Source organism: Caenorhabditis briggsae, assembly GCF_000004555.2.
Source record: "Caenorhabditis briggsae complete genome, chrX, whole genome shotgun sequence".
Lineage (NCBI taxonomy): Eukaryota > Metazoa > Nematoda > Chromadorea > Rhabditida > Rhabditidae > Caenorhabditis > Caenorhabditis briggsae.
Window position 1 is genome coordinate 9064502 of NC_013491.2, and position 71020 is coordinate 9135521.

The 71020-nt window shown below is 37.3% G+C and overlaps 9 protein-coding genes and 3 non-coding genes across 12 annotated transcripts in view; 8 read left to right on the top strand and 4 right to left on the bottom strand.

Annotated features, from left to right (window-relative positions):
• The window catches only part of CBG14312, a gene marked incomplete at both ends in the record, with an annotated part of 7620 nt that extends 2688 nt beyond the window's left edge, over window positions 1-4932 (top strand). The window contains 10 exons of the mRNA XM_045239538.1: window positions 1-29; window positions 75-344; window positions 398-682; window positions 1223-1453; window positions 1500-2020; window positions 2065-2144; window positions 2187-2374; window positions 2421-2568; window positions 4594-4750; window positions 4803-4932. The exon at window positions 1-29 is cut by the window's left edge and continues 98 nt beyond it. Coding sequence (XP_045095390.1) covers window positions 1-29; window positions 75-344; window positions 398-682; window positions 1223-1453; window positions 1500-2020; window positions 2065-2144; window positions 2187-2374; window positions 2421-2568; window positions 4594-4750; window positions 4803-4932 — 2039 coding nt within the window. The remainder of the gene's footprint in view (window positions 30-74; window positions 345-397; window positions 683-1222; window positions 1454-1499; window positions 2021-2064; window positions 2145-2186; window positions 2375-2420; window positions 2569-4593; window positions 4751-4802) is intronic.
• An 825-nt stretch (window positions 4933-5757) lies between these two features.
• Cbr-prl-1 lies at window positions 5758-6219 on the bottom strand (the record flags this gene model as incomplete). The annotated part of the gene is made up of 1 exon (XM_002644403.2): window positions 5758-6219. The coding sequence occupies one exon, from the start codon at window positions 6217-6219 to the stop codon at window positions 5758-5760; it is 462 nt and encodes a 153-aa protein (XP_002644449.2).
• A 17054-nt stretch (window positions 6220-23273) lies between these two features.
• On the top strand, window positions 23274-26627 carry Cbr-lin-18 (the record flags this gene model as incomplete). Its single annotated transcript, XM_045239539.1, has 11 exons — window positions 23274-23373; window positions 23418-23539; window positions 23659-23752; window positions 23799-23951; window positions 24927-25086; window positions 25144-25351; window positions 25409-25487; window positions 25538-25885; window positions 25934-26220; window positions 26324-26460; window positions 26516-26627. The coding sequence occupies 11 exons, from the start codon at window positions 23274-23276 to the stop codon at window positions 26625-26627; spliced, it is 1800 nt and encodes a 599-aa protein (XP_045095391.1).
• A 180-nt stretch (window positions 26628-26807) lies between these two features.
• CBG14317 lies at window positions 26808-31729 on the bottom strand (the record flags this gene model as incomplete). Its single annotated transcript, XM_045239540.1, has 19 exons — window positions 26808-27001; window positions 27355-27476; window positions 27519-27708; window positions 27832-27938; window positions 27987-28142; window positions 28192-28286; window positions 28335-28428; window positions 28485-28802; window positions 29335-29470; window positions 29516-29565; window positions 29612-29696; window positions 29936-30014; window positions 30062-30123; window positions 30173-30292; window positions 30761-30868; window positions 30915-31277; window positions 31354-31476; window positions 31525-31594; window positions 31640-31729. 19 exons carry the CDS (start codon window positions 31727-31729, stop codon window positions 26808-26810), a joined length of 2562 nt encoding a protein of 853 aa, XP_045095392.1.
• Window positions 31730-33437: 1708 nt separating this feature from the next.
• Window positions 33438-33685, top strand: CBG14318 (the record flags this gene model as incomplete). Its single annotated transcript, XM_002644406.1, has 2 exons — window positions 33438-33493; window positions 33541-33685. 2 exons carry the CDS (start codon window positions 33438-33440, stop codon window positions 33683-33685), a joined length of 201 nt encoding a protein of 66 aa, XP_002644452.1.
• Window positions 33686-34517: 832 nt separating this feature from the next.
• Window positions 34518-34943, bottom strand: CBG14319 (the record flags this gene model as incomplete). The annotated part of the gene is made up of 1 exon (XM_002644407.2): window positions 34518-34943. One exon carries the CDS (start codon window positions 34941-34943, stop codon window positions 34518-34520), a length of 426 nt encoding a protein of 141 aa, XP_002644453.2.
• A 1272-nt stretch (window positions 34944-36215) lies between these two features.
• Window positions 36216-36287, top strand: CBG28359. Its single transcript has one exon. It is a non-coding gene (tRNA).
• Window positions 36288-36699: 412 nt separating this feature from the next.
• Window positions 36700-36771, top strand: CBG28771. The gene has a single exon. It is a non-coding gene (tRNA).
• A 366-nt stretch (window positions 36772-37137) lies between these two features.
• On the bottom strand, window positions 37138-39220 carry CBG14320 (the record flags this gene model as incomplete). Its single annotated transcript, XM_002644408.1, has 7 exons — window positions 37138-37340; window positions 37457-37705; window positions 37777-38018; window positions 38248-38471; window positions 38519-38635; window positions 38757-39035; window positions 39083-39220. 7 exons carry the CDS (start codon window positions 39218-39220, stop codon window positions 37138-37140), a joined length of 1452 nt encoding a protein of 483 aa, XP_002644454.1.
• An 18592-nt stretch (window positions 39221-57812) lies between these two features.
• On the top strand, window positions 57813-57884 carry CBG28293. The gene has a single exon. It is a non-coding gene (tRNA).
• A 2516-nt stretch (window positions 57885-60400) lies between these two features.
• CBG14323 lies at window positions 60401-61798 on the top strand (the record flags this gene model as incomplete). Its single annotated transcript, XM_045239542.1, has 4 exons — window positions 60401-60467; window positions 60516-60618; window positions 61628-61688; window positions 61769-61798. 4 exons carry the CDS (start codon window positions 60401-60403, stop codon window positions 61796-61798), a joined length of 261 nt encoding a protein of 86 aa, XP_045095393.1.
• A 5455-nt stretch (window positions 61799-67253) lies between these two features.
• On the top strand, window positions 67254-70629 carry CBG14325 (the record flags this gene model as incomplete). The annotated part of the gene is made up of 10 exons (XM_002644410.1): window positions 67254-67433; window positions 67481-67559; window positions 67967-68105; window positions 68151-68462; window positions 69212-69364; window positions 69410-69808; window positions 69852-69963; window positions 70008-70130; window positions 70174-70396; window positions 70448-70629. Coding segments are annotated over 10 exons (1902 nt in total), but the record flags the coding sequence as incomplete, so codon positions are not given.
• Window positions 70630-71020: the final 391 nt, after the last annotated feature.

Below are 71020 nucleotides of genomic sequence, written 5' to 3' on the forward strand. Positions count from 1 at the left end.
CTGTCAATGAAATGGCAACTTTTGTTGGGGTATCTGGAAAATTGTAAAAAAGTATTTTATGAATTCTGATTCAGCATCTGGGCGATGACTTCCGTCCTCCAAATTGTCTTCAAGATGCCTCGGCGGAACAGAGAATGGTGGCATTTAAAGAGTCTGAGCCACCAGGTCAACTTTTTACAATGGATGAGCAATGTGAAATTTTCCATGGTGAATGTTGGAAACACGAGTTGAAAGATGGACAGACGATGCAAAATGTGTGTCAGATGGTTTGGTGTGGAAACGGAGAAGGGGTGATCAGAACAGCACATCCAGCTCTGGAAGGAACGTATTGTGGATTTGGAATGGTGAGAACTCTCTACCCTCTGCCATCTCATTGATAAACAATTTAAATTCATAGATCTGTCGCCAAGGCCAGTGTGTTGGATCAAATCAACTGATGCGAGTTACGGTAGGCGGTTGGTCTTCGTGGAACGATCGACCAGCACCCACTTGCGGTGGCAGATGTTCTCCGTGTGAGATTCGAGGACAGATTCGAATTATGCGTAGTATCCGACAGTGTAATAATCCTAGGTTGGACGATTTTCAAAGAACAAAAAAATCTAAAAGGGGTCGTTGTAGTTCGAATAATGGAGGAGCGCCGTGTCAAGGAGATGAAGCTCGTGGAATGGTTTGTCATAGAGACGTAAGTTTTTTTTGAACAGTGAAACACCATTCAGCTTATTTGATGTTTATTGATCAGTAGATAATGCTTTGAACAGGTTTTGTTAGAGTCACAGAAAGGTCAGAAAATCGAAAAATTTTCAGTCATGATTTTTTACCATGTCTACTGTTTTCAGTAGTTTGGACCTCGACTGTCAAGTTTCCTATCACTTCCTAAAATTCGAGGGGTATAAAACGGGCATACATAAATTGAAAACTTGTGAACACAGAACTTTTAGAAAATTTCTTCTGGCCTTGTTTTTACTGAAAGCGTAAAAAATTAAATATCTTTCAGAAATTGGCAAAGAGCTGTAAAGCTAGGTTTTTTCAAAAATTCTGTGAATGCAATGTTTTCAATCTACGCCTACTTTACACGTTTTAAATTTTTCAAATAGATCGGAAACTTGACAGTCGAGCTCCAGAGTACTGAAAAAGGTCAAAGGGCCGAAAGTCAACTGAAAAATACATGTTTTGTATATCTTGTTAACATATTTCGTATAAATTTCATCTAATATTGTTTTAGGTTTGCAATGGAGACTCTATCGAAAACTATGCAACTCGTGTATGCTCAAAACTCCGTGACGAAAACGCGATTCCTAACACGATTCTATCCGGAGAAGGAATGCAGTTCGAGCAGGCGATGTGCAAGATCTGGTGCTTGATCTCTGGATCAACCAACATTCGAACAGTCTCCAACTTCCCAGATGGAACACCTTGTGGTAGCAATCAGTTCTGTATCAAGGGAGAGTGCAGGGTAAGTAATATTGCGACTTCAGAATTCATCTGTATCGTTATTCCAGCCTCTTCTATGTGGTTCAACCACACTAGCCTATTCAAAAGCGGACTGTCCTCTTAGTGTGCTCGCCACAACTACGCAAGCACCACAGCCGCATATTCATTCTGTTGATCAATCAGCATCGAAGCAGAATCCATACAAAGAGCAGAAAAAAGGTATAGCTCACTTCGGAAAAAGTAGGAAGTTGAAAGTACTAAATTTTTTTCAGTTCCTTTCCTCAACGAATGGTCTGGATGGTCGGTTTGGTCAGAGTGTGTCACTTATGACTGCCGTGAGTATATTACTACTCAATTTTGAATTTTTTGTACTCGCAATTTCAGACACACAAGGAGTCAAAGTTCGTGTCAGAAGATGTCTTGCCGGTGTCTGTGCTGGAGCTCTTCGTGAAAAAATGCCGTGCACCAGACCATGCACTGGTTCTGAACGAGCTCTCACCACATCCGCCCCTCAACAAACTTTCCGTAACAGGTTCATCGCTCCATTACCAAATCGGCAGACAAATGTGATCATTAGGAAAGTAGATCAGTGAGTAAAATTGTTTGTAAGCCATCTTACATCAGAGATTGCAGCTGGGGACCATGGTCAGCATGCAGTGTAACTTGTGGTACTGGGCAGAAACTCCGAAGAAGAGACAACTGTATTGGACAAGGTAATCATGAGTAGTGTAACTGGAAGCAAATGTGATTCTCAGATTGTGCTGAAACGGGACCATGTGTCATGCAGGCTTGTAATTCGGCTCCAGACAACACATGGACAGAATGGTCGGCATGGTCAGCGTGTTCTGTGAATTGTGGAGAAGGGTTGCAATTCAGAAAGCGTGCATGCTTTGCAGCATTCTGTCGTGGAAGGGACAGTGATGTTAGGAATTGTTATGGACAGGTAAAAACAAATAATTTGAAAGGGGAACTAAGGAAACAGTTTCTAGCACTGCGTAGCAACTACAACAACACAAAGACCATTGGTGAATAGGTCCGGTTTGTGGACAGGGTGGTCGAATTGGTCAGCATGTAGCACGAAATGTGGTGTTGGACAAAGAACCAGAAGGAGGAGGTGTTATCAAGGATTTTGCATGGGTAGGTAAAAGGAAGATTGAATGCAAAATATATTGCCATTTAGTGATACCCCTATTTTATTTTTGTGTTTTTATACTTGAAAAATTGGACCTGTCAGCCTTTGGAGGGCCTAGCCCTAGTTTCTCTTAGGATCAATAGTTTTCGATTCACAAATTTAGATATGATAGAACTCGGTGTGTACAACAGAATGATACTGATTGAAGAGTTTCATCTTGTCGATGAACAAAGTTACAAGCCATGAACCTCCCGATCTGGACCCATTTCGTCTAAAACTTTGTTTATAAACAAGTTTCAGTTTCAGTTGGCCGAATAGTGTCATTTTGTAGTAGTCGTCGAGTTCTATTATATCAAAGTCAGTAGATCCGAAAATGTGTATCATAAAGGAGACTATGACAGGGTTTGTTTCCAAGTTTGGTTTTTTCCCAAATCGCTTTTGTTATCCTTCCCTATTGGTTTCAAATGTCCCATAACGTTTCTTCAGGTGACGATAATGAGAAAGAGCGATGTGTTGGGTCGCACTGCTGATGCTGGAGTTTCTCTCAGGAAAAAAAAATAACGACCATCAGTTTTTCATCGAAACCACATGCTGTCTCCGATGAACGAACGCAAAAAATCAGAGAAAAAAGAAAAGAGAGAGAAATTCGAAATTCAAAATTAGTAGCAGATTTTTATAGATGTCGCATTACCCTATCTCTTTCTCTTTGTGTATGTCTGTTTTTTTGTCTTCTCCCCATCATCTCGTTCCCTTCCTCTAGATTTTTTTCAACGCTTTTATAATTGTTTTAAGCCATCCATTTTTTTTCGCGGGTCCTTCTTTCCTAATTTTTTTGTATACATGATGTCCTCCCAGTGCGTCATATGTACATACAAATTTTCTTCCGTTTTCTGAAACACAAAATTAATGAAAAATTTAAAGCTATAGCTCCACTTGTTAGTTTTCATATGACAGTTTCCAATTAAAACAAACAGTCAAAAAACAAAAACTGAAATAATATTTTATTCCACGCGATGACCCTTACAAACAACAAAAATGGGTTTATAAGATGGGTATTGGGGGTCATTTTATGAAAAATTGGGTAGCTACCAGCTTTCTGTTTATCGGGAGCTACTCTTAGCCATTTTCCAAAACCTTGTTTTTCATTTCATCTCGTTTTTTTCTTCCTCTTTTCCTCCGCCTGTTCGCCGGTATCGATACTTCATTTTTCTCAATCTCTCACCAGCTCTTCTTCAAATTGTTTCGTAACAGCTGCTCAGTCGCTTTAATTTTTCACCTTTTCTCATTCTACACCCCCCCCCCCCCTATCATCTTTTGCTATCTTTCCACCTACTTTGACGTGCTTTTTTCTTCTCGACATCTTTTTTGTCTGAAAAGAAGACGCTCATATCAGTTTCATTCATGTTTTGAGCGTCACAACTCCAAAGTAACAAAAAATGAAGTGGCCGTCGAGTACGGATCAATCGGGTGAGTCAATAATCATATACTGTCATTCTCAGATATGTACATACTGTAAACTTCGAGCTGATTTATCTCGGGTTCTGTGAAAGATATCAAAAGGTGTTTAACTCACAAAAAATTGTGATAGTGTGATTAACATCTCATAAGTTGACCACTTTTTGTTATCTTTCATAGAAAATGGGATATATGGGTTCAAAGTTGAAAGCATTCTATTAGAGTTTTTAGGTAGTTAAGATAAAATTGGAAGTAAAGGATTTGAGTTTTATTCAAGGAAGTACGCTACTTTGTTCAAAATCTAGTGAGGCGTGTGTAGGATAATAGAACCAAAACAATTTTGATTGAAACAAAAAAACGATTTCCTTCCTCCTGCAAACCATATCACCTGCATTCTCCATTTTTGATCTTCTTCTTTTTTATCATCTCTTTGTAGTATGATGTTCAGTTAAAACGTGATTTCACTATATCCTCCTGCTGATCACAAAATTACACAGAACATGAAAATGAGATGAACATCGAGTGGAAATAAGACTATAGTGTAATTTTTAAACCAGACAACCGTAAATTTTCAGAACAACACCCCGATGGAATCGTCACGTCGTCATTCAGCCGGGACGTTGAATCTGTGGCCTTTGCGGTGCTTCTGTTCTTGACCGCAGGAATTGTTCTTTTCATTTCCTGCTTCTTCGTCACCAAGTGTCTTCAATGCTACAAGGCAAGGCAAAGAAGGTAAACCCTCCTTGAAAAATCGAATTCTGAAAAACACAATTTCCTGTTTTAGACTCCGCCGCAAAGCTCTTGGGGAGGATGATGACGACGACGATGATGACGATGTGGACAATGATGACATGGATGAGGATGAGCCCAACACTGGAATCACCACATCCAACCCGGATCTCGTTAAAGTTTGAACTCTTATATATTTGGCTGTACAAATTGTTGTATAATAAAAACGTTAATTGTGTTTTTGACTATTTTCTCAATTTTCGGAGTTCAACAAAAAATACTTCATTTTGAAAAAAGTAAAGGTCAGTTTGATTCAGAACCGGATGAGAGAAAAAAGACAAAAAAGAAGTTGGGCATTAATAAAAAATTGATCAGGTTGAAAACTGAATGGATCAAAACTTTCATGAATCAGAGCTAATGAATCACATTCATATTTCATAGAAGAATGATAGAGAAAGATAGGAAAAAAAAGAAGAAAATGAATAGTAGATTAGAATAAGGATAGATTAAAGAAAAGCGTTATTAGTGGAATTGGGTAAAGCGTAGTTTCAGAATTTTCAGTTTCAACGTATCACATTAATTTTTGAGGCTTTTGAGAAAAAATAGAAAAGGATAATGACAGAAGAAAAGGCTTGTTTAGGTAGTGCGATAGTTGGAATTTTGGTAACTAATGATAATATGGAAATTCGATGTTCACAAGGTGTGGAAGTGAGAGGTAACAGGGATGCCAACAAGGATAGGATAGAGAAAAGAAATAGGGAAAAAGGACACCAGGAAGGAGAAAGTGATACTAGCTCATATGCTGGAATTGTTCTGTTTTATATGACTGAGTGATTTTATTATTGGATGCAGCATGACTTTTGTTTTCCTTCTACAGCACCACGAAGCCGGCGAAGTTCGCCGCTTGCTTTGTAAGTCTCAAGGAATTTTAGTTGTTTTTGATTGAGAGCTCCACGTCGTTGCCTTAAAAAAAATAATATTAATGTTTTGATGATGTTTTAATCTCCTTCTTACTTTCTAATCATTTCCACTGCATCCTCATACTTCATGCCAGCTTCGATGAGAGCGATGGCAACGAGCACGGGTGCTCTGCCTAGTCCGGCAACACAGTGGACTGCGATGCTCTTGTCTGGATAATCTTTGAACGAAGTCAGGCACAATTGAAACCAGCTTTTGATAACCTCTGGTGGAGGTGGAGATCCATCGTTGAATTGCCAATCGAGTACATCGATACCGGCTTCCTTGAGAGCCTTGGTGTCATATGTTGGCTCACAAACTCGTACAACTGCCCTAGCTCCATGCTTTTCCAGCTCCTCAATGTAGGTCTGGATGGAAGAGTTGGTGGGACGATCGGTGATCAAGAACCTCATCTTGCCCCACGCAATCTCAGATGGTGCTGGCTTGAAGTAAGTAGTAGTGGCTGGTGCCGGTACAGCTACGGTCGGAATTCTTTTTTGGACGGCTGCGCTCATGGTTGCTCTGGAAAAAAAATTAGTTGGAAAAAGGAAATAAAATATTCAAAACTCACGTGTTGAAATTATGGTGGCTTGAAAGTGATTGCGTCAAATAGTGATATTCGTTTAATCAAGAATGTTTCGGTGAACGGACGAATTGAGTTTGGATGCGCCACAGATAGTCAGTGTTGACCTCGACAATATTCGCCGATGGGTGCTCGCAACACTTTCGATCGGCTGAAAAAGATGGAAAAATGATGAAAAAATATAAAAGTAGGAGATAAAAGAAATTAGTGTGTATGTGTGTGTGCCTTTAGAAGGGAAATGGCAAAGAGGAGGAAGAGATGAGAATGTGCATGGCGACGGACGAGCGTTTCCAGCAGAGGAATAATAAAAACTTTTTTTTCAGCTGCATTCTATTATTCCGAAGAAACCTCACGCGTAATCCGCCTAATCATCTTCTTGTTTGTCAGTTTCAGTCAAAGAGTTTAAGCTTTAGAGGTTCAGTCTTCTTTTGATAAATCAAAACTATAATTTTTTAAGAAAATATAAAAGCGTCTCAAGAGGAGATGGTTTTGGCTTCATCGAAATATTTGAAAAGAACAATCAAGAGCAAAAATCACAGACTTTATGAGAGTCAAGGTTAATCAGATCAAGATTTCCTTGGGAAAATCTCACGGATCGAACATCTTAATATTGTGAAAACAACTTCCTTAGTTCATCAGGCACTTTTTGCAATCACAACTTCACAAGGGAACCTCAACACCTTTTTATTCATCAGAATTTCATAATAGAATGCAGCTGAAAAAAAAGTTGTCAACAATTTTAGAAAAAGTTGAAGATAAGCTATCTGGATTTTTTTTTAATTTTTATTAAATCCGCTCGTCAGTTTCAGCCCAATTATATCAGTTTCAGTACCGGAAATTGCGTTTTCAGTGCAAAAACAGTCAAATTCGAAGACGATCTTCTCAGCCGACGTTTCAGAACATGAATTTAGTTGTGTTATGCTTAGAATTCAATGAAATCACTTGTTTCAGAGATTTTCTCGGAAATTTATTTTCCAAATTTTCGATATTTTCCACCTGGATTTAGTCGAAAATAAAAAAAATTTCAAAAAATGTCTGAAACCTGAGATTTAATTACTTCAAGTATAACGCAACAAAACAACAACTGGGGAGCGGATTCTGGATTTGCAGAAGAATTTAAATAGGATATTCTCAACCTAACTGGAAATTTTCAAAAAATCTGGGTTTACAACGTGCCCAGGTTCTTTTGTCAGATACTTTAAAAACAAACATCAAGACTAAAGGTAATCGAAAAAACAATATAAGGACCAGTTGGATGCCAAATAACTGATCAGAAACGCACATAAACAATTTTTAACCTTGATAAGTTGTCATCTACAGGTCAAACTACCTAATTTAAAACATCCTAACATGTGATAATCCGGTTTTACTAGGTAGTGAACTTCTCGAACTTCACGAACGAAAACAGAATTTCAGTTTCGAACAAAAATGATTCATGCCGTTTAGTTTTCTGTTATGCTTCACCTAACTATTTATGATATGCATCTAGTTTTCCGCATGATTGAATTACATGGAAATTTTTGAGGTTTAAAGAAAGGATATAAACGTGACAAAGCTCATATATTTTTGTATCATTTTCAGACGATTCAAAATTCAAATCGAAAGGTGAGAAATAATCGTAGGAGTTGGGCAAAAATAGGATCATTCAATAATTGGACAAAAAAGGTACACTACCATTGCCCCAAAGACACCCACACAGACACACTATGGTGTATTTGTTCAAACCTGCGCCCCAGCATAATGAACATCACCCAAAAATAACTGTTTGGCGAGGCACTAGAGTATGCGAGGTATGAAAGTAATGCTACACAGTCGATAAATGGGAGGAAGAAAGAAAAGTATTGTTGTTCAACGTTCTGTTCCGTTCGTTATGTCGTGTTTCCTCCCACACATTTATTTTTCAGACCCTAACAGTATTTTTTTTTGCCCTTATTGGTTTCTCAAACGACTCACCTGGAACGTGTGGAGAAGAAAGTCTGAAAGCCAATTCTCATAGCACTGCTTCTGTCTCTTTGTGTTGTTGAGCGGACAAGCCACTGGTAAAAAAATCTGCAAAAAATGAATTGGAAAAATAATTGGAATTTTGGAATTGATTTTGCAGATGGAATTCGTGGAAAACAAAAGAAAAAAAGAATGATATATGAAATGGTTAATACTAAAAAAAATGAAAAAAATAGAGAAAAATAAGATGAAATAAGGAGTTTTCGAAAAATTCTGGATCAACAGACCAAAAGCCATGTGTGACGGAGGAGACACATACGCACATACACCTACAGAATAATTTATAACACAACGAAAATTGAGTTTTTCCGTGAAGTTCGAACTCATCTCTCTTGTCTCGAGACACACGAAACTAAGAAGTATATTACACTTTGAAAAGAACGTGACAGATAAAACTAAGCGTGCCGTAAAGTGAAACCGAGTTTTGAGATCAAGACAAGAGTTGGGTATAATAAGCTAACAAGATTTCGAGGCTCGGGAATGGGCCGGCCCTTACGCGGAAAAAGGTGATGGAAACGGGATATGGAACGGAAATTGAGTCGTTGTTATTCAACTTGTGATCAATCTGATGAATGAATGAAAAGAAGAAATTTTTGGGGTGCTGAGTTTGAGGCAAAAACAAAGAAGAGACACGTGAGAAGGTCCCTGGCCCTCATGACTGGAAAAACGACTGAAGATAGCCACACAACTGACACAGGTCGTCGATGATATCCTAGGAGCAATGAAAAGAGCAGAAAGAGAAATTGGAAAAAAAATTGAGGAAAAAAAGCCCAATTCCTTCTTTTCTGATAACGAAGTCAGGTGTGTGGCGTGTTTTTAGAGGGACATAGGATGTGTTTATGGGGTGCTTTGATTTGGCGAAAATCAGAAAATAATTCTTTCTCGATTAAGTGCTTATCTGGTATCACTAAACTTATCAACAGATTAAGGAGAGACGTGAGTTTTGAGAATTGAAGGCGAGGAACAAGGAGCAAAGTCCACATTAGAGGATCTGTATCACTGAACTTTTAACAAACATAATTGCTTGCTCTTCACTCTAAATTTAGAAATGATTCCGACGTTGGCGGCTCACACCGGAGATTAGGTTTCAGTACAAACATTATCCAGTTTTGGCACTAGCCAGAGAAAAAATAAGCAAAAAATATATGCTCACAGAAAAAGAAAAAAAACTTCCTTCTAACATGTTATGAATCATTTTCAGTCAAAATATGGTAAGTCATGTGAAAACTAGAAAAAAATAAATAAAGTGATTACAATAGCAGCTGGAGTTAATATTCTAAGCGGATTTCCAGGGAGTTAAATCCCTTAGATGGTGACAAATACTTCCTTGATGTATGCATAACCAACAACAAGACGCTCTAGAAGGAGAAATTGTTGGTGAGGTTTGTCAAAACCAAATATATGCGACATTGGGCAAAAACAGAGCATCTGGGTTAAGCACATGGGGGCAGCAATTCGTTTTTGCGTCTCAGACGACTCTTTGATTGAGTTTAGGAGGGGGAGACATTACGGACCCACACATTCTGAACATGTTATACCTGATGATCTATGGATTTTTGCCAGAAAGCGGAACTCTCAAATATTGGAAAGTCACGAGAGAACAGGGAAGTGTCGAAAAACTTGCCTGAGCCAGACAGACTGATTATTCCGACGAAAGCAAAAACACATAGAACAAAAGATTGTGTGGGTTGTGCTCGATCATCAAGCCTCTGTCTTTCCCAAAATTCAAAAAAAACATGTCATCTCATGAATACATGTGTGGGAAGTGAACCCGTTCAATCTCAATCTACTTAATGAGTGCGTGACTAAATTCAAGAAGAATATCTGCACCAGATTGCAATGTTTTCGGGTCTTTCGTCTCTGATGAAAATAGGATAAATTTATGATGGTAATAAAATGCGACCTAAATGAATTTTTGAAAAATTTTAATTCGAAAATTTAGAATTCGAATCATTTCGAAAATTTTCCAAAATTTCTACGAGAAAAGTTGGCCAACTAGGCCTAAAATCAGCGCACGGCAAGCTATTATGTAAAATGTTACTAATTAACCGTGAATATTCGCAATAGAATGAAGTGATTCTTCGCATGGATTTGACATCTAACCTTGAAGACAGAAATTTGTCGGTTTACGAGAGTAGAAGACAAAGCAAGAATGAAAGAAATATTTTGGGCCAGATTTTTAAACCTCTCAGACAATAAATTAAATAAATTGAGAACAAGGAACAAGAAGAGAAAAAATGCCCTCTGACACTGCACAATGTTACATTTGTCTATCGCATTGCTCGCGCGGCGAGGAAACCGCAAATGGTAGCCGCGCGTGCGGCGGGTATGCAAGGACAAGGCGGAGAGAGGGACTAGTCGGCACTAGTTGTGCTCTTGCGGGGACACGGCTAGGAGCAGGAGACTAGAGAGAAGCGTCGCAATGAAGAGACGACAGGGAAAGCAGCGGGTCAATGTTAGGCAGTGTAATTTGTGTCGAGGCAGTTAGGGGGGCTCGTGAGCCCCACACGCCCCACACTAGCATCATATTGATCAGAGCAAACAGGCAAAAATGCCTTTCGTTTACAGGATTCCTCTTTCTCATTTTGTTTAAATTGGGAAAAGTGCACTATGGAATGTCTTTTCTACGTTGTATTCTCTGAGGAATTGGAGTGTTTCTCAAAGGAATATGTTATTTACAAAAGTTGGAACAATACTTTTGCATAATTTCAATGAAAAGTGTAATAATAGAGACCATTGATTTTCGACTTGGAATTACTTTAAATCTTTAAAATATACCTGAAAATCAAAAATTATTGATTTTTAAATGAATATTTCAGCCAAAAAAACTACAGGGGTACAACGATTCGGGGGTACAAGAGGGTATAAAGTGATTTAGGGGTACAAAATCCATGATTCGGGGGTACAAAATGTTTTAGCAAGTTGTATTTTTGTACTTCTGAATTGAGATTTTGGTTCTAAATAGTTCGCAGTTTCGTTTAGATGAAAAATTTCAACTCAGCGGTAAGGAAAATAAATTTTACCCGGGCATTTTGTACCCTCGAATCATTAATTTTGTACCCCTAAATCAGCTGTACCCTTTTGTACCCCCGAATCGTTGTACCCCTCGAATTCTTGGCCAATATTTTATGTGGATTGGAGTGCTCGGACTTTTTAAATAGAATATTTTTCTCCAATGAAAATTGGAATGTGAACAATAACATTAAAAAATCCTTGACATTTTTTTGTTGGTTTTCACAGAAATCCACAGAAATTGGGTCAAGCTATAATAGCCTTGCTAGGCTTGATGATATTTCGAGTCTTCGAAAAATTTTTTGATCAGCTACCGAGAATGGAATCATTTACCGGAACAATTTGGAAGAAATTATTTTTCGAAAACATTTTAGGTAGTTATCAATCACTTTTTTTCGTAAATAATTTACTGGACAGTTTACGTCTCTAAACTCTGATTCTAAACTGCAAGTAACTCACTATTGTCAGAATTTTTTTAGTGTGGACTGAAAACGGAAATGACGACTTGAACTTACTCAGAACCAAGACAGAAGTGTCTTTTGATTAATTCAATAGACAGAAGTCATAAATTCATATGAAACTGACGCATCCTCCTGTTATTTTATAAAATAACTATTGTTAGCTGGAATTACTTCACTAGCTGCCTCATGTGATCTCGACTGACGTTATAAAGGATCGGAAACCAGGAGAAAATGTCTCCGATCACTTCCTAGGAGTTACTGCTTTTTGAACACTATTATTTTCGAAAAGTGATGAGATTTCTCAATAATATTTACTACCTGAAGCCTTTCTGATAACGTTATCAGCGTCTGGGGCATGTCGAAATTGAATTCTGCTTCTAGCTCTTAGGATCAGAACACGCACTGGGTAAGAATAACAGCACGACAACTCCAAGTACAAACAAGAAAGGGTTTCTTTTGATGAAATATTAATATGACAGCTTAAACTTGAGACGAGCCCCTCCGGCAGCCTAAGCGTGAGCTCATTTCTAAAATGTGCCTTTTTCGAAAATATGTTATGAATATATGTGTGGGTGAAAAACGAGAAAAAAGAAAACGATACTGAAAAAAGAAGAAGAGAAAATGAAAAGAATGGAAAAATACTTAAGAAAAAAATGAAAAAGAAGGAAGTGGAACGAAATTCAAGATTTGTTTTTGTTTTCAAAAGAATGAAATTTGAAATAATGAATTTTTTCTTCTTATCGCTCCTAATTTAGAAATTTTGGAAAAAATAAAGAATTTTTGTTTTCTATGAACAGTTGAGCCGGTTGGAAAGCGTCACGGAAGGATGACGCAAACTTGGATGGTTTTTTTGTGTTATAGTGATGAAGGGGGAGAAGAGAAGCAGAGACAAAAGTTCAAAGAGAAGAAAAAGGCAAACAGTGATTGTGCCACCCACAGAACTGTACCTTCACGTGAAAGAGATCCACGTGAGAGAGATATGCATACATAATCACCTACGCGTTTCAAGAGAATAAGTTATTGAACTAGAAAATCCGAAAGAAATTCAAATTTTGAGAAGTGCTCTTTGTTAATTGTCTGGGACAAAAAAAATAGAGAACAAGGAAAAAAATGAACAAGAGAGAAAGGAGAGGCATATACATTCCATATGGGAAAAGCCTCGTTGTGCTTGTTACATTTCAATTGACACGCTTCAAACGCACTCAGTTTTCTGCAATGCGACATGTTATACATGTCTGATCAGCCGCCTTGCTCCTAATCCTGATCCATTAAAGATTTAGCCATCCAATGGAGACATTCTCAGGCATTTTACGGTTTCACAGGGAATGTCAACAAAATTTTCAACGTGATCAAAAGGGGGAAAACATTTCTGATATTTTATGAGCATTTGGTCAATATTTGCAACTCGAGATTGATGCCCCAACAAGATCAACGAACAGAGGAAAACAATTGTAGCGGAGTTTGGTGAAACAGTTTTTAGAAGGAAAGAAAAATGCTTTTAGCATGGGAATTGAATCAAAACCTTGTTCGAATCAACCAAAATTATATTGTTTCCTGTAGAATATTTTTCAAAACTTATCAATTGACACAATAATTTTAATATTATAATAAACATGTTGCTGATTGACCACGTTTCAATATATTTCACAGTAACCGCAATTAATGTTTTCCAAATTGACTAAATGAGGACCCTTTAGTTTTAGGGTATGTCGGGTAAATGTCCCTGAAGGAAATTCTTAAAACATTTTAATTGGTTGAGTAATAATCTTGCAATGATCAAAACGCATGAAAACTATTTTTGTAATATTAAGAATTTCACTATAGGGACTTTTTAAATTTCAAAGCGAGGTAGTTTCACATTAAAGGAACTAGCTCTTTCCTAAAATGAATTTTAAGCTTAATCATCTCGACTTCTGTAGAAGGTGTCAAACAACTATCAATCAAAAACATATCTGCTATATTACGGTTACATGTGCCAAAACCACTGGTTCGAACTCGATTACCGTTTTCACCCTCATGGAAGCTCACCAGAACCGTCAACTTTGAGCTCAATGATCTCGATTCCTGCGACGGATACTGGATATTTGTCAACTAATGAAATATTGGTGAATTTATGATGAAAAATTTATGACCAATTTTTGATATCTTTCATAGGAACCAAGATAATTAAGCTCAATTTTGCCGGTGCAAGTAAGTGGCTTCTATAAAAGTAAATACAGTATTTTTGGGTAAACCGGTATATTTTGGGCAAACATGAAGAGAAACATAACTAGAACTGGAACAGCGACAAAGAGTTTGTAAAGTCCAAACTGTGAAAAACCAAGCTTTCAAAATCTTCTACAACTCCAAGAAATATGATGAAATATTAGTGAACAAAAAAGACAAAAAACAACATTTCGAAACTCATAAAAATGAATGCTCATTCTCAACTCTTTTCAAAAAACATATGCATTCTCAAGTCGAAAAGTTTAAAAAAAGAACAAAAAATTGTTGGTTTTTTTTTGTTTCGCAGCTCTTTTCACCCTGGAATCACCAAAAATCAAAAAGAAACAAAACAAAAAAGAAATTGAATATTTGATGGCTCACAACATTTTCAGCTGTTTGACACGCAGTTGAATCGAAAACCAAAAGGCAAAAAAAATTTTAGGTCAATCAAAAATGAAATTTTGTGAGTTTCAGAAGTGCAGACCGTGTGCTGATTAGTTGGAGGTCGATGCTGATAATTACTCTTGGCGCCAGAAATTTCGTCAAACGTCATACAGATTACCCCGCGCCTACACACTAGAGTCACCTCAAGTCACAGGGAGGTGCTGTACAAACTGTTATCAGTCATTGGGCCAAACGGATGGAATCTGAAAGAAAAAACATTTGACACTTGTTTTTTCCTCCATTTTGGTGTCTCTGAAAAATACATATGCAAACTCCAAACGTACTACCGATTAATATTCCACGCGATAATACAACAAAACCATAACACCTATTTGTTTATGATACGGCATAATAAAAATACATACAATCATTGTTTTCCCCGTTTCCTGTGTCGTTGGTCTTCTTCTTCCAAAACCTTTTTGTACATTTTTTTCGCGATTTTTCATTCAAAGACAAAGGCAACGAGTTATCGTTCCCAGCACCTATGCCTTTTAAAAATAGCAATAAAGTATGAGAAAGGTCACGACTGCGGCCTCGAATCGGCCTTCACTCTACGCTAACTCCAACTTTTTTTCCTCGCCTGTCAGGTTGGGCTTGTCAACTCAAAGACAAAGATAAATTGATTTAGTAAACTTGAGATTTTCTACAGGCACAAAATTGCATTCGGGTTGATTAGTGGGCAGTATAGCTGCTGAGAGAGTAAAGTACCGTAATTGGTAAGAACTGGCAAGGAGATGTTCATGATCCTGAACTTATCGGATGTCTGAAAACACAGTATCAGAGTTTTTTGGAATACATGTTATCATTGAAGCCTGAAAAATGCCAGAATAAACTTTGTTCGAAATTTCGAATTTTTTATTTTCCAACTTTCAACCAAGATTTCAAGTTTTCATGAATCATGTCCCAATTTCCATAAATTTAGAATTTATCTTCAAAATTCTAATCCTATTCTTATTTTTTGCATCTACTAGGTGGTTCTACAGATTACATTTCGCTCCGTGTTCTTGAAAAAAAACATCTGAACTAATTTTGTTCCTCCAGCTCTGTGACAAATTTTTGTGTATGTATGTGCAGGAAGAGGAAGTTTGTTTCGAAATGAAGAAGAATGGAAGAAAAATGTGCGTATTTCTTCATTTTTCACTGCCAAAACATTGATGCACCACCGCTACCACCTCCTTCGTCTTCTTCCTTTCCATCGTCTTCTTCTTCCTCTTTTCCTCGAACACTTTCATTCAACTGTCAACCTCTCCGTACGATTTATGTCAGTTCGGAGGCCCTCCCTCGGGCCGTCCTGATCAGCGGCCACCATCTGAACCTTGTTACCATATTTTTTCTTGCCACCCAGCCATGTCGCTTCAAACAATCCGACGAGGCGTCAAACTTAACGCTCTACAGCTTTATCTCGCCCATCCAACCACTTTTACTGAGCACTCCGCAAATTTTTATTATCCAACCGCTACTCGAAGTACATGCTTATTAAGTAACCGATTATTGTTGCAGCGTGAGAATTCTATCAAAATTTTTCGAGAAAATTTCCAGAAATAATTCGTTTGGGTTTTTGTGAAAAAATAGGACTTCAAGTGTTTTTTCTGATTTCCACAAATACTTGATTTTTAAGTTGCAAATGGAGTGTTGTGCTCGGGAATACCCAGGTTTCCTGAAACGAATTTTTTAAAAATTGCAATTGAATCAAACTGATTTTCTCAGCGAGCAGCTTAAAGTATTTCAAAATGTAGGGAGCTTGATAAAAAATTCAAATTCATATTCCAAAAGTTTATATTTTTGGCTTTTGTGCTGGAATCGCAATTTTGTTCGAAAATTTCTTAAAGTTTTGTTCACCTAAAAAACTTAATGGGCAAGTTTTCTGAATGATTCTTAATAATCTCATATTACCACCAATTTCATAATAAGGTTTCTTCATACAGACAAAATTAAAATCACACCGCAATTATTGAATCCTACCCTATGGAATAAATTCAAAATTGGTCAGCTGATAAACGGTTTATAATAATATGATCAATATTTTATTTTTCCACAGATTTCCTATTTCTCTCATAAGAACCCATAGTTGCAAAATAACGGGCCGTCCCGTCAAGAATTTTGGTGAATCGGGCCGGCCCGCATTCTGTGCAAACGCTGATTTTTTTTGAATTTTTTTTTTCGAAAATTTTGAATTTTTTTCAAAAAACGGAACAAAAACTACCTATTTTTTGATGTCGTTCCACTCTGTTAATTTTGTTCACAAATGTAAATTTTTCTTCTCTAATTAAAAAAAATTACCCAATATTTTATTGGAAATTTTTCCACTGTGAGAGGCGCGCTGGCTCCGGATCGGGCCGGGACGAGAAAATTCCTCTTTCGGCCCGGCCCGTTTCGACTATGTATGTAAGAACCGAGATAGTTAAGCTCAAATTGTACGTATACGGTGGTCGTTTTTGTTAGCAAATACGGTACCTCTTATTCACTTTCATATATCACTGGAACGGGTACTAGTTCTCAATCAAACGAAAATTTGAACTATCGTTCAACACATTTAGAGCCTTTGTCACAATTTTCAAAGAAAACTAAAACGAGAAGGTCCAAACATAATTTCCAACTATTTGAAAATACGAACCGTACCTAATGGAGCGAAGAAAAAATATTGTTCTACTTCTAGATAACCCCATAACCACTTCTTCCATCTGCTACGTTTTTTTATAATGCTTATTTCCACAAATTCCATTCAATAACTATTTCTACAAGTCGAATATTAATTTTATCAGACAATATTACCTTCGCCCCTACTCATTTTTGCAGAAGCTTATGACTCAATTCTCCATTATTCTCATAATTGTTGATTTTTTTGTTTTTATTTTTTGTTTTCTCTCTCCTTTCCAAGCTGTGGTCGATTATCCGATCAAGAAGAGAAGTCGACCAAATAAAAAAGTTCATCACCTTCCTGATTTGCGTCGCTAAGAGTCTATTAATGAGGTGATTTATTGTCCAATTCTCATCGCAACCGCCCAACGATGCGCCCTCACTCTATCCGTTTCAATAACTACAAAAACAAAACAAAAAGCCACAAACTTCCAATTCCCTTCTAACCGTTTCGCTCAATTTAGAACGTTGATGTTTCGAATCACGCTGTATAGATAAAAACTTGATAACAAAGTGTCAATTTTCACAGTTTTAATAGCGTCCTTTTATTTTAACGACACTGCGTGATCATCAGTATTCTCGATTTCACTTCTCCTCAATTTTCCTTTTCCCTACTTATTCTCGGTATCTCTGATATTGTTTCACGTTCTCCTTCTCTCGCTTCCCACCTGACAAGCGTTCGAAGAAGGTCATCATCTCCAATCCAAATGTTTGCTTTATAGCGGATGGCGTCTCGTACATGAATATTGCTTGTTAGTTGTTCCTTGACGCGCGGCAGGCAAGTCGGTACCATTGACACACAGAAGACAGACTGACGTCCCCTGTCTCGTCTTATTACTACCGCCTCCTATGCAATAATCACATTTTGCCGACAATTTTATGACCATCACAATGTTATTTCGTTTGATGAATAGGCCAGATAGGGGGTCGAGAAGTAGTTGTATACAACGCTCGCGGAGTTTTTTCTGTCTTCCATTTAGGATCTGTTTCAACTGACAGATTTTTATTTATTAGTCATTTTGCGCGCCTCCGGTCTTTCTTTTCTTCTTTCATTTACCGGGTTTTTTTTGTCTTCCACCTTGAACCGAAGACAAGGTTCTAAAGCAGATTACAATCTCTTCCAATTTTGTTGGCTAATTTTTTATATATGAAATTCTTGTCGGCGATAAATAAGAAAAATTTCGGTCAGTTACCTCGTGTTCCTCCTCTTCTTCTTCCAAATTTTCACTCATTTTTGGCGTATTCTTTTATTTGCAGAACGGTCTCATCACCTCTACACTGTTCTCTTCACCTTCTCTTGTTCTTTCTTCTACCCATCTTTGCATGTGCCCCTCCAAAATTTTTTTTTGAGTTGTTCGGTCAGTTGCGTGCTTTGTTCTTCCCAGTGTCGTCCTTTTTTACCACCATCACCAAGTCAGTCACCCATTTTTTGTTTATTCCATTTCTATACAAACTGCTCCTTCTCACTTTTAGGTCCCAAAAATATACTTTATGAGAGAAGGGGAACCAAGAGAAGGGGCTGCTCCAAATGGGCAATTTTGGGGGCCCCGCAAGATTCATAACTTCTCTAAATTGGAGGCAAGGGCTGCAGGCAAAAAAAGAGGCGTGTCTTGGGGGCTCGGAAGGCGTGCATTTGCTCATATAATTTATAGACGGCAGCGATAACATGACTTTTTGCAGAACAATATTTTTTGAGAACGTTTGAGAAATCGCCTCAAAAATCTGAAGAAGCCGCCTCATAAAATTTGTTTGGTTTTATGCGATTTGAGATTGGAAATTTTCGGAGATGTGAAAAAAAGTGCATATGAAGAAAATTGAGTAGTTTTTGAACTTTTTTCGTGTTCTTCTAGTTTCTTGTTTTTTGAGTTTCTTGTTGTTCCATTTTCGAAGGATGGACTAATACCAAAATTCCAAACAAAAAAAGTTTTTTTCAAGTTAATCATTTGAGAAGTTGGAATATTCCAAAACTAAACTTTCGAAGTTCAGGAAAATCCCATCAAAAACCTATGTATGAAAATCAAAAACTCAAAAACAGATTTTTAGAATGTAGGAAACTGGGAAAATTCAGGAAACAACGAATTTGAAATTTTTCATATATACCTTTAGAAATATATTATTTTTCAATTTTCTCGAAATTCTTTGAATTTTCATAACAATCTCCTGCACACTCCTGCTCCCCTGCTTGTCCCTTTAACGCTTTTTAGGAAAATTCTTTCATTTATGACTAAATGATAACAATAACTTCTATAGGATCATGGTCCAAACCGGAAATGTCCTAAAACCTTCTCTCTTCCCTTAAGATGCTCTAATCGGAAATCGTTGCTCAGTAACCGAGAGTTTATGACTTTTTTACGACATCCGCAAATTCGAAAAGCGGTGGTTAGAAGAAAATCGAAAGAGAACTTCTTTTCTGTTTTCTACTTCTTCCTCTTAATCTCCGTTTCATTTTCCAGCGCTCCTCGGTTAAATCTCGTTGGTCTAATGTGTGATTGCCAATGAGACCATCAATCCAGATTTACGAGGTGATTCGTGAAAAGGTGTGCGTGTGTGCTGCTCGAATGCTCTTCAGAAGCTCCGGGCGCACATTTTCATTGAGCCCCGCTTTATTTTACGACTTGTAATAGATATACCAGTTCGTTTTTATTTTCTCTTCCTGTCAGATTATAACTGGAACCCCATGACGTTTCGAAATGCCTTCCATACCTCCTCGTTCTCAGTTAATCCTCTTCTTCTGGGAAGCAGTCAGCAGAAATTTGCGTTTTTTCTATATTTTCCAAAAAAAAAGAACAACAAAGAAATGAGTTCGATAATGATCACTGACTTTGAAAATTGCTCACTGGACTTTTCTTTGTGTTGCAAATCAGTGACAAGAGGGAAAAATTGAGAAAAAAAACGAAACATATGCTGTTCATCAGTTTATCTGTCAGTGACTGCACAATCCCCATTTTTCTTCTCTTCTCATCATTTTTTTTGAAAGTCTTCTGGGTTTTTGAGAGACTCGGGCGTGTGTCGGAGGACCCACTTCCACCAACCATCACTCTTATTATGACATTTCTTTTTCACTTTTTTTTTCTCATTTTCAAAAATTTCTTTTATTTTCTCCGTGCAGGCACGTTTATTGTTATTACCTTAAAATAGAGGAAAACGGTTCGCAATTTTTCGATAACGATCAAGTTCTGAAATTGTAGAAATTATCAGATTATTGTATTCCACAGTGAACACTTTTGAAAATTGCCCTTGACTTTCTGTTTCGAGTCAATTGATCTTAGTTTCCGTGAAAAACTTGGAAAGAAAGACTGAAAGTATAGTACCGGTCAACAAGATACACAAAAACGTATTTTTCTGTTGATTTTCTGCCTTTTTGATCATTTTCAGGAGCCTGTAGCTCTACCATCAAGTTTCCGAGCACTTTTGAAAAATAGGAAACGTGTAAGACATACCTAGATTAAAAACTTTACATTCAAAGCATTTTTGAAAATTTCTAGTTTATCAGATATTTGGGGATTTTTGATAAACGCTTGCTTGTTCACGTTTTCAGTTCAAAAATGACCAAACAGGGTTATCTTTCAGAAATCGGCGAATGACTGAAAAACTAGGAAATTTCAAAAAATTGTGGGAATTTAAAGTTTCCAATTTATGTATGTTTCACACCCCTCTCCGAAGTTTTAAAAATTATTGGAAACTTGACAGTCAAGCTCCGGATTCTTGAAAATGGTAAAAATGACCAAAATCAAAAAAATTTTTTTGAATGACTTATTGACTGGTACTGTCACATTATTATATCCAAAGTATTTTGCCTATTGAAAAATTTTTGTAATTTTTCACAGGAACCGAGATAAACAGGCTAAAAGTTGACGGTCAGGTTCTATTTAAATGTTTACAATGAGCTATTCCTCTGTTTCAAACACTATTTCACTTCTCCTACCGTAGTCATAACTTCCTCGATTATTTTGAAAATAATTGCAGCTCTTTTAGTGTAAGAATTATTATCTTTCTCTAGTTTGCTCACCAAGCAATTATTTCTGAATCACTGCTACATCAGAATAATGTTTCTAGCTGCAATTAACAAACATGTTTCTTATGGCTGATTCATCAAAACCCAAATCTCCTCCCTCACCGCCAAATTTTCTCACCCCGCTAAGCAGCAGGGTTACTTGACTAAAGATGGGCCGTATCAAAGCCTCTTTCCACAAAAAGAAATAATTTTGTGACAGCTTGGACTCGAGATTAAAACGCCTGCCCCATTTTTCTTTTGTGCCGTTTTTGCCGCGCCTTCAAAAAGCATCCCGGCTTCTTTCGACCATTTCAAAGATAAACTTGGATTATTTTGGCACCCTCCCCCCACACACATATAACAGTGAGTGGTCTTTCTTTTCCGCACTTGCCGAAAAGTGATCCTCCCGCAGTTTCCTCTGAGTACTTGGCCATGTGATAGCGGCTAATCAGATAATATTTGCTGCTCATCCAATTGGTTATTAGAAATTTGATCCAGGAAGTATGTAGTGAGATATATAGGCAAATTAGGAAACATGTGGCTGTGAGAAACTATTTTTAGTTTAGATGACATCTTTGAAATTTGATATTTTAAGAATATGATGTCAGTGAGCAGCAATAATCAAAAGCTGTCTTATTTTAAATACATATTCTTATAAATAATTCTGAATAGACTTTTCGGCAGTTTCAGAAAATTGACCTCAAACCTTTTCATGGATCTTTTTTTTTCTCCTAATCAAGTTGAGGACCCAAACGTTTTGGGTGATTAAACCGAAAAAAATTACACTGATCATATTTTTAAAATGTTGTTATTAGTCTGAAAATTGTAACCGTAAAACCTGTAATTGAAGGGCCCCTTAACTTTCGACTTTGAGTAAGTTTTTCTCAGTTTTAATAAATATATTTTTTCAGCAGACAGATTTTTGATATCTCTCGTGGAAGTCGGAATAATTAAGCAAAAACCACCATATATAGGGGGCTCTTTTAAAGCCAATACCGTAGTTAGGTTTAAGAAACCATGTTGGAATTTTGGTGTTAGATTCTCTCAAGACAACCTGCTATTTCTTTTCTTAACGCAACATCTACCGTAACCAATTTTTGGTGATATCACAAACACCTGTGTTTACTTTGTCCTTGTTGAAGAAGAACACGCAACGCAATTTTGGAAACATTTTTACTTCAAAATTTTGGCTGGACAGTTGCGTCACCTCTCCTCCACCCGGTCCACCAAGATCTCCTTAACCCTTTGCCTTTTTTTTCGTCTTTTCATGTTTTTTGTCCCCACCCCTCCCTCTCGCTTCTTTTTTTCTTTTTCTTAATGTAATTTTCGTTTGGTGCCATTGTACATAAAACGACTTGCACTAACCCAATTTGAAAAGCACACATCTCTCCACGCATCCATCCATCTATCCACACGCACTCAGTCAGGCTCATCCTTTTAGCTCCTCTATAGGATAGACACTCTCGACGGTGAAAAAAGGTCTCGAAAAAATAAAAGACGATGTATTGGATGTAGTATTGTCTAGAAGATGGGTGCTGGTGTTGTGCAGTGTATATTTATTTGTATCTCTGTCAATTTTTTTCTTCTGCTCAAACCCTTCCTCACTCCCCTTTTCCGGGGCTACTCCTCATCTGTCATCCTTTTATTGCAAAACCGCTCGGGTTTTGTTTCCCGGAATGTGGTTGGCAATTGAGTCAAAATGAGTGGTGAGGAAGAGAGACTAAAAGAGAATTTTAAATGGAAATGAATAAAAAAGATCGGATTTCGCAAAAACTGCGCTCTCGTCAGATTAACGTGATAGTTCTTCAGAGCCATCTCCGTTTTTTTGGAGAAGGAAGTTCAGGAAAGATGGACAAAGGACGTGGGCGGAGTCAACTTTCAAAAATATCCTATTTAGGAACATTCTCTCTTCTTCGACTTTCTCGAATTCCCATTTTCATTAGACAAATTTTGAAACAGTAAGGAGAAACCATATCGTTTTCTGTTATCTATTTTAGAATTTTTATGGGTTCTTAACCCATTCAGAAAACTTTTTTGTCTCTAATTTCCTATCTTCTAGAAAGAAAATTCTTCTCACCATCCTAAAAATGTTGCATTATGTTGACCTCCATTCTTCTGTTCCTTCTTCGTTTCATCGCTTTCGATTTGAACACTTGATGAATTAATTTGCCTTCTTTTTTCTTTCCTTCACATCTTCATGTTGCGAATTCCAACTTTTTTGAAGCGAATGTAATGACCCTCCGGCAGCTGATAATATTTGCCCATCTTTGGGCACTATGCCTGGCCAATATCAACATGTTCATAAGCAAGGAGGAGATGAATCGGACATTGGGTAAATTTTAATCTCAATTTTTATTAAAAATACCGATTTTCCAGGTGTCAAAGCTGAGCTAAACTACATTGAAATGGGTAGCATCAATACTTATTCCACGAAATTCCATTATCGAGTTATGGCCAATATTGACTACGTTTCGTTCACTTGGAATGCAGTTGGACAGGTATTTTGAACTTTTTCAGGGCTTCTGAACAAACAGAAAATATCAAGTTTCTCACCCAAAATTGATTCTGTTTCTATTTTTGTCCACATAGTTCAAAATTCAAAAACTCAAACTTTCAGGTTGATTACGATGTCCGGGTAGAAGCAGATGACTCTTCAGTTCTTCCTATAATCCGTATCCCTCTCAAGGGACGCGTACCAGCCTCCTTTCAAGGTACCAGTTTATCAAAATTCGTAATTTATTCCCTTCCCTTTTGTAGACTTCAGCGTCGAATACAGATGCGCGGGTCATCGATCCGGACAATTTACTGTCAGCCTATATTTCAATTTCTACTACGACGGCAAGACGGTGCCGGTCAAATTGAGACAGGAGAAAATTTGCGCGTCACGAGATGGACGGCGAGGATTGAATGGTTAGTTTCTGAATATATTTTCAACCTTCCTTGTGTTTACCCACAAATATGAATGACATTGGGACCCAAAACATTTTTCTGATGACGACGGGACAAGACGAGGAGACAATGATTGAATGACACGCTCTCTCTTCTTCTGTCTCTATAATGCAGCTGTTTGATTGTCACAGGAGCGGCGGTAGACGAAAATAAATGAGTTCGATTGAAAGAGAAAAAGAGGTCCCAACACCGACTATTCAAAGAAAGAGAGAAAATTGTGAAAACGAGCGCTTCAAATGGAAAATAATGATTATTCTGGGGATTGTTATTCTAGGGATGCGAGGACCGGAATTTTTCGAAAAATGCATTTTTCTAATTAGGCGAAAACAAGTGAGCAACAAGAACTAGGGTGGTTCAGAGTTTTGCGGATGGGTTCCAGAAATATGCGATTCAATAGATAAATTTTATATGTTAATCGCTTTTTAGGATCACTAGAAAACTAATTAATTTGATTACCGTGGAAGGGGTTGTTACAAAAAGGGATTCAATTGTACTGTCTTATAGTATCGGATTTTTTGTTGAAAAAACAAAAATAAGTGGGAAACATTCAAACAAAAACAAATAAAAATTCTGATAAAACAGATATAGTATTCACTGATCTAAGTTTTAGAGAAATTTGCCGTTTAACAATTAATTTTAACTAGTACAGTAGTCCTCCGTATTTATTTTTCTAGGTGCCCACCCGAGCCGTAAGTTTTGACCTCAATTAACTAGATTCCTGTAAAATAATTGCAAAAATGCGGTAGCGAATGAAATATTGGTGGTAATTGACAAACTTTTTATATCTTTTAAAAAAATTGAGATAATTGAGTTTAAAGGTGGCGGTCTCGGTGGGCTTCTAATAGAGGAAAAATGGCATATCATTCAACTAAGGAATTTTGAACAAATCGAATTTTCAATTGTCCAGCTTTTTCATATTTCTCATTTATATTCTAGGTGGATACGAAGGAACCGAAATTGATGATCATGACTCTATTGACAAGGCATTTTTTGTCATCATCTGTATTGCCGCCGCCTTCCTGCTCATTGTTGCAGCTACCCTCATCTGCTATTTCAAGAGATCAAAAAAAGAAGACATGATTCAAACTCGACTTCCGTTAGTTTCATTTTCCCGCTTTAGAATTGCCTTTTTCAACAGTTAATCTTTGTTCAGGACATCTTTCCGAAACTCGCTGAAATCCACAAAAAGCGCGCAACCATTTCTTCTGAGCACTCCGAGAGATGGTAATCCGGCACTCGTTTTCCGCTTCTTTCGAATAGAGATCTTTTTTGCAGGACCTCAAACACTTTCGGCAGTTTCGAGCGCTCCTTGTTCTTCCTCAACGTCGGGGAATTCGATAATCCCGGACAGGCCGCGAAACGTGAGTTTTTTATGAAAAGTGACAAGAGAGCCCAACTGACGTAGGAATGATTTTTAGATTGACGTGCGACGTGCATTGTTACAACTATATCAAGATCGAGAAGCATTCCAACCTCTACCCTATGTAGATATGGAAGGTTAGAAAACAGAGGGAACCAGGTTGAAAATAATTTCTGATTTTTTATAGGAACTTTTGGTGAAGTGAGATACGCAATTTGGCGTCAAGTAGACGACGTTCTCAATGGGGACGTCGACGACGAGGAGGATGCGTTTTGCAATCAGGAAGCGGTTTACACCAAAACCTTGAAAAAGAATGCTTCATCGATTCAGTTGGATCGGTTTCTGTCCGATGCGCTTCTTTTCTACAACATCACACCTCACCAAAACTTGTCTCAAGTGGCATGCGTCGCATCTTTCGGAAGATTCGACCGCCCGGAAACTGTCACAGATTTTCCTCTGGTCTGTTATAGGCATCAAGGTTTTGGAAATTTAAAGAAGTTCCTAGCCAATTGTAGACACGGAGATAAAACCAAAGGTAGAAGAATGATAAAAAGAGAAAAAACAAGTTTAATATGATTTTCAGGAGCTCAAACTCTCAGAACTCATCAGCTAGTTGCTCTTGCCACTCAGTTATCCTCAGCGGTTGCTCATCTTCACAAATACCGTATTGTCCACAATGACATTGCTGCCAGAAATTGCTTGATCGCTGAAGTAAATGGACGTCTACAGGTCCAACTTTGCGATTCCGCACTGTCTCGGGATCTCTTCCCTGCTGATTATCATTGTTTGGGAGATAATGAGAACCGCCCATTAAAATGGATGGCTCCGGAAGCAATTGCTAGCGGATTATACTCGTCGTCCGCAGATGTTGTAAGTGAATCTTTTTTTGTAGAATTGTTTATAAATAGTTCTGCCAATTCTGTCACCAAAAATCAAACATTAACTTTAAGAAAATACACAGAAATGTTTACAGTGGTCCCTAGGAGTGCTCATGTGGGAACTGATGTCGCTCGGTGGCTCACCATATGCCGAAATCGATCCTGAAGATGTGTATACAATGATTCTCAAAGGAGCGCGTCTCCATCAGCCAAACAATTGCCCAGATCAATTGTAAGATATCGATATAAGCAAATTGAATTTGATTCTGAATTTCATTTCTTTCCAGATACAAAGTGATGCTCTGCTGCTGGCGAGTGCTAAGTGAGGAACGGCCGAGCAGCGAACAGGTGCTCCATGGACTACGTGATTTCAACATCCAACTCAGTCAATACATCTAATTATGCAACGCAGTAAAAAATCCATCAAAATTTAGTGACGGGTGTAATCGTTCCGATTCGTTTTATATTTGTCAACAACTCCTCTCCTCCTCTCCAAAACTGTCCCTGTTCATTATTAAAAACATGAGTACATATGAAATTATATTTTTGTGTAATAAACAATAATAATTAATAAAGTGACTAATCATACATTATATCAATTACGCTTTCAGCATTACTGGAAGAAGGCAAGAATGTGAGTTTGGTAGATGCGCAGCTTGTTAGACAGAATCTGCCAAGTCCGCAGTTGTTAGAACGATCACACCAACGTTTGGTGCAGCATACAGTATGGTTACCACAGTTTGAGTCGTCACGGCATTCACTTTTTACATGGTCTGTAACAATCTTATATAATTGGAAAAAAAGCGAAAGTTGTCATTCTCATGCTGGTTTTTTTCGATTCAAAACTTTGCTAGAATTCTAGAATCCCGTGAAACGTTAATTAGATGGGCTGGTCCTTGTATTTTTCAAGGTACACAGGGAGAACCTTTCTGTTACAATGGCCCTTTAATTAGAGGGGTCTTCTCATTTGTCGAGTCATTTTTTTCGAAAATTGGTCTTGAAAAATTTTATCAAAAACACGTTTTGAAGGGGACCTTTCTAAAACATGGGCTGGTCTATTCTTAGAAGTACCTTTCGGAGGGCCCTTCTATTAAAGGGGTATTAAAGGAATCTGTCTTATACTCACCTGATGCATTATCCATCTCTATCCTTACAGGTCGGTTTTGTCGGTTTGCCTTGGTGTACTCGTGGTACAACCGTATCTCGTCGGATGTCCGAATTCCGTTCACTCCATTCAAAGGGGCTCTTCTGAAAAATGTGCATTTCAGTCCCCACCTCATTCGAACTCACCTGAATTCCCCACTGAAAATCCCCAAATGTGGAACATCTCCCTTTTTCATCGGGTACCATACTCCCATCCTATGGTCCTGGAATGGTGCAGGTTCTGGTGTCACTTCCGGAGGATCATCTGATGCCATATCCTCACTGATGTTGCTCAGTGGTGCGGTATTGTAAATTTTTCCCTGTTGAATCACCAAGGCTTTCTTTCGGTTATGATTTTATTTTCATTTGGTTTTTCGTTTGATAAATCCGGGATTGGAGAGAATTTAGAATTCAAATCTGGAATATTTTCTAATTATTGATTTTTTTTGTTGATTCCAACCTTCTGAAGCGAGAGACACTTGAATTTCTGGTACTGATTTTGAATCCGGACTTGGATTTAAATTTGAGAAACTTTGTAGAATTTGAAAACTTGGCTTCACATCTTCCCTGCAAAATTAAATTTCGAGAGAAATCTCATGTTTTTTGGCCACCCACTTTTCGGAAATCCGAGCCGCGTGTGAATTGAATAAATCAACTAAACTCTTGTGGTCTTTCAATTCCTCGCGTGTTGGTTCGGCGCTCAACGCGCGTGGCTTCTTGAAACCGTTCTTGATTTTTGATGAAATCGGGAATTCAATCTCGTCGACACCGCTGAAAAGAAGGGATTCAAGAAACGGAAGTGAATGGGGAGGAGGATAACTTCATCTCTTCCACTTCTGACGCGTCATCTGGAGTGGGTGTTGTGGTTTTCTGCTTTTTTGGTTTCCGACGGTGTGGGAGAAGAGTTGGTGGGGGCTGAAAAATACACGAAAGTTTAGCAATTGGATTTATCGTAATGAGTACCATCTCCAGATGAATTTTCTTGATGTGAGACAGTGATGGCACAGGATACTCTAGTTCCTGCACTTCTTCTTTAACTCCAAGAAAGTTTGGTTTTCTGGAAAAATTTTTATAGCGTTTTGATAAATAGTTTGCTGAATAGCCTCAAATCACCTCTCCTTCATATATTCCATTTTATGATCATTCTCTATTCTTCTAGTAGTTGTAGGTTGCGGAGATACTGTAGTTTCAATCATGAAAAACTGGTCGACAGTGAGCGGTGGTGTTTGAGGCATAGCTAAAAACACTAAATATGGAAAAAACAAATAAAACGGGTTACTTTTGATGGTCATTGAAAATTGAGTAGTGGGTAGTGCTGTTGAAGTAGTCGTCGGTGGAAACCAATCATGCTTTTTGACCTTCGCCGTGGTTCGTTGAAGTTGTTTGGCAAAATCTTCAGAGACAAAGCGGGCCATGCCTCTGGAATAAGGACTGCAATTTTTTATGTTGATTGGTAAATCCTATTTCGGTAATACAGTGTTTCCACATTTCCCAATCCATCAACATTATCTCGATTCCGGTAAAAAAATATCGAACCTTTGTCAACTGATGAATTATTTATCATAGTATTACCAATATTTAATCAGTTGACATAATTCGATATCATTCACAAGAATCGTTTTTAAAGCTGACGGTTTGGATAGAATTCTATCAGAGGACAAATTGTAACTTGTGGAGTTTTTAAAATAAGCTTTCTAATTTCTCGAAAGTCCTCTAATTCCTTTGATTTGCTCTGGCCTTGCGTTTTATTTCCTTTCTCATTGGAAGGACCTTTTGATAGAAGAGCCATGAATTTGAAACCAGAATTCACCAAATTTGTTAATGAAAAAAAAGGTTCCCGAAAACTGTCCGCTATCATATGGCAAGTAATCTGTCTATTGACTTTTTTTGATATATTTTTAGGAACCAAGATAATTGAGCTCAAAGTGATGGGTCAATGTTACTTTTTCGAAGATTTTTCAACCTTTTCGTTAGCTCCACTCCGGGGCTTGTAATAACAGTAGGCATTGTTGGCATCACATTAACTTTCTGGGTCGTGGTTGGTTCCATAATCTGATCAGTATCAAATGACACACGTTTCTCTTCTTCCTCTTCCTCATCTTAAATTTTTTTCTACTAATACCATTTATTCTCGAATATTTTACCTGTATTTCTCGAAATTATCATGTTCTCAAGTTTTGGTGGAACATCTGATCTGAAAGCAATTTTTGCTTCTTAACATTTTTCCAGAAAATCAGTACCGCCGCAATTTCTCGGGTACATTCCAACAATCGCCATGAATACACACTAGGTTGTCTGGGCACTGCTCGTTCTTATCACAAACACCTTAAAAATTGCGAAAATGTGTAATTGAGAAAAAATTCAACCATTGCGTGCGCGTTTTATCGCTCATGCATTTCATTCTTTAAAAAAAAACTGTCACCGGAGAGAAGTCGAGCAAAAATTCAAAGAACAAAAGTCCAATCTCGTGCAAATACAAATTTCATTTTAAAAATCTGATTCGATATTCCAGAAAATAAAACAAAAATAGAAAACGTGCTCCATTCACCACAGCTCCAATCTACCTGGCCATTCAAGACGCTCCGATAGTCGTGGTTTTGATGATCGTTTCTTACGTTTCAGCTTTTTGGATTTTGAGATTTCCTAGAAAAATTTGTTTCCTGAGAACCTGAAAATCAGAAAGAGCTTACATTTTCTATTACACTATCCTCGATTGTGTTTTCTGCGGGCGGCATTGGACCTTTTTGGGCTCCTGAAAATATTTATAGTAAGATGGACGATTTTCATAGATAAAAAACAACCTGACTCAACTTCACAAATTCCAGATTTTCTCATGTTTTGCTGATATCCGGGCTGGCAATTGCATTTTCCCAAATCACAATATTGATTTTTTTCAGAGCAATCTTGGTCAGTTTCGCAGTCTGTAAAATATATACATTAGTTTATTAATTTTAACTACGAGTGTGGATAATTTGATAATGTTATAGAGGTACAGAAATGCCAAAACTACTTTTCACATTGATTCTGTTTTTCTTGGTTCTTGCCAAATATATATATATATATATATATATATATATATTAGAAAGTCAACAAATGAACTGTTTTTCATAATATCGGAAGTGTTTTGTCAGTTGACACGTTTTGAATATCTTGCAAAGGAATCGAGATAATTTAGACTTGCTAGTGTGTGGAGCCATCTGTTACAAGTTTCAAGGTATATTAATTTCAGTAACCAACTAAAGCCAGACACAGTGAACAAGATACACTCAATAACTAGATAATTCAAATACACTGGTGCAATCAAACTAACTAGTATAGTGTTGTTCAGTGAAGTAATTCGGATGTATGCAATAACCTTGGTTTAAGATAAACAGTGATCCCTATCTCACCTTGAGCAATCCAAAGACATTGACAGTCTTGGCATCCTTTGGCATTTATGGTAACAAAACAATTTTTACCACATCCTCTTGGGGGCGCACAGGTTTCTGATATTGACTCTATAACTATGATTCTATTTTACTTCTCGAAAAAATTCTTAGATACCGGTAGCATTTCCAGAATAGTCCCGATCATCTTCTTCCTCGTCTTTTTTGGTTTTCGCTGACGTGGCACTCTCCACTGCTGAATCTTCCTTCTCCTTCTGTCCATCATACTTTGTTGTCTCACTCGTATGTAGAATGGCATTGACTTCGGCTTCTGTTTTCTGATACAGAGTGTTGGATACCGTTTCCACTTGAGCGTCACTTGTGTTCTGGTCGTATAACGTGCTTGAATTGGATGATGACTCAACAACGGCGTCTTCCACAGCCGAATCGTTTTTGGCAATGTTGAAATAATCGATAGTTGTAGAATCCTGAGATTCCTCGTGTTCCTCCACGGCTTCACCAGATCCTTCATAGGCGACTTCTGAAAATTTCAAAGTTATTGTGAATTTAAGTTTTTTTTGCTATTTTAATAGCATTGTAGTACAACAAGCTCTTACTTTTGATGTTCTCATCTACTGCTGAACTGGAAAACAAATCTGTTCCGATAGCAGGTGGTCCGTTGGTGTTAAACATACTTTTCATCTTGAGACGCTTTTTCAGAGTATCTGCTTGATCGGAATCTGAAAATTTGAACCTTTCATGGAGTCTTCTCAAGAAGTCAAGCTCACATTTAATCGCCAACTCATCTTTTTCTTCTCCCGAACTTGAATTCGCTTCGTCCAGTAACGTAGGAAAATTCTGGAAGTCCTAGCATGCTCTACAGTTTACATCAAGCAAACTCACATCTGTGCTGAACGGTAACTCGTCCTCTTCTAAACTGTGTGGTGCTGATTTGGCTAATAGAAATGTAGAAAACAAAATCAAAAATCGCATAATCTGAAAGTGAGTGGAATGTGTGAATGGAAGAAGTGCGAAATGAAAAATGAAAAGAGACAGTCAGTGGGCGGATGGAAGAAGAAGCTAGTTCTGAACTACTTGAGAGTTTTTTCTTCTTCTTTTTGAATGACATATGAAAACCGATTCTGCTAAAAAGATCTCGTCCTTCGAATGTTACTTGAAAAGAGAGGTTCATCATCAAGAAGATGAAATATTATTGAAACCGAAAATGAAATATTATGAATCATAAACAGTTCAAAGATGGAAAGTGAAATATGGAATCTTCTATGAACAAAAAGGAAAAAAGGAAATTGTTGAGGTAGTCGGGAAAACGGACAAGTGAGTAGGTTAGACTAGCTCATTAGACGTCGTCGGGTCACTCAAGACGGGCGGTAGGTATTCATACAAGGTTCCGTGCGCCAACTTTCACCCGCATCTGGCCCGTTTCAAACAATTGAAACCGCAGGCCGAACTAGATAAACTGCGCAATACTTATTGGCATATGTCGGTAGGGCTTTTACCGCTCGCTACCGGTTAGATGCTTTTTGACCGGCGAGAATTGGAAGCGAACAGTGCTTTTGGCGCTTAATTTTTGTTTTATTGGGATGTGTGAGAATAGATTCCAGATATTTGAATGAAATTGGTTCCAGTGAGACGAGTTATTTCAATTGGTTCCACAACCGGAGAACATTCAAGAATGCATATTTAATATAGTTTTGTTTTCCAGAGTGAAGTAAGACGGAAGTTGAGTGGTTTTTTGTTGATGAAGAACAGAAGACAATAGGTGCTTCTGAAAAGCAAGGGTCACTACTAGAGGCCGAAAAACAATCTTTTCAAAAGTTCAGATTTGGGTTGCTACTTTAACATTCCAGAAGAATTGTGTTTTTCCACTTTTTTCTTCTATCACTTCAAATGAAAATAATGAATTCAAATATGAAATTTACTCCTCATGAAAGTCAAATAGATGTATTCCTTTTTACGACACAAATGTGTTGTTAGAACATATTTTGAAGTCAAACTTTCAACATGGTCAAAATTTTTTGGTTTAAGACCAATAGCTCATTCGCACGTTTCCCATCCTAGTAAATTTTGTTGCAGAGATATAGTGTGCTGTGTCGATTGTTGACAATCGACAAAAATCGACGAAAATCATCAAAATCGGTGTCGATTTCGTCGACTCGATCAAAAATCGACATTCAAAAAGTCGACAGAAAATCGATTTTTCAAAAGTCGATGAAAGTGAAAATCGACAAAAGTCGATTTTTGCCGATTTTGAATCGACTCAAAATCGACAAGAATCGACATTTGTCGGTTTTTGTCGACTTTATTGTCCGAGAGGACTACACGGTCGGTGACCTAGAAACTGCCTGTGGCTGGAGTATTTTTCATCAAATTTTCCACTGAAAACCCGTATTTTTCTTGTTTTTTTTTGTTTTTTTTTGTTTTTTTTTTCTATTTCTTTTATGACATTCTTGCTTTTTGCAGATGAATTCGTCACAAAATCAATCAATGGTGTGGCGATACTTCGAAAAACAAAATAATGGCCAAAATGTGATCTATAAACTGTGTGGAAGAAGCATAAAGTTCCATTCTTCGACCACGACGATGTATCAGCACTTAAACAGTCACCACGAGAAAGAAGTTGAAGAAGTGGAAATATCAGCAAGTCTACGGCTCCGTCGTTAACAATAGCCGAAGAAACAGGATGAAACCGAAGACTCTTAACCAGCAACTTCTTTGTGCGGCATTGGCCACTTTGGAGTAAGATATTAAAGTTTATTTTTCCACAAAATCTGATTTTTCTTCAGATCTACAAAGAAAAACACGTCGACGACAGAAGAGTACGAATATGATGACGAGAATGATGAATCAGAAGGCTTGGAATATTACGAATCCAGAGAGCATTACGATGATACTTTTGGAAACGATTTGGCCCAAATAATGAAGCATTAATTCCTAATGCTGAACTTTGTGCTTCCGTTTCTTCCCTTTCTTAAAAATTTCTTCGCTTTGAATTTTCTTCTATTTTCCTTGCCATCTTCTGAGACATACTGATTCTCTATTTTGTACCCCCGTTGAAATTACACTATTTGTTTTTTTACTCATAAAATAAAGTTGCTACTCTACACAAAAAAAATTTCTCGAGGTGAAATTTTACTTTGAAGTCCGGAAAAGTCGATTTTTGTCGATTTCCGTCGACGCAAAATCGACAACGAAAAGTTCGATTTTCATCGACAAATAGCCTTGTCGAATCGTTGAATGTCGACTGTGTCGATTTTCAAAGTCGACAAAAATCATCGATTTTCGAGTCGACTCGGCACTCTACAGAGATACACTAGTAATGTAATGAATGTTTTGTAACCTGTAATCTGTTGTTCAAGATTCACTTTAGTTTAAAATTATCTCTTCTGTCTGAACAAAGTTATGATTTTTCGATCAGACTCGATCCAATTTTCTGAAAAACTTGAAAAAATTATGCACAACCTGCACATGGGCACCTTGTACCATAATTTTTGTTTAAATTCATGCAAGGTACATTTTTTGCCACTAATATAAAAAAAGAATCAACCAGGCACTTTGGGTACTTCCCTTGTTTGTAAAAAATTAAAATGATTCATATTGCGAAATTTAAAAATTAACTTTTTTCTGAAGCAATCAATGCTCACAATGCGTCCATGTTGTACAATTAAAATTTATTCTACGCAAAAATATATAGCAGAATATATTCAGGAACAACATAATAGGAAATGACGTACAAAATTCTTACATCGAAAATTCGGTAGAGTTAATATGGTCTTGGATATCCTGGATATGGCTGGCCTGGTGGGTATTGTCCAGTTGGTGGTGGTGGATATTGTCCAGGCGGGTACATTCCAGGCGCAGATGGAGTGGCTCCAGTTCCGATTGGATATGGTTGTTGACTGTAGCCAGATGGATAGATGGTTGATCCACCGTATGGTTGTGGTGGTGGTGGCATGCCTGGTTGCTGTCCTCCATAGGCAGAATATTGTTGAGTTGGAAGTGGAGGAGCTTGTTGTACATATCCTGGCATACCTGGTGTCACTCCTGCTCCGATTCCAGCTCCCAGTGGTGGTGGTGGTGCTCCATAGCCAACTCCTCCCATTGGACGTGGTGGTGGTGGAGCATATCCAATTCCAGATCCGACTCCTGATCCGAGTGGTGGTGGTGGGGCTCCGTATCCGATTGGCATGACTGTAGTTGCTGCACCGAAACCGATTGGGACACGTCGGAAGGAACCGCCGCTAGAAGAAGAAGAACTTGAGGAAGAGGAAGAAGAACTCCGGCACGGACGACCGTACATCTAAAGAAAAGCAACAAAGTTGAGCGATTTAAAAGAAGAAAAGTCAAACAGAGACTAGAAAAAAAGCTGTCGATCGATGGTATGAATTGCGAATAGGGGTGGGTGAACCGCCTTTTTTGCCTCAACAATTCAAACGTGATACGGTTATCAGTTTGCATTGTCAGAAGGCGAAAGAAGAAGTTTCTCGTTTTTCAATCGAAAAGAGCAAACAATGACGTATTCGAAATTGGCAAGGCGTTTCACAGTGTATATTTTGAAATTTTTCGACAATTTCGAATGAATCATCAATACAAGATCATGACCTTCACAGGAATGACTCAATGGGAAGGGAATAGATATGGGTCTCATGGATGACTAGAATTGTTGAAAATGGCAAATAAACAAAAGTTCTGAGGAAGAAAAGGGGAATGCCAATCAATTAAAAAGAAAATGACATTTGCGACAGAGACTGAAAAGCTAAAGAAAAATAATTTTGTTAACTCAACAGCAAATTTTTATTCAATAAATTCCGAAATAACCTGAAACTTTGGCAAAGAATTTGGAGAGAACCAAGTTTTTGGGGTCATTGGGGTACACAGAAATTAGGGACTACAAAATCCACATGTTTTTCAGGTATTTTCTACCCTTGAATTGAGGATTTTGTATCCCTTAATCTTTTCATACTCCAATGACAACAGAATGTTTGTACCTTCCGATTTTCACCGGAATTTTTTTTCCTTGTTGACTGCAAAAATTGTGTTAAAACTAGAACAAAATAACAACCAAGAAATATTCTTGATAAAGACAGAACATTGTCATCATTTATACGTTTTTCAAAAACAATGAGGAATAATCAATTTCTAAGGAAAATGTGTTTTTTCAATTAGCAATAACACTGACTCGTTCAAAAACTTTTATGAAACGTGGGTCAGATTAAAATGATTTCAATCAAATGATTGCTCATTTTCTCATTTCCTCAATATTATAGCATTTTTTTTTATTGAAACAACTGTTTTTTTTTTATTCTTCCGTTTGTTCTCTTTTCCTTTTCTCTGCCTTCCTCACACCGCTTACCCAAAGGATTGCGAAATTCGCTTTCAAAACAAATGGAAGCTGAGAAACAGAGAAAAAGTCGGTTAGGCGGTCGGCGTTTCATCGGTGTACGCTTTGAAGGAAAAGTGTGGCCGAATGGTCTAGTGGTATGATTCTCGCTTTGGGTGCGAGAGGTCCCGGGTTCAATCCCCGGTTCGGCCCATTCCTTTTTTATTCTTTTTTTAGAGATTTGGAAATTTTGGGTTAGGATTCGTGTTTTACGGCATATTAAAAAGCAGTCGAAGAAATCTTTTTTCTGAAGAAGTGATGGGAACAAAAACGTTGAATGAAAACTTATGCAACATTTGATGCTTTCATACGATTTCTCGACTCCACTCCTCATTGTTTCCACGAGTTTTCTCATTCAATTCAGATTGTCCCAACTAGTAGAGGAAGATTAATGTGACCAGTCTATACAAACACTTCGACTCCTGAAGCCTTCAAGGTCAATCCTTGTTTGTTGTCGCGAAAAAAAGAGACAGCGAGTGGTAAACTCGTATCTCTGACGTCGACGACTCTTTTTCTCTCCCCCTACGTCGTGTTTGTCATCAAAATGGTGTTCTTTCCGCGTTGTGGCCGGATGGTCTAGTGGTATGATTCTCGCTTAGGGTGCGAGAGGTCCCGGGATCGATCCCCGGTCCGGCCCACCTTTTTTTTGAATTTTTGAAAGTTATTTGCTTCACAATATTTCAAGATTATTTGAAGTTTTTGAACTTATATGAATATCACAAAAAATCATTTTACATTTTAATGCAAAAATTATTTTAAAATTTGATCCTTTATTTTTTAATACGAATCTTTATATATACATAACCGGATATTAACACAAGGAGAAGCAATAAATAGCAAGAAAACATTCGTTGGAATCATTGGAAGAATAATAAATCAATTTTCCATGAATCAGAATCACCCGGAAAGGAGATGTTTGCTAGACTGACCTAAGTTTTGGTATACTGGACCCATATAGTAACTGAGAAGAAAATCGGCTAAACTACGAGAATTCAAGATCTTCTTAGGCATAATCCGTGAGTTTAGCTTTGTTCTCGGAGACTTTAACAGGACACTTGTTGCAACATCTACAAACTGCAAAACAGCAAACAGCCAGGATCAGGAAGGCGAAAGAAATTCCAATTGCAATCAGTGGAACAGTGAATGAAGAGCTGATCAGTCTCTCCTGCATTACAGCAATTCTCGTCTCAGCAAACGCTTCTCGACCTGAAACACAATCTTTATGATCATACCCAATCTATATAGACGTGTTGCGTAACGCAATAAAGATTTACTACGGTAAATATTGAGAAACAAAAAAAAGTTGGGAAGGACCAACATACCTATTGCGTCATAGTTCGTGATACGGAACATAAACTCGCAGTGAACGTTGCGTGGCAGTAACATCTCATAACTTGTGGATGGTGCTCCCAGGTATACAGTTGTTGGATCTTTGTTGCATGGTCCGAGGTATGCTTGGTAGGTGATGGCGTAGGTCAGGATGTTTTCAGGTTCAGCAGAGGCTGTCCATGTGATTTGAGCAGTCGAGTTGGCTTCAATAGCTACACGGATATTTGAAACTGGTTCCGGGGCTGAAATATATAGTTTTTTTCTGGACCCATAAGCAAATTCCAGATAAAATTTAAGGTTATAAAAAACCTACCACATTGAAGACTTCCTTTTCCGTAGACTTGTTTGCATTGGAATGAGTTGAATCTAACAGAAATTGGATTCGTGGCAGTGTTCTGATCCGACGAGAGAGCAGAAAGTGTGACAGCATAAGATGAATCAAACTCCAAATGAGACAAAAGAATCGAGTATGTCGGATCCACACGAAGATCCGAGACCACAGAATTTGTTGCGTTTTTCACTTGTAGCCGGAAATAGCAACTGTCATATGCGGTTCTGCAAGAGAAGAGGGATTAATTAACTGATGGCCACAAAAAAAAGAGGGGGAGAAGGGGCAGTTAAATTGAACGACCCGGATATTATCGTCAAGCTGTTGGGGGTTCAAAGAAGAACGTCGGTGTCTCATGGACCACTCGTATAACGTCTAATTAGCTCTCATTATTATTGTAGCGGAAGCTATTAGAAAAAGAGCTCGCGTGTTGCTCATTGAGAAAAAAACAGTTACCTCGGGAAATGAAGATGAGCGACTACTCCTTGCTCAGAATTGAATCCGTTTTTCACAATCAATGGTGCTCCAGGAGCCTTTACAGTTAGTGTGTTGGAAATTTCAGTCCATTCACTCTGAATCGTGTCACCAAGTTTACCAGCTGGTCCAACTACAGTAACGAGAAACTTGTATTGTACTCCAGGAATCATTCCATCAACTTTGATCATACCATCGGATTCCACCTGAATTAAAAACTTAATATAACGTGATTTATAATTAATCAGCGTACCGATGCCGTAATCCATTGACTTTCATCATAGTATCCAAGGGCATAAGTTCTCTGCTTCCATTGCACAACGTACTGTACCGGGCCAGATGGACGAACTTTTGTGAGGCCAAGGAGTCCCTATAATTGAGTTATATACTTATTGCCTTTGTGACACCTCATGAGTCAAAATACGCAACACACAGTAACAATGACATTTATCCCTTATTTACTTCTACCTCCCACTGGTGCGTTTTCTCACCTCAAACGAGTCGTCCAAATCAGGTGTTGCTGATGGCATCTGGCACAGTAACTCAATTGTAGAGACTGGGGAAGATCCAACTTTTCCAGAATGAGCAGTGGATTCCAGCCAAAACTTTGCTCCTTGAAGAGTCTCTCCAGTCAGATTGCTTCTTTTCATATCACGTCTGTGTTGAAATTGAAGGCAACCATTTTCGCATTTTGAATATTCTTCAGTATCAACGAAGAAGTACTCGTCGATCGAACCGTCAAGGTTTTCTCTTGTTTTTGGGTAGCCATACTGAACAGTTCATGATAATGAAACAATTATAAAAAGGAATATAGTACCTTCTCTGAACACTTTGCCTTGCAATGAGCAACTCGGATGAGATGTGCATAGTCAATTTGGATGTATGGAAGGACAACAAAAGATATTACCAAATTGGTTGTACAGAGAAGTATTAAGATACTACTGTGTAACCTCATGATCATGGGAACCTGCAAAAACTTTTATACTTATTGTTCTCTAGAAGCCGTCGAAGCGTAAAGAACACGAGAAGACAGAGAACTTGAGCAAGACTGCATTCCACCAGCCTAAGGTAATAATAATTAGTGTTGCCTTTGTGAAGGAGATGCGTTTTCGAGAAGAGCTCTTGAACGTCTTTGTTCGTCGCCTAGAAGGTTCTTGACGATTAAGCATCGAAAATGAAGGGAAATTTTCGAGAGAAAAGAGTCTTTTAACGACAGCTCCAGTCAACACCAAATTTCCGGAGGCAGTTCGAGAATGAGAAAAGATTTGAGAAAAAAAAGATTGTTTTTCGGGGAGGGCAGAGAATACAAACACTTGGTGGTAGTTAACCTCCAAAAAAAGAGCCCCCAGAACAATAGGTCATGCAAATGCGTCTCTCTAATGGTTCGGAGAGGAGGAGACCTCTACGTATTTAGAATATTAAGAATATTATAAACAATATGTGAGAAGGTCAAATAGGATTTTCTAAAGATGATTTTTGTATAGATCTACTGATCATTTACTGTGAGGGACGCGTCTTCTAGCAACTGGTGTGTGTGTCGACGCAAGAAAAGAAGGATGGGTTGAACGGATTACACAACTGGCTGCCGGATTTATTGGCCAATTGCTTATTGGTAAGGTGTTCTTTCGGGAGGCGATTCGCGAGTAACGGGTCGTCTCGAAACTAACAGTTGGCGTCAAGTGCCTGGCATATATTATCGATGGCAGTTTGAAGAGGAATAAAAAAGTTAGGAGGATGGGGAGAAAAGCGGAAAAAGAGCTATGAAAGGGAGGATATGAAATAAAAAAGGAGACAACACGTGAAAATGAAGGGGAAGCCTTAATTCGAATTATCCTAGATTACATTCTTTTGCCTCCGGTGTTTCCGATATGGGAGAGAATCTTAAAGCGGGAGATTTGGGATTTTCTTGCACTTTAGAAAATTAAAATAACTACGTGGAAGGCACGTAAAAGGTAAAATATCATAAAAATAGAAAAGAAACTGATCCACTTGAAGGGTTCAATAATGCAGTCCGGCATGGAAGAGTGAAATTTGAATAAGAACAAATAGACATAGAGAGCTACACAGTGGACTCTAAGCGCTGGATAATGTTTGTTAGAAAGGAAGGATAGAAACTTTTTTTTTGAATAGGACGGATGAGCGACACAACAACATACACAAAATTGCAACATTGTAAAAAAACGATAAAGTTTAGAAAAATTGAGGGAGGCCGGAAAATTCGAGGGAAAAAGAGGAGGAGTGCAAATCGTCAAAAACTTTTGGGACACGACTCACAGGCCCGTGCCGAAGAGCTCGTTATTCGCTGTTAACTAGGCCAATTTCAAAGGATACTTTCTTTTATTTCACACAAACACACTGAGATACATCCACAGACATTTAGAAAATAAAAAAGGAAAAGTAGCCACTAAAATTTTCGGTCCACTTGGTTTTAAGATTTTCTAAAAATCCAATATCCTACTCACTCTGAAAATTTGAAAATTTGTAGCAATATGTAGTATTCAAAAACAGAGCGAAGAAAGGCAAGATAAGAGAAGAAATACGTGGGGGTGTGTGTGGTGTGCCTCTGGGTGTACACCAAAAAGTAGGCGGAGCCTAGGAGGTGATGATTCAAGGAGAGGGCCGTTTTGTAACACCGTTTGGAAAAAATACCTTCGGAAGGTGTAAAACAGCCCTGAATTCAAAATTTATTGAGAATTTTTTTTCATCAGTTAGAAAGTGCCTGAAAGACACTTGTTATATTTCGAATTTCAAAGCGAAAATGCACCAAAAAGGAATTTTTTCAGAAATTGGCAAATGACTGAACAACTAAAAGTTTCTATAAAATTCTGTAACTGCAAACGTTCAAATCTAGAACTGTTGCACATTCTCCAAAATTTTGGTGTGATTGGAAACTCAACAGCCGAGCATACGACTCTTGAAAATGGCTGAAAATCAACTGGAAAATCACATTTTTGTATAGACGAATACTGAATTGCCTAAATTCACAAAAAAAAGATAGTGCCAGAAAAGGGTAAAAAGGGGTTTTTATTACCTTACCCAAATGCAAAATCCCAAAGCGCAACGGGCCCACCTCCACAGGTTAATCCCATTTTATAACCGGTCATTTGGGTGAGTAGAGTAGAATAGAAATCATAAATTCTCGAGCGGTACTGTTTCCAAAAGGCTCGTCTCCAAAAGGCTTTTTCCAAAAGGATATTGTCTGACAAAGGGAAATTTCTCTCGCGATGACAAAAAAGGATATCGAGTTTTATGCAACATGCGTGGAAAATAATGGATTATATGGGAATGCGAAAAAAAAACGAGGCCGGAAATCTGCTCATTTCATATTCAGGAATTGCATGAAAAATGAGAGATTTCATAGCTTAACCCAGCAGCACAATCCAAAAGATAGAGGATCACTTTTTACAAAAAAGTGTGAGAATCTGACCTTAGAAAAGTATTCGGTTACCGCTTTCCCCTCAAAAAATAGAGCACCTGTTGCTTCCTCTCATCATTGGCGGTATTGGCTCCAGAAGAGCCACTCGATTAATCTAGGAAAGTACACTATATCCCGCGCAGACCCCGAATGTTTCTTGTTTTACAAGACAACCAACAACAATCCCATTACAATGATAGCCTAGTTGCTGACAGCCGCTTTTGAATTGGAACGGACCCATCCACCAGTCATCAATTAACGAATACCTGCGGCTGTCACAAACAACATATGTATCTAGATGAACACCACTGATGAATTATTCCAAACGGCGATCCGTCTCAATTTTGGTTTATCCTGGTAGTAGTATATCTCGCAAACAAGATGTCACACTACTCAAATCTCATTTTCTCACCATAAAATGTCTCGATTGAGGTTAAGAGGATCGTTCGGAGACGCGGATTAGAAGGGCAGCAGTGTTAGGAAAACAGTTAAATTGCATCGTTTTTTCGACACCTGGACAATTGGTAAATCAAGAGTAAAAACGATATTTGAAAAGTCGTTTTGAAGAATCTTTCTTCTATCAGAAAACGGACCACACTTTTATAAATGCACCAATTACGATGAGTACCTTCACTTTAGGAATCCAAACATTAGGTTAGGTGTTCGAATGCAAACAAAGGTCCATCATAATTAGAGAGTGCCCGGAGCTAGTGTTGCGCAATTGGATCCCTTTTTGGGCGTACTGACTTGTGAGTTGAAAGCCAAATAGAGCTATTGTGACATCAGAAAAACAGGGGGTGTCAGATATGCTACACGGTGTTGGTGATGGTGACACGCAATATTTGGTAATCAGTTACAATAAAATGGTGGTCATGTAAATTATGTATTGTTTACTCAGATGCACCAAATAGGTACCGAGATGTATGTAATTGTGATTGGGTAAGAAATTGGAGAAATTGGAGAATCAGAGTTTAGAGTAAAAACTCTGTAGCTCAAGTTCTAGAATTTGGGACATACGGTAATGAACTGAAAATGATCAATTATTGATTTTTTCGGTGCAAAAAGTCAAACTAGGAGTCCTAAAAATTTCAGAGTATCTATACTATACATAAAAAGGAACTAACTAGGTTAAAAATAGCCAATTTCAAAAAATTTTCACCAGATTGAAAAATTGTGGCTTACTTTTTCATTACCTCAGAGTCGACTATATTTCACCGAAAAAAGCGGAACATGATGTACCGTAAATTCGCTAATAAAAACCCACACTGTACGTTCACTCTGAGCTCAACTATCTGGGTTTCTTGAAAAGATATCAAAAATTTGAAAACTGATGAAATGTTAATGGTATCATGATAAAAATTTTATTTATTGGCCACTTTTGATACATTTGTAAGGAACCGAGATAATTGAGCTCGAACTGTACGCATGTGATAGCCTTCTATTATGTAGAGTATTCACGATAATTTTGACCTGGTACTGTAGATTTCGAATGTAAAAAAAAACTAGCAAACCGAATACCCAGATTTTTGATTCATTACATTTCAGAAATTGGAATATAAAATTTCCCATCTTGGGATTAATGAAATTACAAATTCCCAATATTGTTCTTTGTCAGAAATGTAACAACGAAACTCAGTGATGATACATCACACCCTACGGTGTCACCTCTAGGTGTCACTTTACCTATGGGAATCATAACACTCATATTTATTCACCACCTCCAAAAACAAAAACGAGAAAAACTCACCAGAAGTGGAAAACAGCAAGGTGTCAACGAGGGAGAAAAAACTATGCGAGAAGTTGTAAAGTATCGCCAGGGATTTGAAAGATGATCCATAAGAATGTTTATTTCATTCTGGATTATGCCAAAAGCTCCTTTCCTCTCTCTCCCCGGCAGCCGGTCTCGCGTTCAAAAACGCGCGGGGGCCTGGCACGTAAGTATCACATTCTTCCACACTTTAAATTGTTTTTCTGTTCTGTTAGATTAAGAAAGTAGATTGAAGAAAGAAAGGGGAGGTAGTTTGAATTATGATTGGAAATCGGGCAACAAGTGCCACGAGCCACCCCCTGGTCAGCTTCATTGGACGAAAGAGTGGGATAGAAAAAAAGAGAAAATGTGAGATAATGAGTGATAAGACTTAAATTGGCGGACATTAAAGTTCAAAAGGGTTCCGAAAAGAGATAAAAATCGGTGTCAGGAAGTGTCAAGAACTTGGGAGCCGGGCTCTCACAGACCACAGAGAATGAGGAGCAATAAATCAAAAGTAGTTTGAAGGGAAATGTCAATGAAAAAACCAGATTGCATTGAAAACGGATTGCGAGTGTTGTATTGTGTTGCAGCTTCTTTAGATTCAAAATGAGAAGATATGTATGCAAATGAGAATGAAATCGAAGGTGTTCTTCTTTTTTTTGGACAAATAACCTGTTAGTGTGATTGGATAAATGATGCATGGAAAAGACACCCATCTCTGTCCGTTTTGACACTTGACTCGTGCCAAGGTGCAATGAGGCGAACGGTAGACGAACTGGCGTGAGGTTATCCTTGGGAGATAATACCCGTTGGGATAGTTGGCTAGAGTTATGTCTACACGTCTTCGAAAATTGAATCAGTTTAGGGAGGGGAGGTTTAAATTTAGGATACGTTTGTGTCTAGCGGTTAATGAGGGGAAAAGCATAACAAGGGAAGAAAAATAGGGAGTAACTTGCTTTGTGGACATGGCACATATGTTTTCGGGAGGAAGAGAAAATGTGTCGACTTTGAAATGATATGTGGTGAGGATTGGATTAGAAATAGGGGCGAGAGGAATGGGCAGATGAAAAACTGGAGGATGTCAATTGCACTGGTGCTACAAGTGGATTAGAGATACAATAAAGGTTTTAAGAGATTTATGCTTCCGAGAAAATTAAATAAAAATAGAAAACAGAGAAAATGTTTTTTCCTATCTAAAAATCCTGAAAGTCGTGAAACAAACTGTAAAAAAGCCCCTATACTTTTGAACTATTATAAATTGTTTATCATTTTTTAAGATCAGAAAATTCATGAGCTCCTGACAGTCAACATTGATACTATTTCTCTTGATTTCTGTCAAATACATCAAAGCGAGGTCAACAAATGAAAGGTTGAGCTTAACTTTCAAAAATTATACGATTTAGTAATTTTTGAAAAATTTTACAGCAAACAAAATACCGTAAATGTCCTTATGAAATGCCCTCCTCCTTCCTTAACTTTTAACTTTGAGCCGATTCATCTTATTTCCTATGAGAGATATCAAAAAATGGTCAATAGGCAAAATATTTTTGATATAATGATAAACATTTCGTCAGTTGACTACTTTTTGGTATTATTCACAGGAAATGAGATATATGAGCTCAAAGATCGTAGAAATTGAGACATGTAAAAAATAAATTTAGTTAATCACAAAAATTATATGTTCTGAGGTATTTTAACTGCGATTCGAAAAAAATTGGGCAAATTTACAAAAAGTGAACATAATAGACAGATGGATATGAACGTGCAACAAATTGGCTCAAATCATAAGGTAAGGACATCTGGACACTAACAACCAAAACACCCTTTTTTGAATCTCAGTCACCTTAAGGAAAGGAGGAGAAAAGAGGGAAGAGAACAGGAATATGCAAATTTCAAGGGAATAGGTGAACTAGCTTCATTACATTTTCGTGTGAACTCAGAAGGGAAGTTGCCAAACGAGAAGGGAACTTTTGATGAACGCACTTATTTCCATAATAGGGAGAAAGGGTTCCTTAATGAAGAATAGATGCAACTAGTAGATATGTAGAAACTGTGATTGTCATTAACACAGAGAAATAATGGAACGCCCGTTCTCCAGATAAGAATCGCATTCGACCTGTCACCACGCGTCGGACAACATCTCGAAATGTTTCTCTTTTTCTCCAGAGAGATGGGAGCGTTGTGACCGATTAGTTGAGCAACAGATGCGTCGAGAGCGGGAGCACACTTATCAAGACAAATTTTTTTAGAGACATGTGGATGTAGATGCACTTGAAAAAAATGAATGAGCGAGAAAAAAATGAAAATGATGGATGGATGGTGGAATGGAAGCGGATGTAGGAAAAATAAAAAAGGAAATATATAGATAAAACTCTCGCCTAGGCAGCCGGGAAAAGGCTAAAAGTTTTTTTTGTCACGAAAATTATACGTTTCGTTGACGGGAGTACATTTATTCATGATGACCTGTCAAAAGAATAGAGACACGCTTCACGCTCCCCCAAAAAAAGAAATTTTGATATGCGATGCCCGTCTTTTGTGCCCAATATGCATTTCGGATGGTTTTGAAAGCCGAGCGAAACAACAACAACACAATAACGGCAAATCGTGGAAGTGGAAGAGTCAAAATCTTGAAGAATTCAAATTGCTCGGTGATCCAGAAACAATTCAATAGAATTTTTATTCGAGAATGGCGAGATTTCGAAATTTTTTGATTTTTTTGAGAGAAGAATTTCGGATTAGTCTAAAACAAATCTCCGACATACAGAAAATCAGAAAAATCATGGAAGACAAAAAACAAATACAATAAAATGAAAAAAAGGGAGGGAGCGTTGACTTTGGGTGGTTCAAGGGTATCTAGCACTCACCCTAACGAGCGGGTAAGAAAAACACAAAGACCTTCAAAGACATTCTTATAAGTCAATATCCGACAAGTAACCTTCAAACTAGCATGTTCACAATAGACTAAACTAGCATGTCGAATTGCGCAATGGGATTTGAGGGCGGTGTGCACACGAAACGAAGACGATATAATCATCTGCCGCACACAAGTTTTTGAACCCCCACTGCTGTAAATTTGTCAAGGCGGCCTTCGCATGCCGCCTTTCGCATCCAAAACGTAACTGTCTTTTGATGAGACACCGACCAAAGTGGTTGGAGGAGGAGTGACCGATTGACGGTATTGCGTGATTATGATATTTATTCAATCCGATTGATGTTCAACCACTTAATCATCTTTGATAGTACTCATCAATGCAAATACTTTCGGAGATGTTGCATAATTTGGTAGAGTACTCGGAAGATACTGTCTCAGGTTCGGGATGGGAAAATTCACAAATATTCAACTTTCAAAATTAGTATGTGGGAGCGAGTGTACTAGCTATTTGGAAGTCTCGAATTTTGGTTGTTGACTTTTCAGTGTTATTCGTAGAACTGATTATGAAAATTAAATCTCACATCTGAATCTTGAAGTTTAGAAAAAAATTATTTTGAGAATTACACAATTTTTTTAAATCCTTTATGGATGGGAGGGATTTTTTTTTGGAGTTTCAGTATGCTTCCAATAACGAGCTGAACAGTTTCACTATTTGAGGAGCTTTTACATACGAAATTTCAAGAAAATTTTGTTCTGAATTTTGAAAGTCATATAACGTAGACACTCTAACAGGATATTATTCTTACAGCCAGCTTTGAGCCAATTTATCTCGGTTCGTCTCAAAAATATCAGAAAGTTGTCAGCTGGCAAAATACGGTAGATAAAATTACAAACATTTTGTAAGTTGATGACATTTTGATATTTTCACGGGAACAGAGATGAATCGGGACAAAGTTGACGTTGAGGGGCCATTCAATTAGACTGTTTTCATAAGTTATGTTATACGTTATATTGATAGTAAGTTTCAATTTTTCCTTTTTTCCGAAGCACCCTTCAAAAAAACTACCAGGTACTCTTATAACAAAGTTTTCGTTTTTTCAAGTCATAATTTTTATTTTGTTTTTACGTTGTTTTCACTTTCTTTTTTTAAATTTAAGTCCGTGACCATTACTTCAATACTTTCCACCCTTATCTGATCTTACAATAACCTTTGCATGGTTGATCTTATCTTAAACTAACTATGTCCAGTGTCTACATACAAAACAGGCCAAAATGTTCTAAAGTCATCAAATACAAAAAAAAGTACAATTTTCAAACACATTGCTTCTTTACACAAAAATTCGGACAATACAAGTACGAGTAGTGGACAGAAGACCTGAGTAAACTCGCAAAAAACGGTTGGTGTGAATGCCAAAAAAGTGAATCAGCGAAGATGGGGAACAATGGTCGACGCAACGAGTAACTATTCAAATTTGTCTTGTTGTAACAAGAATTACTCTCTGCAAGTTATTGTTCGACACAGGGACCAAGCATATCAGTGTTTGTTACCGGAATCTCGTGCGATGAATAGAAACAATGGAAAACATTCCCCAAGGTTGTTTGCGTGTATACGGAAGGAAGGAATTGTTTTGAGGATTTGTAGAATGGAAGAAAGGAAAGGGAGCATGAGAGAAAAAACATTGAGAGACTACAAATTTAGGTTATCATCATATGCATATTTGACAGAGGCCTTTTTCAGGTTTCAATTATCTGCGTTCAATAAATTTTCACGGTATTTCCTCTCACAGAAACCCACAGAAACGTTCAACTTTGAGCTCAATTATCTCGATTCCTCTGAAAGATATCAAACGTTTTGCAGCTGATAAAATATTGGTTATATTATGATCAATATTTTTTGAGTAGATAAAGTTTGATATCTTTCACAGAAATCGAGATAGTTGAGCTAAAAATTGCCGGTTTCGGCGGGCTTTTGCTAGAGAAAACACGGTAAAACGATTTTGTAAAATAAATTATTCCAAGCCAGCCCTTGATTCAAAAAGTATGACAGTATAAGAAAAAACCTGTGGAAAATTAAAGATTCCTATTCAAGATTGGTGTGAGAGGATTGCACAACGTCAGAAGAATTTTTAGAAGAGGTGACAAAATATCTATAGGACCCTTATCTATAGGACCCTTATAAAGGTTGTGGAATAAGTTTATTATTTTTCTGAAACTTGAAATCGTATTCAAATAACCTGAAAAGCTATTTTTCTGATTTGTTAGATTTCCACTCTGCCATCCATCGGTTTCTCTCTTCCTTACTTTTAAAAAATCCTGTTTCTCCCTGTTATTGAAAAATTCATACTAGAACCAACCACGTGCTATCACATTCCTGACGAATTTTTTTCAATATACGTAAGCATTGATAATATAGAGCAACTTTCATATAGCAGCAAAGATATTGAAACATGCGAGAGAGATATTGAAAAAAAATTGACTTTGTTTTTCTGAAAATTGTTTTTTATGTTTTTTCTTGTTTACTGAAATTGGTTTTTGTGGTGTGAAAACTTTTGTATTTATCAAAAATTAGGTAAATATCAATTTTTGTGTTTGAATCTAATTTTGTTTCTTAAAATTTTTTTCAATTGGAATTACCCTAAAAATTTAAAATTTGAACATTATCTCAAGTTATGACTCATTTCCGGTTTGAAAGCCTGCATCACTTTAAAAACATAATTTTACATTCATTCCTTTGAACAAGCACTTGTTCATGTTTCTCATCTTATTGTCTTCCTGCAAAAAATATCATACATGTGATATTAGCACTTCTTCATAACTTTTTTATTAGAAAGAGTTCCCTTCTTTCCCTAAGCGCTAACCAATTTTTTCTAGGAAAACAGAACCAAAATAAGATACCAAAACCAACTTAAAGGATCAAATTTGTCGGGACCATTTTTCATTTCTCCTCTCCTTTTCAAGATGCCGCAGAATGTGTCTGTCGAAAACATCAGTAAAAGAAGAAAAAATTGAATATGCGACGACGTGTTTTTCCCTGAAAACTCCTATTTTTGTGATTCCTATAAAACTGAGAAATGCGAAATAAACGTTTTCTCGGAAGTTTCTCCAGAGACTGTTATCGCTACTGTATTTTTTTTTGTTTTTAATACAACTAATCGTTTATTTCAATTTTTTGTGACAGCTGTAGACAGAGGCGTGTCATCACTACGGAGTCGTTCTCGATGATCATAAACCTTCACCATCTGTCGTGATTGTAGTTTAGATGTTCTAGAAAACTCTAGAGTATAAAAATTCATTGTTGCTATCATTTCAAGAGTAGCTATCCTTTCAATGTTTATACGTAAAAATCTTTTTTTTGCAGTTCTTTTTTTTTCATTTCTAGAACAATTTGAATTTTTGAAACCATGTGATGATATCTCTCATTTCTGAAAAAAAAGGAACATGGAAAATAATACTTTTTTGTTCAAAAAATATATACTAAAATCAGAATTTTCTCACTTCCCGTCACTTTTTTCACACCGCAGTCACCTCGGGACCATTATCCATCAGTCGAGCGTTATCATCATAAATTCAGATACATCACCACCTCGTGTGAGTGCCACTATGTGTGTGTGTGTGAGTGTGCTTTCTTCCCTTCCATTTGATCCCACCCAACCCACGTAGTCCACACCACCTCTCAGAAGTTTTTCGACGTCGCACCGACTCGATCACGTCAGCACTTTTTAGATGAAGACGCGATATTGTCGCGTTGATTACTACAACTTTACTTTTTTCCCAAACATAATTCTTTATTATGATTTCTCATGAGTTCTAAGGGAGTTTACGTCACCATAGAAGGCATGTGTTTATTGAGAGTCCATTGGAACCTAGGGTCAATTGTAGTTTCTGAATAAAGGACATTGGATCACGAAGAAAAATATGATTTGATAGTTTTTGATCTATTCTTTCAAATATCCACCTATCGTCATTTTTTTTCATATTGTAAAAAAATTTATCTGGTCAAAAAGGTTTCAGACTCCAAGTTTAAATCCAATATTTCGATATCAACGTTTAGGAATGAATTGAAGTTTACAAAATTGACAGACAAACAAATTATGTTTTTCTTCGTAGATTTTGGAAAAATTGAAACATTGAATTTCTTGGTTTTGATAACTGTATAGCCTGTGATTAGAAATTAAACTAAAAAAATATCAGGTGTGCGTAGTGAATTTTTTTGGAAGCTTGGAATTTCCAAAAATTTCAAAACATGTGTTCCGCGAATTTCGGAGTTTATTTTTAGAATTTTAAAATTTGCAGAATGACGGAATTTCGAAAATATTGAGTATGTTCCGGAATTCTGTTCTGATTATTTTGAAATTGAATCTCGAAATTTCGCAGAAATGACTCAAAATAATTTTATGTGATTCAATACAAAGCGTTCATCTTGTGACTTTGAAAACACAGTATTATTTTAGTTCCATTATTTTTAGAGCCTTGATTTTCCAAAAAGTTCGAAATTTTTTAAATGTTCGGAATCCGAAATACCGTACCCCCCCCCCTCAAATGTTTTCTGTATTGTCTCTATTCTTGTTATCAGAATATTTTAATCGTTACGTCCCTTGGTTTTTCATGAACTTTTCAAATTTTAGAGAATTTTTCGCTTGAAAAACTTTTTCAAATTCCCCAAATTCCTCGAAAATCGATGATAATTAGCTCCGACACAAGCATCGCCCATGTATTTTTCACAAACCCCTTGCCTCATATTCTTTTGGACTAATCTAAAACAAAACTTTATGGCTCAAGCTCTTTTCTCTGTCTCAAGCACCCTCTTTTTCTCCTCCCTCCCAACATTTTCCATGGTTTCCACTCGACATCTTCCCACAGAACCTCGTCTCTCTACACTCGAAATTTTCTTTCCAAGCTGGAAATTTTTTTTTCGTTGGCAACCCCTCAATTTTTGGAAAAGAAAAGTGTCATCCATTTCCGTCAAACTGTCCAAGCATCCGAAACTGTTTGGTAGAGGAGGGTGGGAGGAAAAAAGGAGACAATTGGCATCAATTCCGAAGCCTGTCATTTCCAACTATTTCTATTTTATTTTGTCTTTCGTGCGACCCCTATGCATTTTATTTTCCGCCTTTTACGTCATATCTTTTTGCAAAAAAAATAAAATACGGAAAGTAAATGGGAAGTTAGAAAAAAGAAGAAGAAGAAAAAGAAAAAGCGTTGTTCGAAAATCGGGTTGAGCTATGTTGCCTTGAAGGGGTTCCGGTTAATTACGACAATACACCTAATCATAGTGTCCAAATGCACGGACGCAGCACTCTATTCCTCTTTTTCCACTTCTTCTCTTCTTTTGTTTCCTTATCGAGTTTGCACAACGTCTTCTCAGTAACTATTCGTTTGCAAAATGAAGATGTATTGACTACGTGGCAATTTCAAAACCATTATTTTTCCTTTCCCGCCCTTTTTCCCTCATGACCCATTGCCCTATTGTCTGTATTCTTTGAGATTGTTTTTCTCTTGTTTTCATTTCAAAATACAGCCTTTTCGAAACCCAAAGTGATTTTAAATGTTAGTCATGGGGCGCGAAAAGTGGTATGAAAACACTTTTCAGTCCACCTGAAAATCTCATTTTTTGGTCTGTGATCTTTTTTATTCTGATTTTCCCTCTCTCACTCAAAAAAAAACATTCCGACCAAGAAGAGCAACGGTTTCCGCACTTATCCCATCAAGTAATTTGCATGTAATTGTAATTTTTTTCCGAGTATTAGTTTTTTTCGGCAAATGTCCTTGCGAATTTATCTGCTCCGTTTTTCAGCTTTCAGAACAGATCATAAATTAGGAACTAGAACATAATTTTATAGAAAAAAAATCAACTGACTCCGTGGCTTAGGTAATTTTTTTGAAACTATTTTTTTTTTGACTACAAAATTTGAAAAAAAACACTGAAAGTTACAGTGGAAATTCAAAATTATTTCGAAACCGAAAAAAAAAAATAGAAAAATGCAGAAAAATTACAGTTCTCTGAATTTAAAAAAAAATGGGATTGTGAGATTCTGGAACTCGGATCTGCAGAGATGCAGAGATTCTGAAAATTCGAAATTCCCAAATTCTGATTTTGAGTGTAATTTGCATGTAATTGTTATTTATTGCCTTTATTCCTTTTTTCTGAGTTTATCGTTTTTTAGAGAGTGTCCTTGCGAATTTGGCTTTCGATGTTATTTTCAGTTTCTAGAATAGATCATTAATTGAAAACTAGAAAACAACCTTACAGAATAAAATAGATTTTTCCCTCGCTAGAGCCATTTTCTGAAAAGTTTTGATTTTTGAGAATAAAACATATGGACAGTTGAGAATAACGGTAATTTGGATTTTTAATTAAATCCTTTTTTTTTGTTGGCAAAGTGAGATTTAAGGCGATAATTTGCAGAAAATAGTGAAATTGAAGACAGTTTCTAAAAAAAAATGTAGAAAACATAATAGTTGGCTAGTGGAAATTTAGAAAAATCTTAGATTCTGAGATTTTCAGATTCTGAGATTCTAAGATTCTGAGAACCTGGGATTCTGAGATTCTGAAATTCTGAGATTCTGAGATTTTGAGATTCCGATATTCGAAATTCTGAGGTTCTGAATTCCTGGAATTGGAATTTTATGGCTCTGATAATAAAAGATTTAGAGATTCTGATTTTGTGAAATTCTGAGAATTTCTGGTTTCAAGATTCATTTTTCCCAGAGAAGCATTTCTTTTGTGAATTCGATTTTAAGAATATTCTATATATGTTTTAGGCCTGTTTCCAAACTGTTAATAGTAATTTTTTCTCAATTATCAAATAATTCAACACATCTCCAGGTTTTTGCAGCTGGTGACCAGTAATCTTCTTCATTTCCGGACTAATTGAGCATGTATTTTACGTCATTCACTTAAGTAACAAAGGCAGAGTCCAGGAAAACTTTGATTCTTCAAAGAATCTCCGTTTGGTCTATTTTTGACTGCAAAATCTAAGTCGGGACCATTTTGAAACGTCAGAAGGAATGTAATCTCCTAGAATAAAAAAAAGAAAAAAAACTAACTTCGGTTGTCTTCTAGAAACACGTTTGTTTTAGAAACTAAACCAATGAAAAACAACACCAAACCGGGAGTCCTAGTCTAGAGAAGCATCATGAGAAGAAAATAGAAAAAACAAAGAGAAGATTGACAAAATTAAATTGCTGCGCCGTTATGTGCGGTGGTGTTGTTTCTTTCTTCACTGGTTGACCCAAAAGGACATGTGCGAAAGCCCAAATGGCAACATATTTTCCCGTCTAAGAAAAAAATTTGCTTGGGGTCTTTTGGATTTATGTACATGACAAGTGAGAGGGCAAGATATTTTGGAAGCAAAACTAGAAGGGTGGAGTGAGGGAGAGGGGCACCGGAAAAAAACTAGTAGTACCCAAGCTCCTCTCTACACCAAAACATTCCTTTCCTTGTCTATTGCTGTCTCTTCATTTTGTCGTCGCCAATTTTGTTTCCCATGGACTCTGTTGCCTCTGATTATTCGCGAAAAAAAAGTTTGTTTAATATGCGCGAACTGAGCCTCTTGAGGTTTTTTCTCACGTGTGCTCCGGGCCCCGGAATTCTGAAGAGAGCTCTCCTTTTGTGCACTTTGTGGGCTGGGTTGGCGTTGAAGCTAATCATCCTCTTGGTTTATTTTTGGTGATGTTTCATTTTTTGAATGAGAAGAAAAAAAGGAGGACAGCGATCAAAAAATCACGCTTTCCATAAATGTGCTCTCAAATAAGAATTAGATCCCGTTTGGAATTTAGAATGTAGCCAAATTTGAAAATAGAAATCAAATAAATTATTTAGAAATGATCATATTTGAGAACTTTTTTTAGTTTTCAGTTATCAAGAACACTCTTTTAGAATCACCTTTAAAATTCAACTTTGAGTCCATATATCCTATTTCCTGTGAAAGATATCCAAAAGTCGTCAACTGACAAAATGTTCATCATAATACCAAAAAATGTTTTTTCAATTAACCAATTTTTGATATCTCCGATAAAAACAGATATAAATTGACTCAAATTTAAACTTCAGGAAGTTCACTCTGTCAGTGTTCACGGTATACTTATGAGAAAATAAATTCAGAATTCCTTCAGAATTCCATATATAATTCTCCTTTATTATCAACCAGATACAATGATTTCACATATTTTAACTCGCAACTTGACTTAGTTAAACCAACAAAAATGCTGCCTCTAAAATAAAGTAAATCCGAAACCTTATATTCACAAGTTTTGACCAAACATATAATCATCTGAAACAAAATTTAAAGTAGTGACTTCTGAGGACTATTAGCTATTTTGAATAAGAACTCTTTTGAAAACTTCATCATTTCGATTTTCCTGATTAGCCTTCATACAAATTTCTAAACAACTTTTACAAGCAAGCCAATAATCTCTATGATTACGGTAGGATCGAATTCTCTATTCATTGAACAATTCCCCTTTTTTTTTGAGCAATTTCCCACGAGGATTTTTATTTTCTTATTAGGCAAAATTTAAAACCTTTATAAAATTTCGTCGATTTAATTGCCGCAGCTTTTAGTCTTACTTATGCACGAATTGACGTTCTTGGCTTTTTTTTATTCCGTTTTTATTTTGTAATGCTTTTCATTTCTCTTATTACTCTCATATTTACTACCTTACACTTTTCTTTGCCCATTCCAAAAAACATCCTATAATATCTCTCCATCTCTTTCCATTTCTATCCTTCGCCACGTGGGTTCAAATGACAGGTACTTCTAATATTTTCACGCCCATCCCATCTCATCCGTGTCTTCTCTTCTCCAAAAAACGACTCCCACTATCCAAACTCTTCACGGGGTGCCCGTTCTCTTCTCCTTGTATCTGTGTATTTTATCTTTTTTTTTCCTTGTCTCTCTTAGTGTTGAAATAAAAAAGGATGTATGTTTGCACATTGGTCCATCTTCTTTTTATTCCCAAAATACATAGCGTCATTCTCATTCGCAAAGTGGGAGGAGAAGAAAAGAAATTATTTGGTGGGAGTCTCTTGGTTTTGTACTCATCTTGAGAACCCATTTTTTCTTTTCTTTTTTTTTCTTCTTTCACTCTAATTCTCCATTTCTTCTCCGGTCCCGACATCTTCCTCATTTTTATGTATCTTTTGAAATCTGAAAGTTATAAAAATACAGAAACAAGAAATTTCCTCAATTGAGATTGCTCGGAATGCTCCTTCTCCTTCTTTAAATATTCAATTATTCCCATTTTTCTCGTCTCTCTCCTCCTCAGTCAATTTTTGGGAAAACGCAGGAAAAAATAAGAACTTGACGACGAGGTTAGCTTATGTTAATTGAGAAAGAAGTGGCTTTTCGGATTGCTCACGCATATTGAATGAGATCTCCTCTTGTTTCTATGAACAAAGATCAAAGAGGCAAATTAGGTCTCATCAGAAATTTGGGCATTTTATTTTTTAAACAATTGTTTTCTATCCGATCACGTAGAAAAGTAAAATTTAGAACTAGTCATAATTCGATCTTACCTCTGCTGATCAAATTAAAAAGTAAAAGGAACTGTGTCCGGTCGTTTGGGTCACGTTTGCCAATTCGTTTCCCCATTAAGATGGGCAAGAAAAATCGTCAACGATCATTTTCTCTGTTTACACACTTGAATTCAGACAGAAACCTCTCTATTCTTCGTTTTTTAGTGTTCATTTTACTCTAGAGAGCTACTCAACACGTCATGTTTAGCGGTGATGAACATGACGAAGGAACTGACTGAACTTTCAGGTATTTGTTTCATCATGAGATCATTCGTGTACATTCTCATATCATTCTGATCAATTTCAACATTTTTGTCACTATGTTGTTGCTGCTCAATGGTCATGAGAGAAGATCCACCATGAATGCAAAATTATGGAGATGAGTCGTCAGAATATTTTTTTTGAAAGAGATACATAGAAGATAACTCAATAGATCCCATCTCTAGAACGCCATCCTATTTTTTCTCGTCTCTTTTTTTCCTTCTTCTTTTATTCACTTTTTTTATATCCAGTTTTATCATTATTTTTCATTATCATTGTCCAACGTTCTCTTTAGTTAATCCTGTTTTTGTTCGTTTTGTGCGCGGGGAGCTATTATGATTGTCCCCACCTACATTCTTCATGACGTTTTAATCAGGTACATTTTGTTTTTTTGTCCTTTGTAATTTGTTAGTTCAGAAATTCAGCCAAGCTTAACGATTCAGCATAATTTTTTCCAAAACTCCGTTTTAAACTTGCTAACAGAGCTGGGGGCTTGCCGCTCGATACGTGGACATGCTGACAAAATGGACATGATAGAGTAACGCGAAAATGAATTTGCTTCAAAAGTTTTCCGAAAATGCTGTATCTTTTCCACTGAAGTTGCAAAATGGAATTTGAAAAATATTTTCAGTTTTTTTTTTTAGTTTGGAAGGAGTACCAATTCTTAAATTTTGAAAAAATCCAGAAAAAAAGTAGTCTGCATCCAATCTCAAAACCCGTCGTTTTGAAAGCAAACTCTAAAGGCATCTAAATCTATTTTTGAATTCAAATCTACAGTAGTATCTAATATCTCGGGACCCAAATGACTTCATTCCGATCAGTCAGCATATTTCGACACATCAAGAAGGAAAAAAAAACGTCTGGCTCGATTCCTTTTCATTTTCAGAAAATTGGATAGGATTCCGATTTGAATAATCCAAGCACTTTGTTGAATGGAAATAAATTGGAGACGTTTTTGAATTCAATTTCTTTCCTTTATATATCAATTGTTCTCGTAATTCTCAAAAAGTGGTTGTATAGGTGCATTTTTGTTCAAATTTTTCATTGCTGATATTTCTGGTAGGATTATGCCACCGGACACACTCTGAATATCCAAATTTCAACAAAAACCCAATTTGGCAACAATTTGATAGAAAAAAAAGGAAAACGAGTCTAATCCGTTTTGGTAACTGCTAATCTTGGCCACGAATCAGTGGATTAAAAGATTAATAACGTTGAAAAAAGTGTCCAAATCCGTTAGAGCAAGTTTCAATTCCCCTCTCTTCTTTTTTTAATCGGTCCTCCGAACCCGAACAGAAAAAAAACTGTTTGCCCTATTCAGAGAAATCGCGTGATGCCCCTTAATTATTTCTAAGGGTTGGAAAGAGTCCGAGATAAGAAAAAAAACAACTTCAGTGTGTCTGCTACTAACAAAGTTTCATGAACCAGAAGCGTGAATTCTTCTCTAAAGGGATTCTCTGAAGGAATTCAGTTTAGGAGAAAAAATATTTACAACTTGTTTTTAACTGTAAACAACTATAAATTGAAGAACAAATAGTTTCAAAATGATCTCCATCTCTTGCGCAGAACAAAAACAAAGTTCATAACCTACTAAAGTGTAGCAGACCAAAAACATTTGTCTATGCCTTTCTGGTCTCTCTCCTCCCCCTGCTAAACAAACCAAGTTGATGAGTGGTGACGAATGGTGGGGATTGCAAATCAAATACGAAACCTTGTGATTTTTTTCTCAACCGCGTTCGTGGTGTAATGGTCAGCATGGATGCCTTCCAAGCATTCGACGGGGTTTCGATTCCCCCCGAACGCAGATTTTTTTTCTGTAACAGGATATATTAAACATAGCTTGTTTAGACACTTCTAAATATTTTAGACTTTGCTCGCCAGTTTCAGTGGTATGAGTTGAAGCACCAAACACTTCGTTTTCAGGGCAAAAAATCAACTTTCAAAGACTTTTTTTTGAATTTTTTTCTCTTTTAATTTTTCGAACTTTTCGACCTTTTAATAGGAGATTTACTTGGAAATTTCTAAAGATATGTTTTTGAGGAAATGTCTGAAAACTGAAATCTCATCGAATTTTAGGAATAACAAAAAATTTCATGTCTCGAAACATCCCAGAAGTCGAGAAAATTCGTTTTTGAAAATGTCTGTTTTTGCATTGAAAACGTGATTTTTTGTATTGAAACTGATACAACTTGTCTAAAACTGGCCAGCGGGTTCTAAACTTTTAATTGCGAGGCTGTTCTCAACCTATCCCGGAATTTTCAAAAAAATCTTGGTTTGCAATAGTTGATCTTTCTTTTTCAGATTTTAGCAAAGATAAAAAAAATCTATTTCGAATCTGGCTTTTCTATTTTTGAACCGATTTGTATTTCGATTCGAATTCAACGCGATCCTCCTTCTTCCTTTTCCGCCCCGGATATACGGAAGTGCACAAAATAAGTTGGAAGAAAAAAGTTTTCGAAGGGAAGTGCATGAGAGCACAACCTGGATGACGTGGGCGTGTACGTGTGTAAGCTTTCAATTCCAATTAGCCAGATTGCCAACTTTTTTTCGCCAACTCTTCTTTTATCGCTTTTGTAGGCATCTCATATGCCCCAGAAACTCTTCTTCGAAAACTTTTTTCCCTCTAAAAGATTTATGAGCATTTCCTAGGAAGGAAGACGGTAATAATCCAGGGGACCACGTGTTTTTTTGTTCTCCGAGACGGGTGAGCAATGTGGCTCAATAGCTCAATTCTCTGGCCCGCTTCAAAGTTCCTGAACTGCTCTTCGAGTCTCTTGTTTTTTCTTTTCCTCTCTTTTTCGGAGGTCTTTTTATTGTCTTTTCTTTTTAGAATGAGTCTAGTATTTTCTTATATGTATATTTTTTTTCTTGGGAAAATAATAAGCAAGGAAGTGAAAAAAGTAATCGGAGATAGAAAATTTATTCATAAGTGTCAGATCAAATTTTGCCGTTGGTGTCAAGTTGAAAGCTGACCTTAGGTATTTTGATTTTTTTTCTAACCCTGAAACTTAGAAAATTTCGAGTCACGTGAAAACCATTCTGCGAAAAGTTCTTTGTGCTCTCATGGCAAATTATCTACCGTATGCCGGCTCCTCCCTTCTCCAATTTATGCGGTTTTTTGACAACTCTAATCGGAGCTAATCGTCTCGATCGTGCCTTGCCATCCGCTAAACTCCGCCCACTTTTCTTTCTTTTTTTTGAAACCATTCACTTCTCATTTCTGCTGCCTCGGTTCAATTTCTCTTCTTCTTTGCCTTTTCAATCTTCCAAAATGTGGGTGGGGCGTTCTTCCTCAAAGCTCGAAGAAGGAAGAATGCAAAAACATGGTTAGAGTTTCGGCGTCCACAATTTTTTTATGCACCCACCTTCTTTTTTTGCTGGTTCTCTTTTCTGTTTCTCTTTTTGATTCCAAAAAAAGAAAAGGAATTGAGAAGACGCCAATTTCCGTTTCACGAACTTCTCATTTTAAGCACTCCCAGGGAAAAAAATCACCCACTTAGATTTTCCTGACGCCTTCAGAATCCATTGACCAGTATCATTTGACCTAGTTGGTACGGAGCAGGTCCGCTTTTTTTTCTGATTCAATAGATCTTCACTGTGTCTTTTGGCGTGGGTTCGTAATTAAAAATGGACGACGCGATCATCCTCGTTTCATGACGTGATTTCTCAAGTGGCACTGGGTCTTTTTTTTTCTTTTGACTTTTCTATGATACTTTAGGAGTCAATAGAGGCGTTGGGAAGGGGGTTCACTTTCTAGTTCTAAAAAACTGAAATGGTGTCGAGTGATTTTTTGAACACTTCCCATTGAAAACATCCCGCACAAAAGAGAAGATGTATCCAACAACGTTCGTAATTAGCCGCACTTTTCTTCGATGGTTTCACTCTCACATGAATAGGAGGTAATATTCTTCCCTTTATACTTCTTCTTTGCCACCATCACCATAACAATTGTCATCTCATCGCCTTTTCAAATCAGTGCATTGTCCGTTAAACGGAGCATTCGCCTCATTCTCCATTCATTTTTCTCACTCTTCCTTCTCTTCAATATGTCACACAGGCTCACGTTCCTTTTCAGTCAAGTATAGGCACTCCGTCAGTAAATCGCTGGCTTCCTCTCTCTTTTTTCTCCCTAAACACAGAAAATTGCAAGTTCCCATAGCCTTTTTATCATGCGCATTATGCTCGAAAGTTGTTGTTGTCTTAGTTCCGTTCCTGCGTCATTGTCAACTCTTGCAGATATTGAATTGACAAAGTATAATCGGTCTGGCATTTATATATTTCAGCTTTATTTGTGATTCTGCATTTATCTCGCTTAACAGTATGGGCTGTCACTTCTCTCGCACATCGTCCACCGAAGACATCCGTAAAAACATGGAGAAAGAGAGAGGTAGAGTTGAAGTAGAAAGTTACTGTAATGTGTGAATTGCTATTTCAGAGCCAGTGGTAAAGAAAGCAGTTCCAGCTAGCCGGGCACCAGCTCAGGAGCTTCGTAGCGCCAACAACGGCAATGTCTTACAAATTGCTGGAAAGCCAATCATGTAGGTTTGGGATGAGGGATTACTGTAGATAGGCGAAATATTCTGAAGAAAATCAGAGTAGTCGAGAATGGTTGCTAAAAGGAACCGGAAAAAAATTTTCTCGCAAATAGGGTACTGGTAGGGATTAGTGTCGAAGTTGCCTGAATTATCTCCGTTATTGTAAGAGATATCAGAAAATTTTAAACTGACAGGATATTTTTGGTATTATAAGGAAATTTTTGATAGTTGAGTATTTTTCTTTTATCCTTCGCGGGAAACAAGGAAATCGTCTCCAAATTAACAAAACGTCATAATAAAAGCTCGCCACACACGTGTAATTTGAGCTCAATTATCTCGAGTCCTGTGAACGATAACTAAATTTTGTGAACTAAAAAATTATTAGTGGTACTGTGATCAATAATTTATTAGTTGACAACTTTGCGATAGCTTTCAAAGGAATCGGGATTATTGAGCTCGACGGTTTCACTATCAATTCCTGGTTTATGGCTCATCTGTCATCCCATATTACCTCATAATTACTGTAGTCGTAGAAAATGAATTTGACTTCTACAACTCCAAATAAAGCTCCATGGCCATATAATTGCTTTCCAAATTTTATAACTCGGAAATTAAATTTGTTACAAGCCTACTGTATTTTTACGACGTTTCCACTAGGCGTTTTTAAAAATTTTGTTTTGGAGCTCATAAAAGCAATGACCCTTCCATCTACTGTAGTCTGACCAAGAAAAAAATAATTCAATTACCGGAAAAATGGAATTTTAGATCCACATAATCGTTGGAGAGGACTTAAAACGCCCACGGGTTGAAATGTTTTTACTGAAAGAGAAACGAGAATTGGCTCTTTAAGTTTATGGGGTATACTGTGGCTCATCTCTTTTTCTGAGATCCCATAAAAGACTTAGACGGCACCATAAGAGATTTATACCCAAATGGGGGACTTATTCTTTTTCAAAGTTGGGAAACTTCAAATTTGGGGAAAAAAGAAAATCAGAAAATGTTTTTTTTTCAGTGAGGTAGAAAGCGCGAGCCAGGCTGACTTCTTCCGTATGTTGGACGACAAGATCAACAGGGTAAGTTGCGGCCGGGATTTGTCGAAGATGATTTGCGTAGAATTGATATTCAATAATCATTATCAAATTAAAACTTGAAGGGAAAAGGTGGAGATTCCGATGAGGATTGATGTGTACGGTGGAACAATTATGGTTTGGTATCCTATTCGAGTGCTTCTGTATCATTTCCGGTTTCAACATTCCCCCTTTACCAACCAACGGAATGAATTCAATATCCTGGTGTCTAATTTCGCTTGTATCTATTTTTCCATCCCATCCTTACATTTGTTGCCTTCCTCCATTTCTTCATTTCTCTGAAACATTGTCAATTCTTCTTTATTTTTGTCTCCATTATTACAAAAAAAACCACTGTCACTTCTCCTGAATTTCTTCTCTCATTCCAAATGTTTTGCCTCCTCATATCCCTTACCATTTCCGCTTTTTAACGGTTCTGTAGTGCGGTTCCCAGCGACCAATCGTCCTCTCTCTCTAGATTTCAACGACTGTCTTGAATTTAGAAAGTGAGCTTCAGTCAGAGATTAGAATCTTTTCACGCCTACAACGCATATTTGGAAAAAAAACGCATAATTTTTTTCTCTGAAATCATTTTTCGTTCTCTGGGAAACAATTATTTTTCTGGGATTCTCAAACCCCAACAATTTTCTAGATTATCAAAAACAAAACCAAACTTTGTGACCAAAAAAACATGGAAAGCAAATTGAATCAAATTTACGTCTGTAATTTGGTTAACAGGTCTCGAGGAAATTTTTTCGTACTTTTTCCTGGTAACGTCACCAATTTTTCTCTGCTTCTCCCACATTCCTTGCATCTTTTTTTTCCTAAATTTTTATCTATGGATCGATGTTCATATGATCAATTTTCTGTCCCATTTTCTTGTCCTTTCAACGAACCCTTCCATACACATTTTCTCTATCCTTCTCGTTTCAGAGTAATAAATATTTTGGCCAATATATGAATGTGTTCATTATAATTTCTTATTCTCACACACTCATTTACTCCAAGAGAGAGAGAGCCCATTTTTCTCTTCTTACACCGGTGGGACACGCGTGAGTCGGAGACACCAAGAAGTGCACATTTTCCTTGTTCTTCTTTTCCTTCCTTTCTCATTTTTTTTAGTCTTCCACAGATTTCTTAATCCCTTTCTCTCAAGTACCAGAAGACAAACGAGCTCAAAGAATTTGTGATGTTTTTGACGTTTTTAAGCATTTTGGTATGTTTGTGGGTTGAAGAATTTGTCATCGAATCACATTTGGACGGTCTCGTGTTTCAGCTAAACCCAATTATTGAAAGGTGCCTAATTTCTTATACACCAGACGACATAAACGAATCTCAAACGCTCAAATTTAATAAGGACTCAATCGGGGGCCTAGTTTCTCACAATATGTTTGGACATTTGATACGTCTGAGAACGAGTCAAAACCTCAAAACATGTTCTCTCGTGGTCCCGGATGCAATTATCTCTTTTCCCAAAGTCTCCCGCGTTCTCAATATGCTTTGTGTTACAATTGCCCTGTTGCTCAAAAGTCCTTCTCCCGTTGTTTCTCGGTTCATTTAGCCACCTTTTCACTCCCGCTGTGCCGTTTGATTTTGAGTTCAAAACGACAAGACATTTAGGATTGATTTTGTTGAAAGTCCCACTATAGTTCATTATTTGCAGTCGGATTAGGATATAAAGATTAGTGATTATATTCTTGATAAGGTTTCTGGCAGATTTTTGCTGACGAGATGTTTCGGGATATCAGAATATCATAGATCAGGCTTAAGTGTGAGCTTGATTTATCAGAATATCATAGATCAGGCTTAAGTGTGAGCTTGATTCTGAAAAAGACATCGAAGCTTAGTTAACTGCTGAAACTTTTTTGCTTATATGTTAAACATTTTGTGAGTTGACCACTTTTTGACGTCGTTCACAAAAATAGAGATAATTAAGATCAAATTGCACATAGAGGATGGGCTTCTGTTGAAACATTTACGGTATTCTATTGAAAGTTTCTATGTGAGCTTTGATTTTTAACCATGTAAACAAGTTATTATCATTTTTTAAACTTTCTAACATCATGTGAAATTCTTAAAGGAGGCGAGACAGCAAAAATTTCGGGGGCAGTTCGGGGGACGAAATCGCGCCCATCGGTCGTCAGGCGCCTACGCGCCCTCATAGCTCAGCCGGTAGCGGCGCTGTACCCCTGAGCTGCCAGTCATGAGTTCAACCCCTCATGGAGGTTCTCTATGCAAAATATCAGGAAAATTTTTTTTTGGTGTCTGACCTCCTTTAAGCAACAATTTTTCGAACTTTACGCATATATCAATTTTCTATAGAAAATAATTATAGCTTACGTATCATGTGAGCCATGAATCCTTCTTAAAGCCAGTAATTTTCAAGAAATTTTGTTGAAAATGTTCTGAAATCAGCTCAGTTATTCTGTGTTCGACCCAATTTTGTGGGAATTGTTGTAGTAACTCAATTTCCGAATTATGGAGAGTCTGAGATGTCGACTAAACGTTACCCAAACCGTCAACTTTGAGCTGTTTTAACTCGATTACTCTGAAAAATATCAAAAAGTAGTTAACTGATAAAATTCTTATAATAATATTTAAAGATTTTGTCAGAGGACTACTTTTTGATAACTTTTAAAGAAATAGACATAAACTGGCTCAGAATTATAAGGTAGGACTGACGTTGAGTTATAGCGTTCACGGTAGTTGCCGGCAAACGATTTTTCATAAAAATAATGTTGCCTTATCACGTTTATGACCCCTATCAATCCGTTGTAGCAGTTATTTGATTTCAAAACCTGTTATCCCCAGAGATCGAACAAATCCATTTTTTCTAAACACAGTCGTTTGAAGTTTTTGCTCCGACTTCTTGACATATACACTTCCAAATCCAGAAATTTTCTTGAAAAGCACTCTGTGGGAACACCTAAAACTTTCGAGAGCCAAATCCGCCGACTAGGTTCTCAAGTTTGCTGAGCCAACATTTAGTATGCAAATCCTTTCTGAGGTGCGCGGAATATATTTTCAAGAACTTTCATTGTGACGTTTGTTTATTCATTATTGTGAGAACAACATGGCTGTCTGCTTTGAGTTTTTATTTTCGATATTTAGCGTTCTCATGACAGCCTATTTTCTAGTTGCTTCCAGTGTTATTTTCTTGAACTTCCAATTTTTGGTTTTCAAAGATGCAACTAGTGTTGGGCATACGACATCTGATGTGCTGGTTTATTTTGAAATATGAAAAGCTGCTCCGGACAGAAGAAATATACCCTCACAAGGTTTATTCTCGTCATTGTCGTCTTCGTCCTCAAATAAATCTTCTTCATTTTTCCCGTCATAAATTTGCAGTCACATTCAGAAGACAAACAGCAACCGCGCTTCCGATTGACGTTTCTCCGCTTTTTATATTAATTCGACATCTTTCGTCATGTCTGGGAATCCTCTTTTGTAGTGTTTATAGGATTTATGGATTTGAGAAGGGAAGAAATGGCATGCAAGGAGTATATACGTTCCTACAATATTTATATTTCTCACGACGAAGAAGAAGAAGAAGAAGAAGAATAAAGAACTCTTTTCTTTTTTTTCTCGATCTCAACAAGCTCTCCCATTATTCTCGCATTTTGCAAAGATCTATTTCTTTCTCATTCTTCTCACCATTTTTTTCAATTTTCTCAAATCCATTAGATAACTTTTCCCTGAAGATTTCCGAAAAACAACGTAGAAAGAAGACTCCAATGTCCTAATCAAGAAGCAACGTCGGCTCGACTCCTCCATCATTTTTCTTTTTTTCTCCCCGGTATACATTTCTCTTAGATAATCCTTCAAAGTTTTTTTTTTCTCCTACTCCTGGCTCAGAGGCTCTCATCTCGTTCTGCTCACTTAGAGCAAACGACGAAATAGTTCTCAGGAAGTCGATGAGGTCATAATTTATTTAGTAATATGAGCGTTTGGATTTTCAAGAGCCAGACTCATATTCGACAAGTGTATCTAGGGAAGCCTTTTAGTGGAAAATTTCTTGTTTTTAGCCTTCTTTTATGGTTGTTATTATGCAGTTTTTCCTGAATGTTGATCATTAGTTGATTTTTAAAAAATGAGGAGGAAAACATACACTACCGTCCAATAATATTCACGAAAATTTTTCTTTGGACTTTCTGCCGTTTTGACCATTTTCAAAAGTCTAGAGCTTTGCTGTCAAGTTTCCAATCAGTTCAAAAGTTTTAGAGGATGTAAAACAAAACTGGATTAAAAACTTTGAATTCGCCGAGTTTTTGAAAATACCTATTTTTGACATTTGCCAATTTCTGAAAAACTTCTTTTCGGCCCGCTTTTGTACTGAAGCCAAGGGAAACAGATGTCTTTCAAAAACCGGCAAATTGCTGAAAAACTAGAAATTTTCAAACAATTTCTGTGAATGCAAAGTTTTGAATCTAAGTTCGTTTTACGCCATCTAAACAGTTTAAAGTGATCAGAAAATTAATAGCCGAGCTCCAAACTCCTGATAATGGTCAAAATAGTCGAAAATCAACTGAAAATAAGTATTTGTATATCTTATTGACTGGTTCTGTGTTTGTCTTATTATCAGTCTCTATCAAATGGTCAGTGCATATTATTTGCTTGCATTGGGAACTTGAGTGGGATGCTAGTTGCTTACTAAAACTTCCATCAGAGTAACATTCAGTTATTTGACCCCACAGATAATTTCGTCTTCCTGCAACCTTGGCTTCCGGTGGCCTGAAAGCTTTTTTTCCAAAAATCTTGCTTAAAACATGAACATTCAGAAATTTTAGTTTTCTCTTAGTTCAGTTTTTCTCTTCTTCTTCATCTTCTTTGAAAAAAAAATTCAAGGTGCTCAACTACCAGACAGCTTACGTTCTGAAGTGGATGTGCCCTTATTCTCCTTTTTCCTTTTTTTTCATCCTGTCCTTTTTGCCTCTCGAACATCGCCCTGTGAGCACAGAAAAAACGCAGTCAACTGTGAACGTCCCTCTAAAACCTCTTCGTCTATTTGGCTTTTCCGAAATTTTGTGTCCTTCCCAGGGAGTGCACAAAGTATTCAACCCACACTTTCATTAATGAATGAAAATTTGAGGGATGTCGTGAAGTCGTCCTCAAATGAACACGCCTTCTACAAATTTATTGGTTTGGGGTGCTTCGTTTTTTCCGTCTTCTCAGTGCCAAATGCGTTTTTGCATGTCTTTGAAAAAGAACAACATGCACAACTTCAAAAGCACTTTTCGAGTGAATTCACTTTTTCCACTTCCTCTAGAAATAAGTTGTTTTCTATATATTCTGCCAGTTCTCAATTATACTGAGTGGTTTTGATTGGAGCTGCTTGCCCAATAGCTCATAAACTCAGCGGATCAACGTGTGTGGTTTCTGGAGCCTTAGCTTATTCTGTTTCATAATATAGGAGCATATAACAATCTTTATGTAATTCACTACATTTTCTTATAATGTGAAATACAAAACAGTGTACTGTACTACAATTTATTATACACATGTTGAAAATTCTGTTCTCTTTGTTATCCGTATATCCATCTGACTCATTTCATCTCTCACCCAATATTTCGACTGTCAGAATCTATCATGGAGGCAATCGAGCACATGATGGCCAACTTGGAACTGGATGATGTGAAGTGCAATGTATGCTTTCATGTCAACCGCGAACCATTCATTTTTGTTCGCTGCGGCCACACAATTTGCGCTGGCTGTGGTGGACGTTGGCTTGCCAGCTGTACTTATTGCCCAATGGTAACCGAAAAGTCTAGAATTGAAGCTGTTCAAATAGATGTTTCCAGTGTCGAACTCAAGTGAAGGAGGTCGAGATTCATCACGAAATGAAAGCAAAGGCGGAGGAATATTTGAGACGTCATCCAGGTAAAATTTTCAAAAAATGTATGATTACAAGGTTGCTGAATGTTGAACCAGAGTTTGAGATAGTTCTTTACTTATTTTTTTATAATTTGAGGAATCGAGTTTTCGCTACAAAATTTTTTCCCGAAACTGCCGTATTGTCTCAAATAAAAGCTTACCCCTTACGTACATTTAAACTCAATAATCTCGGTTCTTTTGAGAAATATCAAAAACGTTTCCACTGATAAATTATTTATCGTAATATCACCAATATTTTGTTAGTTGACATTCTTTTGATATCTCTTAGAAGAACATAGATGATTGAGATCGAAGTGCGCGTATAGGGTGGGCTTCTATTAGAGCAGATCCGATTTTTTTTTTTCGAAAACGCTTGAATTAGCTTGGCTATACCCGTAATATGCATTTTGCAGAGCAAGAATCGCAGCACGACATTCGTTACGAACAGAACATGCATGAGATGGTCTTCTGGTCCATTCAACAACGCAAGCAGCCAGGAGACGAAGACGTCGTGTTCTTCGGGCCACAACCAATCATGCCACCACACTTTTGGTATTTTTTCTGTAATTTTTCATAACCAATATGTTCATTTTTCAGCCCAGCGGAAGCCGCCGACTACTACGAATCGGTTCGAATTCACAACATCCGGCAGCGTCTCGACGTGCTCAGAGATCGAATCGGTGAGCAGACCACACTTGTCCAGCAGCAGTATCGCGAAGAAATGTTCAATCGTATGTTCTATCAGAACGAAGTCTCTTACAGAGACGAAGACCACGAGTGGCAAATGATCCACGGACGTGGATTGGTCCGTGTCCCACGTGAGTCGGGGAAAAATGCTTTTAGCGGCGATTTTCACCGATTTTTGCACCGATACGGCGGGTTTTTCATGAAAATTTGCAACATTTTCAGGTTCGACCAACCGAAACTATTGTCCACTCCGCTTCCGTCGGTCCCACAGCAGCTAAATTACTCGGCCCTAACTTGAAATTCTCTCCCGGTTCTCTGTATAATTCCCGATTGCTTCTCATCTCTTCTCATGTCTCCTGAAAACAATTTGATACGATTCTTGCTGTGAAATTCTTTTCTCATTCCTATTGTTTACTGAAATCCCAGAAATCTAAATATTTTAAAATCCACAATTTACTCTTTGAATCGCAAAAAATAAACATATATTTGGATTCCGTCTTGATAGACATCCCATCCCATCACGAAACTTCCGCGTCCTCTCGCAGTCGCTAGTCCGCGCGGCCGTGTACTACTCGTGAAGAAGAACAATTTTTCCAATAATAACAATACATATTTTATACATTTTTACGGGAAAAGTTGCATTTTTTGAGGAGAAATGAAGACTTAAAATATTTCACGCATTGATGACCAATTTTCGAGGATCCGGGGTACGTTACAAAACGAATTCAAGTGTGAAATTGACGTCAATTATGGACCCTGCACCGGATGTGTGGTTCGTCGAGCTCCAAAACCTTTGAGTACAGCTCAAAACTTCAGTCAGTCGCTACTTCTGAATCTTTGGCGCGTCGTCTTCCGCAATTTCCTCGACATTTTCGAAAATGGCACGGGTAATTATTTTTTTTTCCTCTCTTGAACACAACAAAGCCAATCACAAAGCTAATCATTTGAATGCTGACAATATATTTTCAGAGAACTGAGTACGATGATCCAATTGAGATCGTGCGAATGGCTCGTCTCGCAGTCAAGGAAGCCAACATGCGAGCGACAAGAATGCAGGGACAGACTACCCAGCAGTTGATGCAACGAGTGAAAGATTTGAAATATTGGAGCGGAGAAATTGATAGGTTCGATATCATTTTTAGTTTTCTTGGCGGATTGGAAAATTTCAGAGAGCTTGCGGATGTTAAGGAAGAGCACGACGATCTTCTTCGCTGCTACCGACGTCTACAACTCTGTTTGGATATCACTGGTCGAGCAACTCGGTGCAACGAAAGTTGTCTCGCTGTCCGCCGCAAAAAGGTTCAAGTTGGGGACCACACCTCTGATAGAGTTGATATGGAGCTTCATAAGGAGAAGGAGTTAATGTCAGAGACTGTGAAACAGATGAAGGAAGTTGGAGAGCGTGTGGAGAGACAGCTGGAAGTGAACCAGGCAGCTAGGAAGAATCTTCTCCGTGATTTGACTTTGAAGCAAGAAGCGATAAGTTTGGATCACAAGTCTGTCGCTATTGGAGCTGATGGAACAAAGACGGTGGTTCGAACTCCAGATGGTGATCGCTTGGATTTCCGGTAAGCTTTTTTCTAAAAACTGCTTGAAGTAAAATATTTTCAGCGAAGGTGCTCCTCTTCAACGTATGAGCGAGTACTCGGAATGGATTGAGAATACTGGAAACAACTTGAACTACGCGGCTCGCGCAAGAGTACATAGTCGAAAAATTGGACAGGTTTGTTCTTCATTAAGCCACTGAAAAGATTTTTCACTCTTTAGAAGTTGTGTCAGTCGCTTAGAGAATTGGCGTCACAGTTGCGTACCGAAGCGATTGCCGTGGAGGCTCTTCTGAAGGATTCGGTCCGAAACTGGCAAGAATGGAAGGACAATCTGCATTCTCAGGTTACTTCAAGTCTCGCAGTGTGATAAAACAAACACTTTTCAGGTCAACGGAAAAGACAAGGAAATAAAAAATGCCGATGGTGCCATTGAAGAAATCTCGTTCAGCTTGAAGCAAAAAAGTGGACCATTGCAAGTTGCGCTCTCTCGTCAAAATCAACGTGGGCTCCGTCCAGGAATCGAGTTGTGTAACGATAAAGCACAACATGCTCTTCATCAAGAGTTGATGATGCTCAAGGGGACATTTTTGAGTCTTGAGAATCAATTGGGTACGTCATAATCATGTTTTTATCTCATACGTAGTCGTAATTATTTTGCAGACAAGGCCAAGGAAAGTCGGAAGAAGTTGGAAAACGATCGAGACAAGCTTCAGCGCAAGTTAGACATCTGCGATCACAATTTGACTATTGACAACGAGATTCTTCGACAAATTCGTTCTTCGTATCCACACGAGATTCAACTTTCCGGATTTTTGCTGAGTGAAACGAAAGAGCATCGTTGATCATTTCACCATATAAAACTGCAGCATTTTTCTGCAATAATCAAACTTTTTTATGCCACTTTGATATTTTTCAATTCTTATTTTTTCAAAACAATGCTACAAAGAAGAAAAGTCCATTACAAAGTAATCATGTTTCTTTGAATTGTAACTGACAATCTATTTTTAAACGGATTAGTCAATTTAAATTTACAGACGCCAGAAACGGGTGATAAAAAAAGTAACTGTGAATGATACTTGTATTCTAAAAAAACAGAATGAAGCTCACGGCAGACAGTAGCAGTACCGGTGTAGCTGGGCAGAAGACAGGCCATTTGACCTTCCAATTAGGCTTAATCGCCTGAAATGCATCGAAAATAACTAATTTCAGGCCAGTGCAATGTGTCCACTGACA